Source organism: Mytilus californianus, unplaced genomic scaffold, assembly GCF_021869535.1.
Source record: "Mytilus californianus isolate M0D057914Y unplaced genomic scaffold, xbMytCali1.0.p SCAF_6, whole genome shotgun sequence".
Lineage (NCBI taxonomy): Eukaryota > Metazoa > Mollusca > Bivalvia > Mytilida > Mytilidae > Mytilus > Mytilus californianus.
In genome coordinates this window covers 57,428,334-57,500,422 of record NW_026262712.1, presented here as the reverse complement: position 1 = coordinate 57,500,422, position 72,089 = coordinate 57,428,334, and the positions used below count along the sequence as shown (strand labels likewise).

Below are 72,089 nucleotides of genomic sequence, written 5' to 3'. Positions count from 1 at the left end.
ATAAAATAGGAATTTTGTTCTGGTCCGATGATTTTTTAGTTTGGTCCCATAATTAAGAAACTGATGGACCTGTAAATTTTCTTTCGTAATGTTTGTAAACATGTAAATCAAAAGAAATCACACTGTTTGTTGATCTGTCTACTAATCTTATTGATACAACTTCTTCAGTCTATTTCACAAAAAAAAAGTATTTCATAATACATTTTAGTACATATAAGGTGCTCAATATTTGCATCAGGAGATATTTGAACTTACATTGTATTTCTTTTGAATTTAGAAAATATAACAAATTTACTGAAGAAGTTTGAATTTTGCTCTAGTCCAGTGGGTTTTCAGTCACTTCTTGCATGATCAATATTTCTTTTCTTTTAGTTGCTTCTAACATTTTAAAAATCTTGAGTGATTTAATTTAATTATACTTATTTTGCAAGTATTTTTTTTTTCTAAAACATGCCCCAATAGAAACTATGCCTTTTTGAGAATTTATGGAACTTCATGTATGTTTTGTCTTGATTATGTTGATAACAGATAGTTTATGCATTTTTTATGCCTGGAATTTGTTGATATGTCATAATGTGTGCCTATATTGTTGTATGGTCGATTTGAATAGCCCATTAGAGATTGTGTAATATGTATTTGTCTACTAAACATCAACTCTGAATAAACCTTTGAATTCAATAGAATTGAGTCAACAAGCCAAATATCTCAGGCTTAGGTCAAAAGACAACAAGTCTCAGCCTGGTCAAGTGTTTCTTGCCAAAATACATTTATCGTCCTTGAGGTCAAAGTTCGATGTCAAAACCCAAGGTCACTTGAAAGTCTTAATTGTAAGGGGCAAATCACCTCATGATGATACATCCACATGCCAAAGAAATAAGGCCTAGGTAAAAAAACAGTTATGGTCTGGTCGTTTTTCTTGCGAAAAAAACCCATTAAGTTGACCTTGAGTTCAGATTTGAATGTCACATGAAGGTCATTATGATATAAGACCCTTAACCTCATGATGATGATAAATCCACATGCCAAATATCTGAGGCTTAGATCAAAAGACAAAAAATCATGACCCTTGTGTACTTTCAGAATGGAACGTGCTCTTATTTTTTTAGGAGGGGGCATATTTTAAACTTGAATAGAAGATAATCTGGCGGTTTAATAGACTATTTTAGCAAATATAACAAATGGTTAGTTTTTTAAAAGAAATTAACGACTTCTTTTTTTAATTAACATTATTTTCTTAGAATTTTGATTTTGACTAATAATAGTCATTTTTATCGCTATATCTAAGACCCCCTTTTTTTATTTCAGATTAAGATTTAAATCCAGAATGAAAAACTTTCAAGTAAAGGGTATCAATCAACTAAAAATTGCCTGAATTACTATTAACTATGCTATTAATGAGTTAGGCTAAATTTGAAAAAAAAATAACATATATACCCCTAGACCCATATTTTTGGACCTTCCAAGCTCGGCCGAAATTAGCATGTGACCCATGTCATATTTGGGTGGCCATATCTTTTTTACCAACGGTTCAAATCTGTCAAATAAAATATCTTAATGTTCAGCTAGGCCTGAAATATCAATGAGATAAAAAAAAAAAAAAAATTTCGGGAATTTAGTGTTGGGTACACCCTGAATATTTTCAAAATTATCATTAGATTTATCAACAAGACATTTTATACCTCTTTTCCAATACTGTTTTACTTTATTTACACTTTTCATTTGTCATGTTTTGTTTTCTTTATACGATATATTAAGCAAGTAACGACATTTGCAGAGCATTATTCTTAAACACGTCGTTTTTCAGATTAAATTATCTTATTTTCCGTTCAACTGTAATGATTGTTTTGAAATGAGACATAATATGGGTCGATGACCGTACCAAATCCTTATGTACAGTGTTTTATAAGGTAAGGTTGAGCATGGTGCATTTGAAACATATTTGTATACAGTTGCGAGATTTACCATGCATCTCCTCAGCATGAAATATATAAAGACGGATTATGGATCATGGCATTTGATTGATCGGTCAACTATGGATACAGTTTATGTAATTTGGATAATTATAGATGCTCTAACATCTAACATTAAGGTTTAGTTAGTTCTATTTTTCATCAATTGATATATTAAAAATATAATAATAAAAGCAGGTTGAAAATATATATAATGTTTTAAATGGGTCTAAATCTATTCAAATAATTAAACATAATTTTCAATTAGTCTCTACCCTTTTTTTTATTTGAACTTCGTTTGTATCTGCATAATTAGAGCTAATCTTATTTAAAGAAATGTACAATCTTGTTATACGTGATCACAGTAATTTAAGTAACTAATCTTTCTGAAAAGTATGATTAAAATGACACACTTAATCATAGTCATTAACAAATGTTTTAAAGATTATCCATTTAAAAAATTATTTCCAACAATGGTATACGTAACTATGTTAAAGTGTAAACATTGAAAGGGGTATGCCTTGCCGTAGTTCCGGAGTCGGCACAAACTACAACGGCAAATTGATTTATTCTAAACGGGTTGTATTAATGATATTTTTTTAAGTTTGAGCAGATATCCAGCAAAAGTATTAATCATGATATAAAGAAAAACAAAAGATTTAAACACAAACTTTACACGCAGCAAATATTATAATGTTATTGGCACACATTTTTTCCCTAAACATAGAAAAGATATAAATAAAGAATACGTAGGTATAATGTACAGTTTGGAATTGGGTTTTTTCCTATTCGTCTTCAAGGATGCTCCTTGTATCCACATTGCCATACAGATTATTTTCAAACCTTCATGTTAAATAGTTAAATGCTTAAGGAGAATTGTTTCATAATCACTTCTAATATAAATAACGTAATAAACAATTTAACATCTACTGATTTTATACGAATACAAAATAATATGTGACTCTTTGTTATCACAATAGAGTGGTAGAAAATTTATAACTCTAGGGTTATTGAATACTGTAAATTCAGAAATTATTGCGATGTTTTTATTGTTGCGAAAAATCGACAGGGTTATAATCGCAATAATTTAAACTCGCATTTTGAAATTTTTTATTTGAATTAAACAGGATTTTTCTCAATATCCCAAAAATTTAAATCGCATTTTAATCTAAACTGACAAAATCGCAATAATAAATGCACGCAATAATTTCTGAATTTACAGTATACTAGTTGTTGTGTGAATGTATAGTACCCTGCCACGTCCACTCTGAGATATTGTTAGATGTATTTCTATTTGTATCCATCTGATGAGTTACGCCTTTTTCAGCTGCTTTTTATAGTTTTTTCTTATGTTGTACTGTTACACCACTGTCCAAGGTAAGGGGAGGGTATGCGTCTTCAAACTAGTGCAACCCAACCACATTCGGTATGTGCCTGTCCCAAGTCAGGAGCCTGTAATTCAGTGGTTGCCGTCTGTTGCTTTGTATCTTGTTTGTTTTTCGTTCATTATTTTGTACATAAATTCGGCCGTTAATTTTTGAATTGTTTTACATTTGTCATTTCGGGGCCTTTTATAGCTGACTATTCGGTATGGGGTTTGCTGATTGTTGAAGGCCGTACGGTGACCTATAGTTGTTAATTTCTGTGTCACTTGGTCCCTTGTGGAGAGTTGTCTCATTTTACAATCATACCAATTCTCCTTATTTTATAGTAACTTTATTAAATATTTTGTACATAGAGTAGACTCACAAACGATATTGTGTCATGCTCTAAGAAAATATTATGTATTTACTAATTGGTATTTCATTCAGTTTGACTAATCATTTATGTGAACCATTAACTGTTCTGTTAACATTTTGGATATAGTTTCTACAACTGTTCGTAAACACCGTTCTCATGGGCGTAGAAAAAATCGCAATCAAATAAAATTTCTGACCAACCACACAAATATTTCGGACCTAATTTCTATTTCAAAAAACAACGGCAGACATTATCTATTAATCAAGCTATGTTCTTTACCTATAAATAAATTAAATAAAATTTTAGAGGATTGCAACGCAATTTCATATTGCAGTCCTAAGTATGAAATCGTTCAAATTAGAATGGCATATTTTATTCTAAACTGTTTCCAAAAATTGATCGCCCTGAAGATCATAAAAAACATTTTATTAAAATAAAGTATGTCAATAAAGGTTTTGATTTTGTAAATATTGCCGGTATTTTAACGACCATTCTGTTAAAGAACAAATTCCTTGATATTTTGATAATACTGAACTCCCTCTTATTTGTTATATTTACAAGAAATCTACCCGAAATTTGTGTTTAATTATAGCCAAGTCTGTAAAGATGTAAATATCAGTGAAAATACACCTCCGTCATGTAATTGTAGTAATTCCGAATACACTTATGGCCCAATTTCCCATGTTATAACAGGAGACCTTAACATCGTTCGCGACCGAGAGTTAAAATCATTCCTTAGTAAAGGACCTAAATATCGTCCCCCGTCAATTATTAATTGGAATGAGTGTCGTAATATCATCCACGACTCACTTCGTGCTTACTGTTTGAAATGGATAAAACGGGAAAAAGCTGACAAAAAATCTTTGGACTCTTTTTTTAATTCAGTAATGAAGATAGTTGATATACGTATACAACATTTTAAAGAACATTTTACTCTTACCAACAACCATAAAAATCCTACTTCTCGTATCAAACATAAACTAAAAGAACTCGCCAAGGAATTTGTTTTTGTCCCGGCTGATAAGACTGCTAATAATATCATTATTGTTTGACGTTCATTTTACATTGAGGTTCTGCAAAAGGAAATCACGAATTCACCAACATTTTAACTGACTCAGTTTTTGGAAAATGACATCTGTAACAAACATAAACTTTTAGATACCTCTGTACAAGCAGAACCAAACACAATGAAAGTTCCAACTATGTACTGGCTTCCGAAGCTACACAAATCACCTTACAAATATAGATTTATTTCGTCTTCAAGTCATTGTTCCACTACTAAATTGTCTATTCTACTTACTAGTACACTTGGTACAATCAAAAACCTGATAATAAATTGTTCAAATAAGACCTTTGAAAATATCGGAATTAACTACTTTTGGAGTGTCAAAAACTCGTTGGAAGTACTTGATAAATTGCATGCATATATTGGTGATTTTGAATCTATTCAAAGTTTTGATTTTTCTACCCTATATACCACTTTGTCTCATATTCTTATTAAGAAAAAATTCACACACCTAATTAAATGGGCATTTAAAAAGTCGGAATGCGAAAACATATGTTCAAACTCTTTTAGGTCATTTTTTAGTAGCAACAAACAAAAGAGCTATGTCAATTGGACATGCTTTGATACTATATCTGCCCTTGAATTTTTACTTGATAACATTTTTGTTCGCTTTGGAGATTCCGTATATCGTCAAGTTATCGGAATTCCAATGGGGACTAACTGTGCACCACTTATTGCGGACCTGTTTTTGTATTGTTATGAGTTACAATTTATGACTAAAATTAGCAAAGACCCATCAAAACAACATCTGATACAAAAATTTAACAATACTTTTAGATATTTGGATGATATATTGGCTCTCAAAAATGACGACTTCAGTATGTATACCAAAGAAATTTATCCTGTTGAACTTACTTTAAATAAAGCTAATACTAACAATGACCACTGTCCTTTCCTCGATCTTGATATCTATATCATTAACGTGAAGCTTAATACAAAAATTTATGAGAAAAGAGATGATTTTTCATTTCCTATCGTTAATTATCCATTTTTAGATGGTGACGTTCCCTTGTCACCATCTTATGGTGTTTATATATCTCGATTTGTACGATTCGCTCGTGTATGTAACAACGTATTAGATTTTAGCGAGAGAAATTTATGTATTACTGAAAAATTATTACACCAGGGTTTTCGATATCATAAACTAGTCAAAACATTTACTAAATTTTATCATCGGTATAAGGACATCATTCGTAAATATAACTCAACATGCAGACATCTTATACGTTCGGGTATTTTACATCCAATCTTGTATGGTAATATTCTTTACAAAGCACAAAAATGTCAGTATTCACCTTAAAAGCTAACAAAACCTTTAAACAGACTTATTAAGAAGGGATATAGTTACGATACTGTTGTCAGGTCATTAAAGTTTGCATATTTTGGCTTTAATATTGATTCACTTATAGGGTCTTTGCATCGGAATTAAACATATTTATTCTAAAACCAGTTGTTGGCATGACACGGGTTGTGTTCTTCTCATATATTTTATGATGGTATAATTCTAAACCCCTAACAGGAGGGATTGTGCCTGATATTCATATGATGAAGACATAATCTTTCAATCAGTTTAATTGAGGTCTGGAGCTGGCATGTCAGTAACTGCTAGTAGTCTGTTGTTATTTATGTATTATTGTCATTTTGTTTATTTTCTTTTGTTTCCTATTCTGACATCGGACTCGGACTTCTCTTAAACTGAGTTTTACTGTGCGTACTGTTGTACGTTTGTTTTTTCTACATTGGCTAGAGGTATAGGGGGAGGGTTGAGATCTCAAAAAACATGTTTAACCCCGCCGCATTTTTGCGCCTGTCCCAAGTCAGGAGCCTCTGACCTTTGTTAGTCTTGTATCATTTTTAATTTTAGTTTCTTGTGTATAATTTGGAGTTTAGTATTGCGTCCATTATCACTGAACTAGTATACATATTTGTTTAGGGGCCAGCTGAAGGACGCCTCCGGATGCGGGAGTTTCTCGCTGCATTGAAGACCCATTGGTGGCCTTCGGCTGTTGTCTGCTCTATGGTCGGGTTGTTGTCTCTTTGACACATTCCCCATTTCCATTCTCAATTTTATTAAATATAAATAAGATATCATCGAGTGCAAAATTAGTTAATTGTTGATACATTTGCTATGAGAAGGGATTGCATTGTATTCTATCAACTTAAATGATATCAATAAATGGAGTTTAAGAAGTGTCCCCTTGCTCATGATATTATCATTTCGATCGACTGGATGTGCTGTTTGTAGTCAATGAATGGTACGCTTAAAATCACATATGTTGTTGTCTTTTAAGTTTCTTTGCGTTTTCGGGAATTCGGGTTTTCCCGTTCACGGATGACAGCAAGGTTTTGGGAGATAATCTGTAGAAGATCTTTCATTTTCTGTTATTGTACATGTATATTTGTTGATGTGTACGTGTATTTCGGTTAAATTACTTCAATGCAGAGGCATTTCCTCCTTTCATGCCACAGCACATTGACATTCGTGAAGCTGGGACTTATTTAGACTTTTTCGGTTTTTGAATATCATTATTGTCAATTTCTTAGAAGAGAGAAACAAAAAGAGACATAAAGTCATGGCATTGAATTAAGATCATAAGTACGGAATAAGCAAACAATCGGAAGTGCAGTTCGGAAGATCTGTAAAAAAAACAACCGGACGTTAAAACGTAGTTAACAAGTAAAAGAGGGGCGAAAGATACCAGAGGAACATTAAAACTCATAAATCGAAAATAAACTAACAACGCCATAGCTGAAAAAGAAAACGACAAACAGACAAACAATAGTACACAAAACACAACATAGAAAACTAAAGACTCAGCAACACGAACCCCACCAAAAACTGGCAGTGATCTCAGTTGCTCCGGAAGAGTAAGCACATCCTGCTTCACTATGTGACACCCGTCGTGTTGCTCATGTAAGTACAAACCCGGTAACAAGTCTAATTCGGTAGGTCACATTCGTGAAAAGGGGACGGGATTGTAGTTACGACATTAAAAACATATCCGCTATCATCTGTTAAACGGATATTCCATAACGGTCAACAAACTCGTGATGGCGTCCGTAAAATTTACGAAGGGATGATTTCAACTGCACCATTTGGAACTCTTGGTGTGAGCAGCAACCTTCTAAAACATATACCGGCGGACTTTAAAACGCAACACACATTTTAGTATTTGGTCAACCAAATCATGCATGATCAATCTGATATGCATGCTTACCATACTTCTTTCTGTTTAGAAAAATTCAGATACTGATTGACATGGGAAATTGAAAACGAATTATTGACCTCCCTCGAATTTCTAAATGCGAGAATTGAAACCCATACATAATTTTGAAAGGTTTTATTCTTTGTCAACCATTTCTTTGAATCCATACCCACACTTAATTACGTAAAAGCATGTTGCATTTCCATATTGTGGAGACTCAGCAATAAAAATCTAAATCATGCCTTTCGAATGAAAAAGGCAGGAATAAGTCAACTTGCTATTGCTAGACAATATCATGTCAAAAACTCCTCTTACAGTTCTTACAACAACGTTACAGAGACGGAATTTGTTATTGACGACACATGATCAGATCAACCTTAAGTGACAGCGCCAATAAAATGTCATCACGCAACGCCGTTTACGAGACAGGTATACCACTTGAATGTTAACTGTTAACCAAGTCGTTGAATATCATGGGAGACAGATTCACGCCATAAATGTTTCCCACATACTGAAATGCAATAAAATCGACTACAGAAAAACATTTAAGGGTTACAGTTTAAACAGCATAACTGCCAAAATCTGGCTGAAATGAGTGGGACAGAGGTTAAATCAAAAGTGACGAAACAAAACTAAAAACATACCCAATAGAACTGGTTAACTTTTATGTCAATCATTTAAGTGTTGGTTCCAAGCAGTCATTGGCTTTGACGGGACCACATCCATTAATAAGGAGAACTCCAGGGTTTTAGTGCATACTACATGATTTAAACATTAAACGTGATGTAATAAATCAAACTTTATTCAAACAATGGTGTAATGAATGAAGTTATGTTAGTTTATATATTTAATAGGGTTTGCTTTTTTTCCAAAATTGTTTTTAAAACAATCTACTGTTTCGTTTTTAAAGTCCGTCAATATATAACAAACTAGGAGGGGAGCAAAAATAAATATTCATACTCAAATCGATAGATACATGGACAGAACTGCTTGGTGGAAATAAACAATTTACAAAGAGACGAAAAAGTACTGAATATGAAAACACTTTAAATTATAACTTACTAATTGGCCACAGCTAGTACCATGAATACCAAGGCAAAAATAAAAGACCTAAATAATATCGCTTGCAAATCAAAGGTGAAAGCGTTAATTTTAACGTAAAAGTAGTATTTTGGGAAATGAAAATTTAAATTCAAGCGATAGAATCTTACCAATGTTTAATCCTAAATCGACAAAGGAGAGACAAACCAAGGTATTATACAAAACCTGAGTGTATCACGTGAACTGCGGGACCGGGTATATCGACAGGTAAAATAACAATGTAGACAAGAAGTGTGGTTTCTAAAGGATTTATGTAAGCTAGTTAGTTGAGACGCCAACACAATTTAGCAGTCGACCAATTCGTGATGGTGACCGTAAAGCTTATGTACGCCTGAAATTATTTAACGTGTTGTTTTCATTTTTTCACAGAACTGGGTTGATATCTCTGCTGGTGGACTATCAGTCCCCGAGGGTATGACATGACAAACCTTTCTAAAATTGTCCGTTTATAAATTTTAAAAGTATAAAGAAAGGTTTTAACTTCCTCAGTTAAAATTGACATTACATGGATTTGGCTATTTGTTTAGGTGTTTTTTCATATAGCTCTTCAACTGTTTCGGTTCTTATACATCCTCGGCTTTCGAATATTAGGCTTTGAGAGTTCCTGATGAAGGTAAATCCAGAAAATCGCGACGGAAGCTTGAAATTATTTAACATGTCTGCATTTTATTATGTAGGAGCGATTTCGGTCATACTTCCTCGTATCTCAGTTATAGATATTTTTGTGCAAGTTAAATTTTTGTAAAAGTTTTTATGACTGGAGAGTTTCAGGAAAGATATCAAAAGTATCTTAAACATGAGCTGATGTCAATATAACAATTTTTAGGAGGCGAGTTGCTTTGTCAACATGCTTTTTGTTTCGTTGTGCAGAATGAAGAATAATCGATATGTTAACCTTTTTAATTTCAGTCACTCGAAACGGATTCCACTAATGAAATCAGGTTATCATGTGATATTTGCAAATAAGATTGAAATTATGAATAGAACCATGATGGAATACTCAATAAACAATCCGATTTGTGCACAAAAACGCCATTTTTTAATGTCTTATATTTCCAATCGGGTATTGGTAGACGAAATAATTACGGTTGACATACTTGGGTATGCCGGCTACAAATGATTCTGACAACAAAGGTAGGAGTGTTTACACCATTGTGTAGATAAATCAATTGCGATTTACGGTATATCAAGTATTAGTGGAAATCGAAATATAACGGAATTCCGCGCCCGGGTGACATATTTCAAAATTGCGAGTTAAGTATCTTGTGTTATATTGAGGTACATAGGAAATATTTTTCTGAGACAAGTGTCTGTGCTTCCAGGGACCGACGGAATGTTTGATACCAGTTCATGTAGCTCAGGTACCCAAACAATTGTATGTAATCAAGTTAGGAATTAAGGGTTGTTTGTAAATTTACCAAAATTATGTGTAAACTTAAAAGTCCATCCGATGGCAGAAACAATATCCAGACGCCTTTATTTTCGTTTTCCCCCAAAAGTAACCCAAACGGAATAATCATAAGCGCGGATGACAAATGTGAATATGCAGGGTACCTACCGAACATAGTTGCATGATGATTAATTAATTGTGGAAGGAAGAGAAGTGACACACAAAATGAGGTCTTCTCATTTAAGAGTATAAGAAGTTCAACTTTTACAATGTTGAGAAAAAGATGAAGCTATCAAGCAAACCTTTTGTTTTCGGTAGTATCCCTAATCTCAAGTTCCATGGAATATATCAGAGGTAAGCACTCATTTGAATGTGTTATTGAGTGGCAGAACATCATCACTATAAAAAAGTAAAATAACAAAATTACCGAACTCCAAGGAAACAGAAAGTACTTTATCAAATGGCAAAATCAAAAGCTCAAACACATCAAACGAATGGATAACAACTGTCATATTCCTGATTTGGAGCTAGCTAAACCTCTCACTTGTATAACAGTCATGTATGATCTCATTATATTGACAACAATGTGTGAGCAAAACAAAAAGACATAATAGTTTAAAAATATCAAAAATAGGGGAACAGCAGTTAATATTGTGTGATAATCTTAATCACTATAAAAATAAATAACTGTTTGAACAACAAAATAAGAAAAAGAGACACTCTATATATCACGTTATTAAGATGATAAACAACGTCAGTACCTAGAATCTATACTTCACTACCACCATGTATTATTTGTGAAGTAAATACGGAAAGTTTATCAACAATTTCTTTGTATCTCCCGATGAACTTTTTTTCGCAACTATGTATAAATTATAGCAAAAATTATTTAAATCAAATCTTTTAAAAACATATAAAATATAATCTAATGTTTCTAGTAAGTCAAGACGTTATATTTTACCGCCAAAAAGTGCAAATAAACAAAACTGAAACAACGCTTTGCTGATGTTTATTTCTTCTGCAGTTCAAAGAATATTTTAGGGATTGATTTTCCATGATTCATTGATGCTGTTTGCAGGACATTTTAATTAAAAATTTCATACATGGAAACATTTGAACGTTTTCAGGACGTCATCAGAACTTGTTTGACCGTTTAGTATCGTCTGAGTCACAAATGATAATGGATAAGTTCCACTTCTCCTTACCACAATCTTTTCTTATTTCCTCGATTGTGGTAACATCAAGATGATTAAATAAATACTACTAATCCCCGAATTTCTACTTGAAATAAGTAACATCCAGAGTGCTACCAGTTGGCTAGAAACTAAACACCCTACCTAACACCTGCGTTGCCCCATTTTGGATGAAAAGAGACTTGTGTTGTTTTTGCTTTCAATATTGAGTTATTTGCTCTTTATTTATCAATGTCTGTGTGGTCAACCAGTAAACTTCTTGTGTATTTATCGTTTAGGCATCGAGAACCTTACTTTATTTCAAACGTTCACATTCGATCAAGTTTTACGATTAAATACATGTACCAATGGTTTTTACATGTTTTAAATTTTGTGATTCAAAGGGTTAGAAAAGAGACATTTATAAATTCGATATTATATGATATGTGCCCAATTACTAGATATGACTCATCCATCTATTTAAACAAGAGCACCTAGGTAGGTGTCACTTGTTGAACAAGAACTACGTTACCCTTTTCAAGCACCTGAGATCATCCGCGAATTTCAGTGGGGTTGGTTTTGCTCAATTTTTAGATTTTTGTGTAGTGATTTGTGTTAGCATCTTTTTGGGGTTTTTTTTGTTTTTTTTTATCCATGTTCTTATCTGATTTTGTTTTACTAATGATTTTTGAGTGCCTTAGTATCTTCTCCATCGTTATATCATCTAAATAACAACATATTTTCACAGCAGTTTTCAAAGGTTTCTTAATGTTAGTTTAGTGTTTGTCCTACTCCCCACCACATTTTAAACAGGACCGTACATAACATCATTGTCCTCGGCATTTTCATCTACCGTGACATCTGTTTTATTTATGCCTTTCACATTTCATTACCTTATTGCAAAATGTTGATACCTCTGTGATAAATATCCAATAGGGTATACGCCATCCGCATTCACTCGAAGAAGCACTCTGTGTAAAAGGCAGTAACATTCCCCGCCTCAAGCTTTCGCATGCTTTGAGAATGTTGTGTTTTTGCTTTTAAACCGTTCCTGGTGTATAACATCATGGGGATTACCTGATCACGTTATAATATTTCAAAGGTGGGTTTAAGCTTGCTAATTACTATGGACATTTCCAGACAAAACACTACTAAATGCTTTAGTTGTGAGATATTGATAGTCAAACTGATTGACCCATCTTCTCCTTTTACAAGTGGGTAATTCTACATTTGGGCTTGATCTACATTAACCATTTTTAAAGTACGTATTCAACACTTAGACGGTGTAGTTGAATGACATAATATAGCGCAGGGGTACTGGAAGCCATAAGTTTGATGGAAAAATACAAAGAAGGAACATTCTCTTACTAAGTACTGATCTCACATCAATATGTCCGATTCAATTTTTAATGTTGCAGACCAGTTGTGGTTACGGGTACTTTAAATTTCCCTGCAAATACTCCATTTTTTTAATGTTACATAGTCCTCACCAGGTCTCGTTCCTCAGCAAACATTATGTCAGGATCTTTGCATAAGAATTAGAAGTACACCTACTGTAACCTTACGGAAATGTCTTGTTCATGATGCATGAGAGCCTCTAAAATAACTCTGCTATTCATTAAGTGCTATGTGTCCTTCATCGAACACTTGTTCAACTACTGTTTTGTAAGCAATCACACAAGGTTCTCAACGATACCTTTTCTTAAAAAAGACCTTGAACAAATCTCTTCTTTATTGTGCTCGAAATATGTTTGGCCAGTTCCACTATACCGATTTTGCAAAAGCAAAAAACAATTGATCACAAGTGATAATTGATACATGTCTCGGAAAAGATTTCACGTATTGCTGGATCATATATATGGAATGTCGAATCGTTGTGACAGGTTTGATCACTTTCTGTAACATTGGTCAATGCGGACTGATATATAAATAAAGGCAACAGTAGTGTACCGCTGTTCAATTGTAATAAATCGATTAAGCGAAAACAAATCTGGATTAAACCTGGTTTTATAAACATGACAAGTGGGAGGTTTAGCTAGCTAATAAACCAGGTTTAATCCACCATTTTCTACATAAGAAAAAGCCTGTACCAAGTCAGGAATATGACAGTTGTTATCCATTCGTCTGATGTGTTTGAGCTTTTGATTTTGCCATTTGCTTGAGGATTTTCCATTTAGAATTTTCCTCAGAGTTTGGTATTTTTGTTATTTTTTTTTTTTGTATGACAGTCACATAAAATTCCATTATATTGACAACGATGTGTGAACAAAACAAACAGACATAATAGGTAAAAATGTCAAAAATAGGGGTACAGCAGTCAACATTGTGTTATAATCTTTATCACAATAAAAACAAGCAAATATGTCAACAAAGATAAACAAAAAGGCATAGAGACAAAGCACATTAGCAAAAACGAAAGACAAGAATACAAAAAATTCATAGCACAATAACACAATGACGGGATGTATAAGTACCGAGCCACGTCAAATGGAAATTGCCAAAAATAGACGAAACAGTAAAAGTAATATTTAACAAAGACAAAATTAATGAAAGAATAATATAACACGTTATTAAGAAGATAAACAATATCAGTACCTAGAATCTATACTTCATAAGTGTTTCTCGTTTCTCGTTTTTTATATAGATTAGACCGCTGGTTTTCCCGTTTGAATGGTTTTATACTAGTAATTTTGAGTTCATTTATAGCTTGCTGTTCGGTGTGAGCCAAGGCTCCGTGTTGAAGACCGTACTTTGACCAATAATGGTTTACTTTTATAAATTTTGACTTGGATGGAGAGTTGTCTCATTGGCACTCATACCACATCTTATATCTATCCAAGCCCATCGTGTATTATTTGTGAAGTTCATACGGAATATTTATCAACAAGGTTTTGGTATCTTCCGATGAACTTTAGAAAAAGGACGAGACGTTCTTTGACATACCCCTGGTTTATCAACTTTCTACTTAGACATTGGTGACGTTTTACAAAGTCTGAGTAACAGCTGCAAGCTCTTGAATACCTAATGATCTGAGTTGGACAATGTATATCCCATATGGAGATGAAGTTGGTATATTGCTACTAAGGTGGGGGGAATTGATAATTTCAAAATTAAAATCGTCGCGTTTGTCATAGATTCTGGTACTGAGATGACCGCTTATGTCAAATAAGAGGTATAAGTTTAAAAAGAAGGCAGAGGAAACTGCTTTAACGCATGCCTATATTTCAAATCAAAAGGTTATGACGAATTTGCCAAGTCAGACTAAAAACATGCTGAAATATTTAAATTGTCGTACTATGGAACCATTCGTTAGCCGTATTTAACTCTTGATGTTGTCAATATTGTTCATGGCTCCTGTTGAAATTCCACCAGGTTTCACGGAAGGAACCACATATATTCAATGTTGAAAAATCCATAAATTTAATACTATAGATAAATGGATAATTGGATCATTCATAAACGACAAACGTAAACTGTACATTTTGTCATTTAATACCTACTCATTTCCTGGTCCTAGCATCCGGTAGAAGGCCTATATACATTATGGGATGGTTTTGATTCAGTTGAATGTAATGTTAAAGAATAATTTGGAAATAAAACAGACGTAACTTTGAAATGGATAATGTCATAACTGTCTCAATGGAATAACTTGGCTACATCTGAATATTTGGCGAAACGATTATCAACTAAAGTTTTTAATGGCTGTTGAAAATACTTTTTGCCTTCATTATGTCTTCTTGAACTACCTGCATGTGCAGCTTTTTCAAGTATCGTTGTCATACAAACAGATTGTTGCTTGTTTAATTGAATTCCAAAATAATAACTAAACAGAAGAAGCAAGCACATGCCTTGTTAATGGCCTGGCACGTATGAAATTACTGCAATTTGTAAATCATTACTATGTGTCCTCTTCTAGTTGATCACAGAGAAAACTGTTCGACTCGAGAAGTATACATTAGAGTCAAGACTAGCTTAAATGTTGAAATAAGGCCAGTATCTATACGTGATGACTCTTTGTAGACTACTGTTCTGCAAGAATGGTACCGTAGTTAGGGAGCTACCATTTGATTTTTATTTGGGAGGCTAGGACGAAATTTTGAAAAAAAGAGGCAGGACAGGAGTTTTGAGTAAAAAAAAAGGCAGGATGAACAATTTGGCCAAAAAAAATGGATGACAATTTATGTAAAAAAGTCAGGATAAACTAATAAAAAAGGCAGGACGGCATAGAGTGAAAAATAAAAAGGCAGGACAGAGATTACAACTAAAAAAAATTTTTCATCCTAGCCACCCCCCCCCCCCCCCCCCCCCAAATACAATTATATGTCTCTGATTAAACCTGGGTCTATTATACTAACATAGTTAGTATAATAGTCCCAGATTAAACCCACAATTTTTTCACCGATCTACCGGACTAACATTGTATAATTCGAATAGATGTAATTCAATAAAGGCGGAGTTTTAGTTTGTAATCCTCTCTGCTGTCAATTTAAATGAATGGCGAAAAATGGGCAAAAATATATAGAAAATGGAGAATAATGGGTGCAAAGGTATAAAGAATAACAGTGGCAAAATAAAAGAATTCAATAAATGATAGAATACTAAGGGGACGACCATTTGATATTCTGGGGGGGCCAGGAGGATTTGTTGTGGATCGGTTATTTATTTTTGTAAACTAAGAGGACAGATTATCTATTTTCTGCACTATTGAAGCAAGATTTTTCATTTTCATTAAAGCAAGGGACTGATTATTTATTTTCACAACTATATTTATAATATTCGAAAACATACAATTTTTAAATTATTTGTTTATTATAAATAATTCATGTATAGTCAAGTCATTATGTACCATTTAATCAGAATTAATTATTATCCTCTGCAGAAATGAATCTTTTTATATCCCCCAATGCATATACATGTATTGCATACATACACAGTATTAAAGTTTGGTTGAAACTAAGGCTCTTCTAAAAGTATTGGCAAACGTGTTTTGCAGAGCGGAGCGAGGCAAAATTTTTTTTGAAGGGTTTTTGAACCGCTGAAGGCCCAAGAAGCTATAGAACAAATGATGCAAAATCATGCCTTCTGGGTGTTCCCCAGACCCTTTCTTAAACTGAAAATACAAGTTCTGTTTTAATAATTTTATGACAATATTTTGGTCTCAAAGCAAAATCACGTTATAGATTCAGTGTAAGACTTAAGTTTCTAGGAACAACATCAAAAGACAAATATGCATGATATTAAAAGCAAAAATGTAATTCACATAGTTAAGTCTGTGGCTGCTGTGTTTTTTTAAACTCATGATCAAGTTAATAATAAAATTACTAAATTACAAAATGAATGCAACACTAACAGAATACAGAAGGGCAATCAATGAACAAAAGACAAATAAATAAGAAATATTGATCCCGAAAAATCAGGGGCTACGTCTGAGGGAGAACAGAACTTGCTTCTTGCAAGGCACTCACGGTGAACACAATTTGATATGGAGACAAGCGTTTGGTTTTGAAATTTCCTACATGAGGCATTTGTCTCAATGTAGTTACGGCCCTGATTTAATAAAAGTGAGGTAAGTGTTCCTGAGACAATTAACCTCAAGTTAAATGAAACCAATTTTCTGACATTTCAAGTATATTTAAATAATATTTATACTTTTATTATTAAAAGATATGGGAAGTGTTTCCCGATTTTTTTTTTTTTTTGGAAAAAAGATTAATTTATGAAGAATCTGGTGCCATCTCATACTTTCGATTAGACCTGCTGAGTTATTTATTTTCAATACATTGCAAGTCAGGTCATTTATTTTCAAACTACCACAGAACAAACCATTTATTTTTGTGATTATCAAGGCTGAGTTATTTATTTTCAAAATCCTCCTGGCCCCCCCCCCCCAGAATATCAAATGGTCGTCCCCTAATTACAGAAATGATCGATGTACAGAATAAATAAATCATCTAATTACAGAATTGTTTTACAGAATAAGTATTATTTTTAAAGATAAAGAAAAATGTCCTTTAGATTAAAAGAATACATAAATGATTGTATTATATATGTCTCAGAAACAGTGGAATAATTTGGTCTAGTTTAAGTAAAGCTATAATGAGATTAATACCAGTCTATGTCAATTAACCGAGTGGTATATAACAGTTTTTTTTTAATTACACAACTAAATTTACAACTCTTGACCTCAATAGTAAGGGCTATATGTTTCCTATAGGTTAGAGGCATAATTTTTAACATTGATCGTTTTGATAACAGACAATAAAGTTATTCTGTTTGAGAAACAAATACAATGTTGCAGGATTGAATGTAACTAAAAAAGTGTACAAAAAATAGCGAGCTCCAAGGCAAATTCAAAAAGGAGAGTCCAGATAAACTAACAAAATCAATTTCAATTTGATTTGTCACTCAAAATCTCTCAATCAAGTTAAGCTGGTCCCTATTATTATATATTAGTCACAATTCAAAAACTTAATAAGCCAATGTTACTAAACAACGCATTTCAGTTTAGATTGAACATATAATATGCATGCAAGGATATGGACCTTTGGACATCAGATGAGGACCCAGGAATCTGAAAGGGGGTGTCTCAAATTAGGCAACGTTGGCAGTGGGACAAGTAAAAAGTATTTATCTTACTATACAAATCCTTGGTGATATTTTAAACTGTTTCTGATGAAAATGTTAATTGCACCAAGGTATTAAATGACTGGTGTGCTCTTTGCAATTCGTTTTTCAAATCTTCAGCATAAAGCACGAATTAGCATATCAATGATGCCTTTATCCCAGGAGGTTTGTCGAATAAATGTTAGATTATACTTGCAAATTGGAATAACCCATACCGGTGTTTATTATAACACCTCTGTGCTCTTAAGTTCTTTTATCTAGATTATATGTTTACGATCATCTTCAACTGATTTACTACTTTTTACAACGGTCATATCATGATATGCCAAAACAAACCAAATTTTGAAAGAGTGATTTTTTAAAAACTTTTTGCATTACCTTTGTGTAGTAAGAAACTCGTATACATGTCTGATTTCATCCCATCATATTTCCTACATTCATGACATATCAAGCTGAAAACAAAGATAAAAGCTTTTTTTTTTCATAAATTACTTTGCATGTGGTTGCATTGTTTATTTTTTGTGTATTTCATTTATTCATATATTTATTCATAATTAATATATCCCCCAATATACTCCTTTTGTATTGCACAGTTTTTATGAAAAGTACCAATAATTCAAAACAAAGTCCGACAAGTGGTGTCACATGTGGAGCATGGTCTGCATACCCTTCCGGAGCACCTAAGATCACGCTCAGTTTTTGGTGGGGTTCGTGTTGCTCAGTCTTTAGTTTTCTATGTTGTGTTTTGTGTACTATTGTTTGGCAATGTCTGTTTATCTTTTTTTTTTTTGCCATTGCGTTGGCAGTCAATTTATTTTCGACCGTTATTTGAGTTTGAATGTCCCTCTGATATCTTTCGCCTCTCTTCACTTCAATGACCAAGTTCGCGGATAAATGATGCAAGACAAGTTGAAGTAACTAGCGATCATTTGCCAGTTAGCGCCAGTGGCGGATCCAGAAATTTTAATAAGGGGGGCTCACTGACTGCCTAAGAGGGGGCCCGCTCCAGTCATGCTTCAGTGATTCCCTATATAATCAACCAAATTTTTCCCACAAAAGGGGGGGGGGCCGGGCCCCCTGAAAAACCCTCTAAATCCGCCTCTGAGCGCAACGCCGGGATGTTATTTAAAACTCATCGATCGCCGCCGAAACAAAGATGCATAATGTAATTTTCTTTGAAAGTCGCGGCTTCGTTTCCATTCCTTCCAAATATACAATATTAAATTATTGATTATAAAATACAATTTTCCTATTTTATAAGACTTCAAAAGAATAATATATTTTGTTCAAGGAAAACCAGAAATATTTTAATGCAGAGCTGAGACTACCATATGAACAGTATATCAATACTATACATGTTCCTGGACTACCATTCAAGATTTGTTATACATGTAGTATTCTCATTAAGAAGCAGAGACATATATCATGAGGCCACTCATGTAGGTGTCTGAGTCATTCAACCCCGGTCTCCCCTAATCACATAATCAATTGTTTTACCAATGTAATCACATAATTACTGAGGCCCCTCATGGGAGTGTCAAAATAATCGGCACATATTACAAATGTTTTGCCATTATAATCACTAAATCATTAATTATTGAAATAATCACTATAAAAACGGCCAAATAATCACATAATAAAAAACCCCATGAGGAGGCTCAATTATTATTTTTTTTTTTTAAAACAAGATAATCAAATAATAAAAAAAAAATACAGTCTTAGATTATCATAATCAAATTATGAAATATTTGGTCTAGTAATCAATATAAAAACGGACAAGTAATCACATAATCAAATACCCCGTCTAGTACGTTTGGGTACAGGGGCACTTTTATTTTGTAAGCATGCGTCACCGGAAGTAAACTGTTTTGTTTACCGAAAGTACTTTGAACCGTTGTTTCAATGTGTTTATAACCACAGATTTAACGTTTAACTAGTAAAGACAGTTATTACTAGTGACAAACATATATAAAACATGGAAAGCTTAACGCCGACACAGCTGAAAAAGTTAAAAGAGCACAAGTATAGTGCCACTGGAACGTCCTTAGTGGAACCGTACATGCAGGTCTTCTGGAAATGGTTAGTAGAACAAATTCCAACAACCTGGGCACCAAACACGTTGACAGTTGTTGGATTGATACTTAATATTGCCACATCTACGCTGTTGTTCTTGTACAGTCCAGATGGGAAATCGGAGGTAAGTAAAATCGAAGTTATTGCCGAAATTAAAAAGGGGCGGTTTCAAAATACTCGCATATATGTACTGACAAAATCATGGAAGTAGCGCAAGAGTTATTTAATTTTCCGTCAAAAGTTTTCCCCTGGCTTTATAATTTAACAATAGTTATAATATTTCATGTATTAGGAGTTGTAAATATTGCTGTAATTCATTGATTGTCTAGCCTGAAGAAGCCTTTGAGAACTGCCCCAAGTCATGTTGTCATCTGATATATGACTTCCGGTTTCACTTTCCTTTAGCATTATTTGTTGATATCTTAATTATTTTGCTAAATTTTATATGACATGTTATGATTTTTCTTAAAAAACACAAACATGAATCCAGATCTAGTTTAAAGTATATGTTCAAGACCGTATGAGTATTTGGACCGTACGCGTACGGTATGGGCCGTATGCATACATGTACTTTTTCAAAATACCCATATGGTCCAACCGTCGGACCGGTACGGTCTGCCTAATTTTAAGGAGTTAGTCAATTTTATCAGATACAACATAATTAAAATCTCTAATTAATATAAAAAAAGTAAAAACTAAATATTTTAACTATTTAAAAAAGTCACGTTAATTTAATCTCTTATTCTCCTGGGCCCTTATGCATAAAACCACTTAAGTTAAGATATCCAATCGTAAAACAAATTTATTGTAGGACATGTAGAAAAATCTGTTCGTTGGGAACAAATCTTAACTTAAGTAGCTTTATGCATATGGGCCATGTATTCATGGTATTTAAAATGTCAGTAATACATGAAATTGAATAATGCACTGTGAAATTGAAGTTATCGGAAGTAAACATAATGTTGGAAGAAAAGTTTTTAGAATATTTAGGAACTTTACTACAAAAATTCCTTACAAACATGACAAACTATCATGTGAATTTAGCATAATAAAATCTTGTTACGATATGGGTGATATAAAAATTTTGACACACAAAATTGGAACTTCACATTGAAAACAGAAGGATTTTCATAGCATCGTTTGCCGCAAGACAAGCAAGCTTGTCTCTTGCTAGCAAGAGATGCAAATACAAAGGAACATGCATAAACAAAACATGTAAATGTAAAAAATATGACGTTTCTTGTGGCAGCAAGAGTCACTCTGGCTGAGATTTACAAAAAATAGGATTCAGATAGACAATTAAATAAATATTTTATTTCAATTGATTGAAATACAACTTATTCACTTTATTCATCTACTTGCAAAAATATTAATTTGTAAAACTCAATAAAAGATTTTGATAAATGTTTGTCTTAAATTAACCCATATAGTTCAAATACATATATGGTCCAGCTAGTGTTAGACCATTATGAGTATGAGTATACTCAAACAGTCCGACCTTACTCGTACAGTCGGACCCTAGGAGTAAAAGCATATGGTCTGGACCCTACGCATCCAAATACTCATATGGTCTGGAACATATACATCAATCTCTGGTTTTTGGAAAGTTTGCTATAGCTTGCTATAGCAAAAACTTTCCTAAGTCATTGGCCTCAAACCGGAAGTGACAGACTATCTTACTTTAGGATGTGTGTTCTACTCCTAGATAATGTAGTACTGGTGTTTGACAATTAATTCTAGGAAGATGCTTTTGAAATTTTGAGGTACTTCTATTTTGATTAGCTTACAGTTTGAATTAAAATGTACTGAATGTTCATCGATAATTCAAATAATTCAACTTCATTTGAAAATGGCTATCACAAACACTACTTCGCGGATATGCGCTGTGCGGAAAGTAAAATTAATACACATCTACACGAGATAGCAGTTTCTACGTTATGCTTTTATCGGTATTCCCCAGACATGCGTGAGATCCATATCAACGGGAGTACTATAATCCCGGTTTCAGGGGTTTCCTCCCATCCTCCGGTTGAAGATAAAATAAATACCGTGTTTAAAATATTTCATAAATGAACATTTTTCAACGCTTACTACAATTTTCACAATGTTTATTAAAGACGTAAAATCCTGGGTGTATCGAAAGTATCCCGGTATCTCATCTCAGCCCACAACAAACTCGGCCTATTACATAATCGGCATCAGAAAATCGGACTATAACAAAATTCGTAATTATACTACTTGCTATTAAGTCTCCAAAACAAAGTTTGGAGACTTATTGTTTTGCTCAGTTCTTATTATTTTTCTTCTTGAGGTCTATTTAGGGGTAATTTGAGGGGCCAACAGAAGGCAGGGATTAACTATAGAACCCTATGGGATTTATTTTTTTTTTAAATTTTCAAATGACTATAACTTGAAAACAGTAAGTGATAGACACACACGGTTTTCAGTAATGATCACAGGATCATAAAACAAATCAAATGAAATATAGCGGGAGTCCCTCTGGATCAGCCCCACCCCCTCCTGTTTGAGAACTTGTAAACGGTTGAGATCCCCACCCCTAAACTATATATATATTCTTGTATGGGACAATAAAACAAATCAAATGAAATAAAAGATGAGTCCCCAGGGGTCACTCCAAACCCCTTCCTGTTTCAGAACTTGTAAACGTTCGAGATCCCCACTCCTAAACCATATATATTCTTGTATGGGACAATAAAACAAAGTCAAATGAAATATAGGGGGAGTCCCTGGTTGTCACCCCCACCCCATCCTGTTTTGAGAACTTTTAAACGGTCAAGATCCCCACCCCTAAACCATATATATTCTTATACAGGACAATAAAACAAATCAAATGAAATAAAAGGCGAGTCCCCTTGGGTCACTCCCACCCACTTCCTGTTTAAAAACTTGTAAACGGTCGAGATCACCATCATAAACCATATATATTCTTTTATGGGACAATAAAACAAATCAAATGAAATATAGAGGAAGTCCACAGGGGTCACCCCACCCCACTTCTTTTTGAAAACTTGTAAACAGATGATCCCCACCCCGTAACCATATATATTCTTGTATGGGACAATAAAACAAATCAAATGAAATAAAAGGCGAATCCCCTGGGGTCACTCCCACCCCCTTCCTGGGAATGACTAATTATGGGAGCTTTGTTTGGGAGACTTCGTAATAGCATCATGTTACAATTATTTCTTGTATTAAGTAACTTTTTTTTAAAGTCTGAAAAAAAAATTAAACACCCAATCTACACATTTACAACCTAGGCCTAAATTAATATACCGTTTGTTTCCCCAATCCCGACCCTGCCAAGCCAGGTGTGGGTAGGTAGGTAGGGAAATAAATTTATTTTTCCAAAAAGCTGGAACAATATTGGTTGATCCAGCAAGCCTGAAAATCAGAAATGAATAAAATAATATTTGACTTACTTTTGACAATAAAATTTGGCGAGTCAGACCATTTTTGCATGGTCGGTCGGGATTGGGGAAACAAACAATATTTTATTTTAGGCCCTATTTGAAATATTACACATCTACCGTTGCAAACTTTCCACACTTTGATTTTATGAATTAGTTATACTGGATGACCTCAGGTACATTGTGTAAACAATTGATTGTTGGTTGTTTAACGTCCAGTGGCAAATATTTCATGCATGTTAAGGATGAGCAATCTGTTCTTACTGTGACATAATAACACAAGCATTGTGACATAGGAAATTTATGGGAAAGTGCACGAACACGAAAGTTGTCCATACACAATGATACAATTTCACCATGAAAACATCCTTCAAGGTATTTTTTTTTTCTTTTTCCTTTTATGAATGATTAACCCAGTGGATATACACCTTATCCCTTTTTTTCCCACCATTGTTGAACATCACGCATGTTCCCTTTAAATTTTGACATCACAGGAGAAAATGTTTTGACCCCACTAAGAAAAACAGTTGTTGTCTGATGTGAATAGTTTAAGTGTTGCAAATTCTAGGGTCACTAGTGCCCCAGATTCCCAAATACTGATATACAATGTATGGTCTTTTGGTTTAATCAGGGAAAATTTGTCATACGACATTGTGACATGTAGATTTTTCAAATATCTTTAAATTTTGCATTGAGATTTCAAATTTCCAACTAAATGCAATAGGAAGATCTATGTACTGTACAGTTCATACTTAAAAACTGACAAAAAAAAAATTATTATTAAAAAATTAACAGCCATGACCATGATGACAGTTAATTCCTAACACAAAATCTCAACTATATATGTAGCACTCCCAAACATGTCCATCCCCCCAAACGTGTCCGATTCCCCCAAATGTGTCTATTTCACCGAAATGTGTCCTTCAAATCATAAATCGCCCAAACGTGTCTGATTTCACATCCCCAAACGTGTCCGATAATTGTTATTCGCCAAAACGTGTCCAGATGAATACGCTAGAAGGTCTTAAACCTCTTAGCGCCAATATTACTCTGTGAAGTCAAAAACGTTTACGGCAATTCAATGACGTGGGATACGATAACAGACTTAGAGTTGGATTCTTAAAAAATCGAAGTAGCTACCCTCAGAAATTTAGAGGAAATGTGTAGTAGTCTGTATAGACAAATGTCAAACATGTACACTGTGCACAGTAACTTCTGCTTTCAAATAAACAGACACCAGGTTAAAAAAATGGCACAATAAAAAGTTATTTTTACTTGCAGCGGTTTTATTAATTTTTTTATCCATATAATCATGATAATTATCAATGTTTTAAAGTTCAGATAGAGGTATTTCACAATTAAAACTTAATACATTTTATCTTGTAAGTTTTCCTGGTGCTTCACTGTTAATAAAGTGGTCATTTATTAGCATTAATTTGTTCAACGCCGGTTATTTATATTACGCATAATTGCAAGCTTAATTTGCAACACATACGTAACTATTGTCTGTTTATTGCTTAATGTCAAGTGGCAAATTATATATGACATGTGTATTTAGAAAAAGCATGAACATTGCAATATATTAGTTTTGTACAGTTTAAATCCTAGTTTTTCTTTTGTACTTATATTGTCCGATGATGCCTAAATGTATGAGGGTAATGCACGACCTGCTTCATGCAGAATTGGTTTCTGTGTTTTTAAGAGGGAGATCTTAGGGTTTCATATGAACTGGACACGTTTGGCCTTTTTAGCTCACTTGGCGTCTGTCCTTCTTTGTAGTCGCCGTCGTTAACTTTTTACATTTTGAACTTCTTCTAGAGAACCACTGAATGAAATGGAACCAAACATGGCATGAATGTTCCTTATGAGGTGCTGAACAAGTGTTGTTACTTTGTAGCCAATCCATCATCCAAGATGGGCACCAGCAGGGGACTTTGTTTAACATACAAAATGTAGGACCCTATGGACAATACATACAAATGTGTTCTTTTAGAAGCCACTGAATGGAATGAAACCAAACATGGTATGAATGTTCCTTATGAGGTGCTGACCAAGTGTTGTTATTTTGAAGCCGATCCATCATCTTTGATGGTCGCCAGCGGCAGACCTCATTTAACATAGGACCCTATGGACAATACATACAAATGTCTACTTTTAGAGAACGTCTATATGGAATGAGATCAAACATGGTATGAATGTTCCTCATGAGGTGTTGACCAAGTGTTGTTACTTTGAAGCCGATCCATTGTCCAAGATGGCCGCCAGAGGGGGACTTAGTTTAACATAGGACCCTATGGACAATACATACAAATGTCTTCTTTTAAAGAACCACTAAATGGAATGAAATAAAACATGGCACGAATGTTCCTTATGAGTTGCTGACAAAGTGTTGTAACTTTGTAGGTGATCAATCATCCAAGATGGCGCCAGTGGGGGACTTCTTTTAACATAGGACCCTATGGACAATACACATACAAATGTCTTCTTTAAGAGAACCACTAAATGGAATGAAATAAAACATGGCATGAATGTTCCTTATGAGGTGCTGACCAAGTGTTGTAACTTTGTTGGCGACCAATCATCCAAGATGGCTGCCAGCAGGGACTTAGTTTAACATAGGACCCTATGGGAAATACATTCAAATGTTTTCCTTTAGAGAACCACTGAATGGAATGAAACCAAACATGGCATGAATGTTCCTAATGAGGTGCTGGCCAAGTGTTGTTACTTTATAGCCTATCAATCATCCAAGATGGCTGCCAGCGGGGAACTTAGTTTAACAAAGGACTCTATGTGAAATACATACAAAAGTCTTCTTTTGAAGAACCACTGAATGGAATGAATGTTCCTAAAAAATATGAGGTGCTAACCAAGTGTTGTTACTTTGTTGCAAATCCTATCCATCAACCAAGATTGCTGCCAATGTGGGACTTAGTTTAACAAAGGACCCTATGGGAAATATTAACCCGAATAATTCAGTCCCTCCCCGTGATCGGATCTCCCACTCGCGAGGGCCTGAACTCTTTATACGATAAAAACGCGTCACGAATCCAGGATTTTGATTGGTGCTCTCTGTGAGCAATGAATTTATTGGTAATTTCTGTAAACTTTACAAAAGTCTTCTGCTTTTGATTAAATTACAGGGCCAATATTAAACCAAATTTGGCCTCAATCATTATTAGGGTATCTGTTATGATTTTAATCTATTTTTACATGATTGCCATAACCAAGGAAGAATCAGGTGAGCGACACAGGCTCTTGGGAGCCTCTAGTTTAATAAAATGGACACAATTGGGCGCTCATAAACAGAACACATTTTGGCGCCCTTTAGCAACTAGACATGTTTTGCAGTTCATTAACGTCATATTGACACGTTTGGGGGAATCGGACACGTTTGGGGGGATGGACACGTTTCTGAGTGTTACATATATTATATAGTTTATTTGAAACAAAAAAAGAGGTATATAGGTATATGCACTGAATGACAAAGTGGTTAATAAGAGTGTTATAAATATCACAGTCTGCACCAAAATCTTTTCCAGCTCCTAGTCAGAAGACCAAAATTCTAACATTTTTCTCATGTGTCTGAACAAAGTTTAGCAAATACTTGTTAGTCCGAATACAATTTCATATACTGGGGCATCAGACTAGTGGTTAACAGTGCAGACAATCAAATGGTGTCACATGTGGAGCAGCATCTGCTTATCCTTTGGAGCACTTGAGATCACCCTGGTGACCCCTGATCTTTGGTGAGGTTTGTGTTGCTGAGTCTTAAGTTGCTATCTGTGTGCATGTCTTGTGTACTGTTGTTTGTCTTTTGATTGCTCTTCTTGTTTTTTTAAATTGGTATTGTATGTGTTTCGATTGATGTATTTGAATATCCCTTTGGTATCTTGTGCCTCTCTTTTGTTTCAGAGTGATTGTATACAGTGTACTAAAAAGAATTAAATCTAATCACTTGTAAGAATAAAAGTGAAAGGGTGTACAATTTCCTATGTTGACAGCAACAACAAGACTAAAAAGTTTGTGATAAGATTACAAAGGCAAGCCATATTACTGTGTTTATTGACAGTTTTTAAATGAATGGTCTTGTGTGTACATGTAGTGTAAATTAATGTAGTTCAACAAAATATTTTACACCATTTTTTGTTTTTTCACAGGCTCCAAGGTTTGTTTACTTGCTTTGTGCAATTGGTTTATTTTTATACCAGTCCTTAGATGCTATTGACGGAAAGCAAGCAAGGAGAACAAACACAAGCTCACCTCTTGGTGAACTGTTTGATCATGGTTGTGACTCAGTTTCTACAGGTAAAAAATTATGACAATTGGTTTAGGTAATTTAAAAGTAACCCATATTTTCTTCATAGAGCTATCATAGCAATGCATTTTTGTTGACTTGTTCAAAAGATATATTTTTTACAAGTGTATATACATGATATATGACATGTATGACCTCCAAACAAAGTTGGAGAACATATAATATTACATTATTACATCTCTCCTTCAGTCAGTAACACATATTACATTATTCCATCTCTCCTTCAGTCAGTAACACAAATTACATTATTACATCTCTCCTTCAGTCAGTAACACAAATTACATTATTACATCTCTCCTTCAGTCAGTAACACATAATACATTATTACATCTCTCCTTCAGTCAGTAACACATATTACATTATTCCATCTCTCCTTCAGTCAGTAACACATATTACATTATTCCATCTCTCCTTCAGTCAGTAACACATATTTCATTATTCCATCTCTCCTTCAGTCAGTAACATATTTCATTATTCCATCTCTCCTTCAGTCAGTAACACATATTTCATTATTCCATCTCTCCTTCAGTCAGTAACACAAATTACATTATTCCATCTCTCCTTCAGTCAGTAACACATATTACATTTTTACATCTCTCCTTCAGTAAGTAACACACATTATCATATACTTGTATAAAATATTACTTAAATTTTACAGTTCAATAATATTTAAAAATATTAAAAGGCTTTGAAAGGATTACTATGTTTATTAACCAGATTCCTAAGAGTTTCCTGATAAACGAACCTTTATTGACTGCTTCCAAATGTTATCACATGCCTTTCCGTTAATGTCCATGATGTTTATCGCATGCAACTTCGTGAATTTCCAGAAATTTGTTTTCGAAAATGACAGACGACATGGCTGCGTTTGTCGAGTCTTTGAAAACAACAACACAGTGCGGAAAACCACAAGTGTTTTAATACTTTTCACAAAATGGTTGAGAACCAACAATGAATTAAGATTACACATGTTTTGAAAGACTTATCAAATTTTGAGTCCAACTCATGACAGGTTCCAGCCCCAACAACTTCAGGCATAACTATGCACATGTTTTCGGGGGAACCATCACAGGAAAGGTGACATTAAACTTTTCAAACTAAGAACATGATAATTGTTGTGATATGTCACAAGATAAATAAAATGCTTGTATTATCAATCAAAACAATTAAAGTTAAGAAATTTGTATTTGGCTGTCTGGAAATTATTATCTAAAGTTCAAAGAAAGACAAAATCTTAATAGTTCTTGTCTGTATTTCTTCTGCTGAATTATATGATAAAAAGATCATTACATGTCATTTTTCATATTAGACCCTTTATCGGAGAAAGAGATGTCCCTTTAAGAAAACATTTTCCTGTTTTCAATTTTATATTGAAGTAGTTGAATTGTTTACCTTATGTTTTCGTTTATTATAAAATTATAGAAATATTTATTTTGTATTCATATACTGAAAAATTGCACTTAAATAAATGGCAGTGACTTGTAGTTATCACTATGTCTGGTCTTCACTCTTTCCTATAGAACTAGTACATGTACAATAACTCATGTTTGCTTTGAACAATTTTAATTTATGAGAATTTTTAAAAACATGGTTCCTCAATGAAATAAACATAATAGTTATTGAAGAACTGGTCATTATCGTGTTACATGGACTGCCTGTAGGACAGTGGTATTGACTGCGACAGGGATAATGACCTCGCCTACGGCTCAGTCATTATCGCTGTCTTAGTCAGTACCACTGTCCTTTGGGCAGTCCATATATCATGATAATGACCAGTTTTTCAATAACTATTATGTAAATACATAATTGTTACAAAAACATTGGGGTTTGCATACTGTGGATTCATTTATTTTTTAGGGTACCAATTTTCATGGATTCAGGAAAACTTGCACTAATATGATTTTCATGAGGGTCTGGATTGAAGGGGGGAAGGGGGGTACTTTGTTTCTGTATTCTATAATTTTATGCCATTTTTGTCTATTCTTTATATTTTTTGCCCATTTTTGTCCATTTTTTTCTATTTTTTGCCCATTATTCTGTATTCTGTAAACCCACACCCTCTTTCATGAATATTTGATTTGGTGGTTTTACAAATGTCTGCATACTAGCTTATGGGAAATTTGTAATTTTGTTGAACATTTCATTTCATGGTTCACCTGTTTTCAAGAAATCTATGAGAATTGGTACCCCACGAATACTAGTGAATCCACAGAAATGCTTTAGACATATTTCTATCTTGTCAATTACAAATTATTTTGTCCCGTTTCTCTCTGATGCCATAAGTGTTCCTAACAACAACATAAACAAAAGTTACACAGGAAATGTTTATTTGTCAAAAAAAAAAAAAATCTGCTTTTTTAAAGGTCATTGCTCAATTGATATTTACAAGTCCATTTATGTAAACAAATCAATATAAATATGATAGCTGTGTAACAGATGTTGACCTTAAATTGAAATTTGTTCAAAATTGCTGAATGATGTTATCAGTAAATGTCATTATCATTGATTGTCATCAGTAACTAATGGATAAAATATGAAATGCCACAGGAAGGAAGGGAAGATCTTTTGATGTCCAACATTTTGAAATTTTCATAAAAGGGCTTATTATCCTCTGTGGGTCCCAGTGCAAAAACCTTGTTTGTTGTTTTCATTGTTAATATCTGACAAATTAAGATGAATTTATAAAAAGATTGTTTCCTAATTAAAAAGATCAAATGAAGAGCAACAATTAATTTTTAAAAATGATTATCATTATTGAATGAAAAAAACGGAAATACATGTAATTAGATAACTTAAAATGCAGATAGACAATCAACTGCATTGTATATATATTGATCTAGATGTTATCTTTGGTTGTCTGTAATTTTCCCTGTCTTTCCAGGCTGGATATAAAAATAAGAAGATGTGGTATTATAATACTTGCTAATGAGATACCTATCCACAAAAGTGAGAATTTCTAGCTTTTCCTAAGTCACATGCAGTGGAAAAAGACACAGAATTTCTCACATGAGTTGAACTTGAAGATACACAAATCTGTAAAAATAGAATAATGAAAGAAGTTATTTCTTCATAAAATCAGATATGTTAGAGTTCAATTGATTTTTAGTAAGAGCTGTTTTTCGCACTCAAAGCTCCACCTATTTAATGGTGAACATTTTAATAACAAAATATACATAGTCATGATAGTTTATGCATTGAACATGTAGAGGAAGAACTCTAATGAAAATCAATTGAGAAAAAAGCAGTTAACATGGTTAACTTTATTATTGGTGTTTTTCCTGACCCTGAGATTACTTATAATAACAGTATATATACTCAATTTACTATTTAGCAGTCCCAGTCGGACCCAAGAGCCTTATAGCATCATGGTAATGTGATGTTATATTGCATGAATGTGATGCTATCTGAAATGATTTTGTTATAGATTGTATTTTAGATGTGATGCTATAATTTCTAGAAACAAGATGGTATCTCAAAATTTCCTGTTTACCAGGATGCCATATAAAATGTGTGGGGAGAACACTGCTATGATTAATAATTGTGAAATAAACAAGAAAAACATAATATACAAAGTCAATAGAAATAAAACTAAACTAAACAATGCTGTATTATTATTAAAGAACACTTGATTCAATTTCATAAAGCAAGCTTTATAAGTATTTTAATCTTCTGATAAAGAAATCAGGGTTGCAGGAAAGTCAATTAAAGCTAAATGAAGTTTAAAATTTAAGTCTCAATTAATTGAAACATGAACAAATTCAACAAATTTAATTGACTCTTAAAATTTAAATATGGATAAACTTAAATTAAGGTTTGTGCAACCTGAACCACCCGTTGAACCTTTTGATACATGTATAATATATAGTAAAAAGGACAAGATGAAAGTTTATTGCTTGTCAAAATATATTACATTAAGAAGTACATATTTAATGTAATATTTTTGTCCTTTGATGTACATAGTTTTAAGTGGACACGAGGATGTACGTAAGACAGGAAGGGATTTCTTACAAATTTAATTATTTATGTGTAATTGTCATAAGACTTGTGTACAAGATAAATATATAAGAGCCTAAGGCTATGATAAAAATATTCCTGGTTTCACTTCCAACATTTGTACAGATGTTTAGGGATGTCAAATAATCTTATGTGATGATCTTGAAATGACCTATTTTCAGTTTCAAAATAGACATAATTTATTCACCTTTAAATTGCAAATATTAAAATTAAACATAAACAATTTGGTGTTTTGTTTGATACCTGGAACTGATATTAAGGTAAAAATAGCATTTTGGCCCGCTGCATTTGTTTGCACCTGTCCTGGGTCAGGAACCTGTTTCTGTTGTTGTCATTTGTTGATGTTGTTCTTGGGTGTTTCTCGTTTCTCGTATTTTGTGTGGATTGGATCGTTGATTTTCCTGTTTGAATGCTTTTACACTAGTCATTTTGGGGCCCTTTATAGCTTGCTGTTCGATGTGAGCCAAGGCTCTGTGTTGATGGCCGTACTTTGACCTTTAATTGTTTACATTTTACACATTGTGATTTGGATGGAGAGTTGTCTCACTGGCACTCATACCACATCTTCTAATTTATATTGGTTAGTTCTTAGCTGCTAGGTTCATTTTACTGTTTCTCTTATTATTACATGATTTATCCTTTGCCTGACCTGTTGTTTATTTTTGTTTAATCAACATGTGGTTCGTTTGATCTCAGTTCTTCATTTGTCAAAATTTGATTATGATGTCAAACTTTCTTGCTTTCCTCTGAAATTCCTATTGTCACATCATAAAAAAGGCGACCATGTTTGATGAAGATATATATCTTTTTGCAGATCATTGAAAAAGATGGATTAAGATTGTCTGTATATATATATTGTCTAGAAATCATTAGAGAAACAGATTCCAAGCATGAGTCAAAAAGTTCAAAAATCTCCCCCTTTTTCCCAGACCACTGGTAAACCATATGAAGTTAAAAATCATGATAGTATTGGACTGTTGTGACCCTATTATTCTAGTTTTTCTTTTTCTTTTTCAGTCTTTGTAGGCTTGGCAACTGTAGTGGCATTAAACATGGGAAAAGATTTAGACTGGATGATGTATGAGTTATTTGCAGCTATATTTTTATTTTATATGGCCCACTGGCAGACATATGTAACAGGAACACTTAGATTTGGACAGTAAGTATGGGTTACTTGTGTTTTTATTTTATATGGCCCACTGGCAGACATATGTAACAGGAACGCCTAGATTTGGACAGTAAGTATGGGTATACTTGTATTTTTATTTTATATGGCCCTATGGCAGACATATGTAACAGGAACGCTTAGATTTGGACAGTAGGTACGGGTATACTTGTATTTTTATTTTATATGGCCCACTGGCAGACGTATACATGTAACAGGAACACTTAGATTTGGACAGTAAGTAAGAGCATAATGGTATTTTTATTTCATCAACTTAAAATATCCATATTTTATCTTTTCTTTATTTTTACTGCTTGTGTCTTTTATTTTGTTTTGTAATAATCTTAGGTAAAAAGCATTTCACAAACATTATGTTCCAAATGGTCAATCATCAAAGGTTCCGACAATCAATAAGTTTTACATGGTATTTTGAAAGATAAGGGTTGGCAAAAACCCGGGTTTTATGAGTATTGCCCAGCCCAGTGGGAAATACTGGGAAAACCCGGGTTTTACTGGGTTTTAGCGGGTAATACTGGGCAATACTGGGTAATATGAAATACTGGCCTGAATTTAAAAAAAAAAAAAATACATGAAAGATTTTTATAAAAATAAGATATACTAGTATTTTAACTTATAAGTTCACTTGTTTGAGACTATATGAAGTTTATAAATCTGAGAAAATATTAATGGTCCAGCAACTCTTAAGACAAGTGTATATGCATGAAGATACTTAAGACAAATATGAAAAGCTTTTCTTAATAATCCTCCTAAAAATCTATCTAATTGCCATTCTGTCTAGATTGGTCAAGGTGTCGACTTAAAGTCGAAGAATTCAATTTGTTTTTTTTAATAAATATAACTAATATTTTGTACACTTAATGTGTCTGAGGTTAAATAAAGAATTTAAATTGAATTGAAAGAATTAATAATTCTATGTAATGAAAATTACTTATAAACATTTTTTGTTCATTACTAAAATAGTTTACTAAGTTTTAGCATATGTTTATGTACATCTCTCTGAAATTGTACTGCAAGGTACCATACCACAAAGGGAAGGCTGGGATTGACTTTGGGGGTGATGAATCAGAAGGGTTTTCAAAAAATTGGGGGGGGGGATTTTTTTCCCCCCTTTTTTTCTTTTTTTTTCTTTAAAATTTTCCATTTCAAATTGGTTATTTCTGATTTATATATAAAAGCAAATAATAATGATATGGTTTGAATAGGTAAATTAAAATTTTTTAAGTTCTTAGACCACATTCATTCTGTGTCAGAAACCTATGCTGTGTCAAATATTTAATCACAATCCAAATTCAGAGCTGTATCAAGCTTGAATGTTGTGTCCATACTTGCCCCAACTGTTCAGGGTTGACCTCTGCGGTTGTATCAAGCTGCGCCCAGGGGAGCATTTCATTACACATTGTAATTTGGATGGAGAGTTGTCTCATTGTTTTTTTTAAGAAATATAACTAATATTTTGTACACTTAATGTGTCTGAGGTTAAATAAAGAATTTAAATTGAATTGAAAGAATTAATAATTCTATGTAATGAAAATTACTTATAAACATTTTTTGTTCATTACTAAAATTGTTTACTAAGTTTTAGCATATGTTTATGTACGTCACTAATTAATAAGTAATTATTCAGATTATAACACAGATTTGTTTATATAACAACAATCAGCATTTTGATTTCTATAAGTGTTCATGGCCTGTCCCCTTTGGGTGTTTATTTAGCAATATGATTGTATATAAATTAAAATTTACAATTCACTTAAACACTGCAATGAAATGCATTTTTTCGACTCGAATTTAATATTGAAACAAAGCTTAGAAATTAACAAGGTATCCTGAAATGTCCAAAACTTGTATTCTGCCTACATAGAATTGGTTGAGAAAATGAGAAAATGACTCTCAATGGTTATCTGTATAAAATGTATGTATTTAGCTATAATACTATTAAACTACAACAAGTCTTTACTATTTTGTGTAAAAATAAGCTTGAAAAATCATATTAATAAAATTGAGAATGGAAATGGGGAATGTGTCAAAGAGACAACAACCCGACCACAGAACAGACAACAGCAGAAGGCCACCAACAGGTCTTCAATGCAGCGAGAAATTCCCGCACCCGGAGGCGTCCTTCAGCTGGCCCCTAAACAAATATATATACTAGTTCAGTGATAATGAACGCCATACTAAACTCCAAATTGTACACAAGAAACTAAAATTAAAAATAATACAAGACTAACAAAGGCTAGAGGCTCCTGACTTGGGACAGGCGCAAAAATGCGGCGGGGTTAAACATGTTTATGAGATCTCAACCCTCCCCCTATACCTCTAGCCAATGTAGAAAAGTAAACGCATAACAATACGCACATTAAAATTCAGTTCAAGAGAAGTCCGAGTCTGATGTCAGAAGATGTAACCAAAGAAAATAAACAAAATGACAATAATACATAAATAACAACAGACTACTAGCAGTTTACCCTGTATTGCCCAGTATTACTCGTTTCTAGGGAAAAAACAAAAAGACTAAAAGACGAACAACAGTATACAAAACATAACATGGGAAACTAAAGACTGTTATACAAACACAATGATTGACCTGGCATTAATTAAGGAAACTCATTTCCATCGACAATAAAACCACACCTTTATTTCTGAATTAGTGTTTTATCTTAAATAGTTTCCTTTTTCTTCTGAATTTTCTTGCAATTGCGAACTTCTGGTTTAATTTATGATCCTTTTTCTTCTAGGGGACTTGAAATATACTTGATATAACTAAGATTTCAATTCAACCGATTTCGACTTAAGTTACTCAGAGTTTCAAATACACAGTGTTCATTGAACATTGAGAATTTTACACGGCCTGACAAAAATTACCTTAACTTATCCAAGTTTTCGACATGTTGAGGTTCGACTGTTTACATATATATCGTATGTTTAAACCCTGCTCGTGGCAAGGTGTTTGGACTCAGATTTTTATTAGCAAATATTGGCAGTTTTCCTGCTGAAGATTGGTGGTTCTCACAGATATTGCTTGATAGTGTGTTCTTCCTTAATTTTATAGGATACTAACTGTCAATTATTGTGTTCTGGATACTTAAAATTCTATTTTACAGTTGTTTCTTATATCATATTCTTTATATCCAGTCTGTACCAAATCTTTTTCAACTATTAGTTCTGAAGACCAATATTCTGTCATTTTCTTTGTTTTCAAACAAAATTTTGTGAATACTTACTAGTCCAAATAAAATTTTACTAGTCTGAAGCATCGGACTAGTGGCTAATAGTGCAGACTGCAATATCATTTATTTTGTTGACTTATTTCTTAATATGTTTCTCTATTTCCTATTATTACATATTATATGAAATGTTTTTTTTTATTGTCAGATTTGATGTTACAGAATCCCAGTTAATGATAATAGGTGTTTATTTAACAAATTTTTTATTTGGGTCTACACTGTGGGATTTAACGGTAAGTTTGCATATATATATATAGGTAAATGTTAGTGTTGTGAAAAGCAAGAAATTGTAATGTAGTGTAAATGATTATCTGTGTATTTACATCTGGAGAAAATAAAGACAACAGAAGACAAAACTATCATCAAATACACATCAAATAAATTTCAAACATTATGTAAAAATCCTAACATACCGGTAAATATTTTTTTGAAAAAAATTGCTTTTTATAAAATATTAAGGGAAAAACAATTTCAGTGACAAAATAACATTTGTACTTATGTTAATGCACTGTATCTTTAATCACATTTAAACCACAAGGTGTGGTTAAAATATACATAGAGGAAAAACCATCAATAAACCTATATCTGCAAGTTTATCTGCAAAAAAGAGATGGAAGATACCAAATGAAAATTCAAACTCATGGAGAAAACCAAAAAAAATGGACAAAAGACAAACAGTCTACAAAACATAACATAATAGAGCAAAGAACAACGAATCCCTTGAAAAACCATGGGTGATCCCAAAGGGTAAGCAGATCCTGCTCCACATGTGGTACCCTTTGTGTTGCTCATGTAAGTACAAATTCAGTTGTAGGTCTAAACATGCTAAATCAGTGATTTCACAATCAAGAAAATGTGGTTTAGACATTTGACAAATTTCTTTTGTCATCTGTGAACAGGCTTTTTAATCATTTTTGTGGCTGATGTTTGCTTAAACACACTTTTGCTTATGTAAATTCTACTTACACAAGATAATGAAAACTGTTAGGTTTAATGCTTTTTTCTGTATTTTTCAGTTTCCCATTATAGGAATGACATTGAGAAAAGCAGTTATTTTATTAAGTATATTGCCACAGATTTTACAGTTTGGATCAAATTTTTCCGTCATTATGCAGGGAGGAAGTGGTAAAAATAAATCTACAATAGCTGTAAGTAAAAGTTAAGGGTTGTTCCATTAAGACATACGCTGCACACAGGAAAGGCGCTTTAAAAATGGTGAAACCACCTGTAGAATAAGTTTGAGAATTTCGCTTACAATTTTATTATACCAACAAATATTTGACACCCACCCATAATTGAAATTTTGAAGTGTTTCCCCTGTAACCCATGTATGTTTTAACAGTTCTTTATTGACATTGATAATATATTTTTAGAAAACATTATGAATCAAAGAAGATGTGGGGTCTACATCAATGAAACTGCAACCCAATGACACAAAATACTAAAGATAATTCAACATCATTTAGTACAGCGTACATTTTACAATCATGATTTGCTGCACTATCATGATTTACTAAACATATGTCTGATTCCTTCTTTGTCATGGTCTTTGCAGATTTCCGCAGATAAATATCCAAAACAGAATAATTATACAATTCATTTTCTTTTCAGGGTACAAGTACTATATTTCCAGTACTACCTATAGTGTTAGTCCTAGCACTAGGTATAATAATATCACAGAAGTCAGAGACACTAATATATGAAAATCATCCATGTTTCTTTCTTCTTTGTTTTGGATTAGTGGCTGCTAAAATAACAAACAAATTAGTGGTAGGTGTATAGATTTATCATACTTTTCTTTGCACATATGACTTGCTCAGTTGCTCTGTCATTTTTAATCACAATTTTTGTCTCGCCTTGACGGAGTCAAAAAGCGAGACATAGGTATGCTGTTTCTGGCGGCGGCGACGGCGGCGTCAACAATGTATTAGTTTGTGATTAGGTCTAGTTCATGGTGAACCACTAGTGGTAGGTCAATGATATTTGGTATGCAGTTGTATTAGTATTGGCACATCTCATTATCATGGAGATTATTTGGCCCCACTCCCTCAGTCAAGATCTATTGACTTTGAAACTTTTCATAGTTTACATGTATTAGTTTGTGATTAGGTCAATTTATGGGGAACCACTAGTGGTAGGTCAGTGATATTTGGTATGCAGTTGTATAAGCATTGGCATATCTCTTTTCCATGGAGATTATTTGACTCTGCCCCCTACTATTACACCTCTAATTTCAAAAAATTATACTCCAATAGAAAACGTCTAATGAAACTCCAATAATTTCAAATCGTGTGTGATGGTTTGCGGTATTTTCATGGAAAAACCTGTTTTCCATCATCAAATAGAAGTTGAAAATGCTTGCAAATGATTCTAGAACACTTCACGTGTGTTTAAGTCAAAATCACAAAAAAAAATAATTTAGAAACTTGTGTATGTTTAAACCGAAAGTTCGAATAGCACGTGTAAATGAAAATAAATACGGTTAGAGTGTACTGAAAATCCATACTTAATAGATATCACTAGAATATGACTTTGAAAGTAAAACAGTTCCATCCTTGAGTACAATAATATTTAACATATCTATCACATTAATGCTTGAAGGATCTTATGCCGAAACAAAACACATGCGTCAGTATGAAACACCAAAACAGAACGAATAACCGATTACGTTTTGTAGTTTATTCATCGTTATGCATAAGCTGGTTCCCGATGGACTAATACACTTTTTTTCGTTCCGCTAAATTCAAGCAGATTCCAGTTTATTTTAAGCAATGCAGTGGAAAGAAAAAAGAAATTTGTAGTGAAGCATTTAATTTTGAAATTTAACAGTAAATATTTGATATTGAATAAAAATTACATATTAATATGGATTAGGTGAAATTATTAGTTTTGAAAATAATAAGAGCGCCCTCAACAATTTCAATAACAAACATGGTGGAACATAAACAAACCTTGCGAAATCAAATTTTTTCTCTTATTTCTTGCTTATCCTACTCTATAGTCTGCACCCCTGTCTGGCATGTTCAATTTTTGAGAATAAAACCGCGGACTATACAAGCCTGAATTTGGTATAAACTAAATTTAATTCTTTAACTAATTAACCAAAATTAATAGTTGTATTGAGGTGGAAGAAAACAGACTTGTTAAATAGGGTACTATAGTGTACTATAGATATAAAACAACTACTTGAAAAATCCAGGTTCTCCTGATAGAGGGGATTTACAGAAGGTAACAGGTATCCGAAAACTACATGTGACATATACTATTGGTATAGGTATTGGATTCGACCCGGTGTCATATGGTAACCCCTTACTTTACACCTCCAATTTCAAAAATTATAGCTATTCTAACTCCTTTTACATAGTAATAAAACTCCAATAAGTAGTTGGTATGTATTAAGCCTGCTTTTACTTAGCCATGGTTTATTGAACCCCCTACTATATACACCTCTAATTTCAAAACAAATATAGCAATTTTAACTCCTTTACATAGTAATAATACTCCAATTTATATAAAAATCATAGCCAACATATTGTACATTAGATAATCTGCAATACTTTTTATCTAAAACAGGGGGGTTCAATTTTCCATGGTGAGGTTCAATTACCATATGGGAAAAATGACTCTGGGGTCAAAATACCATGCGGTATAATGACCCTGCGGTGAATTTTCCATATGGTATTTTGACCCCAGGTTCACTTTTCATTGGGTTCAAAATACCATATGACACTGGAACTTGTAAATTATTGGTAATATTAATTATGTGGATAACAAAAGGGCCATGAATGATGTAATTTTCAAACACCATTGTCCTATATTAGTTATATATAAAGTTGAATTCTGTGATTCGTTGTTTTTACGTCATGCCGGCTAACAAATTGGAACTCATTATTTTAGTAGTATAGATATATAACTTACAGGACCACTTAAATAGTAAACTTTTGAAAGAACATAGTCGCGAGAACAATCAGGAAGAACTACCCCATATATAACTTGGGAACTATATACCTAGACCATGATCAAAGGGAGTTAATTGTGGTTTGAAGCCTGCACCAATGTGAGAGCAGAACTTATCATACTCTAAGCTTAAAAAATGGCAATTTGGGAAGAAAAACGATAAGATTAATATGTTAAACAGTTTATCATTTTTTTTGTCAAATTTTATTGTTAAATATCTGTCACTTTACTTTACACTATGTAATTGTGTAATTAAAGTACAAACAAATTTTCCGAGTTTAAGATTGAGTAATTATAAACTTCTTTTGCAGGTAGCACAAATGACAAAAAGTGAAATGGATTTATTTGACTCGTCATTACTGGGCCCAGGAATGTTATTTCTTAATCAATATTTCAACTGCATATTAAATGAATATTTGGTTTTATGGCTTATGTTTGTGAGTATTAATATTTTACTGTTTAAAATTTTTACAAACAAATTTTTTATATTCAACTGTTTATTTCAACTACATATTGAAAAGATTTTACGAATAAATATGAAACATATGAAACTCAAACAAAATATTTAAGAATTAATTTCTATTCACATGGGTTTATGCATATGGACCTATGATGGATAAAATGAGAGTGTGGTATTAGTCAATGAAACAATAACCCATGGACAAATATATACTGTAAATCCAGAAATTATTGCGAGGTTTTTATTAATGTGTATAATGCGACTTGGAGAACATCGCAATAATAAGAACTTTCATTCTGATAACTGTATGGAGATTTTCCTGAAATTGCAATAACAAATCTCACCTTTTTGTCTATTCTTCAAAAATTATAATTATAAATACACGCAATAGTTTTTGAATTTATAGATTAAAAATGTCTAGATGATTAGTCTTCAAATCTGCCAACTTCTCAAAATGTTGTGGATTTTAGGTGCAAGAGGACTACTACATTTTTTATACGTGTCAGAAGTGTTTTTGTCTCGCCTGAGACGAAAGTCGCAGTATGCGAGACAGGTATTACTATTCGGCGGCAGCGGCATAAACTATTTGTATAAAGCTTTATATTTCAGATGGTAGAAGACCTGGATGCTTCATATCTTGTATGCAGATACCTTATGTTATGAAATTTCCGTTAGCATATGTCCATTGTCCTCGACCTCATTTTCATGGTTCAGCGACTGCTTGAAAAAAAATTTGAGTTTTTTCGTCATGTGAATTTCTCACTTATTATGAGTAATAGGATAACTATATTTGGTATATGGGTTCCTTGCAACGTCAACATGTCCTTCAGATAGAGTTCACATGACCTCGACATCATACCATGGACCTGTGATCAAGGTTAAAGTTACAGGATTAGGTTCGTTTCTCAAAACTATAAGCAGTAGGTCAACTATATTAGGTGTATGGAATGCTTGTAATGGGTACATGTCAGTCTGGCAGGTTTCATCCAACCTTGACCTCATTTTCATGGTTCATTGGTCAATGTTAAGTTTTTGTTTTTTGGTCTGTTTGTCAAGTACTATAAGCAATTAATAGGTCAACTATATTTGGTGTATGGAATGATTGTAAGATGTACAAGTCTGTCTGGCAGGTATCTACTGACCTTGACCTCATTTTCATGGTTCATGGTTCATTTGTCAATGTTAAGTGTTTGTGTTTTTGTCTGTTTTTCAAGTACTACAAATCTTATAGCAATAGGTCAACTATATTTGGTGTATGGAATAATTGTAAGGTGCACATGGCTGTCTGGCAGGTATAATCTGACCTTGACCTTATTTTCATGGTTCATAGGTCAATGTTAAGTTTTTGTGTCTTGGTCTGTTTTTCATAAGCATACGCAATAGGTCAACTATATTTGGTGTATAAAAAAATTGTAAGGTGTATATGTCTGTCTGACATAATTTATCTGACCACGACCTCATTGTCATATATTTTTTTAAATGTTAAGTTTCTGTAATGCTTTTAATAAAACCTTTATCTTTAAGACTTTCAACATAAAATCAATGGTCAGTAAAGCAGGAGAGATATTTCAGTGTGTGCACTTTTGTTAATTTTATATACTTAGGTTTAGAATGAGAATATGTATGTATTTAGATAGTTGGATCAAAATGTTTCTGTTCAAGGCGTAGAAACTGGTAGAATGAGAGGCCTTATTGAGCATTTCTATCCTGTTTGGAGCATTTAGGGACAGTTTTCCCTAGCTTTTATTTTCACACTGAAAAATTATTAGGCAAATGTAATGATTTTTGATAGATTTAAAAAATTTGAAAGTTTTCCACCTTTATTAACCTTCTTTACCTGATGAAAACTTGCAGTGAGGGCTATTCCAGAAAACACTCAGTCACACTTGAGTGGTGCTGGTCAAGTTTTATGGTTAGTTTAGAAAGGGAAGAATTTAGCCATGATTCCTTTCTGAGATAGGACATCATATATAACAAGATAAATGTTTTATTTTCTGTTATTATTTAGATATATATACATGTATAGATAATAATACATGTGAGAAAATATCAATACACTCTAATAAAAATATGTCTTTTTTTTGTTAGAATTATAGTAGGGCACATACACATTTATCTGTAAAGAAAAAATGATGTTTGAAATTTTTTTTTACATCAATCACAAAATTTTTCTGTTTTCAGATATATGTAACACAAGATTTATTAAGATACTCATCTTCAGTTTGCCAACAGATTTGTCAATACTTGGGAATTTACTGTTTTGACATCACATCATCTCCAAAGAATGGAAAAGCATCATGAATTGTACCCGCTGCTTATTGCTCAACATTTTGTCTGTCATATATTATTTATTTTAAGAAATGTTTTATTGGTATGAATGCTTGATCCACATTGTTTAGGAAATCAGCAATTTTTTACATTCTTCCAAATTTAAAGTTTTTTGTGTTATTTGGTTATACCTGTACGTTATTTTAAGAGTCCACAAAAATTGATAACTTTTGGCAAAGAGTTGGTAAAGCATATAATTTTTGTCTCTCCTGCAACAAAAGTTGCAGAATAAGAGATGTAGGGATGCTAATCCAGCTGCAATTGCTATGATCGTCTTGACCTCATTTTCATGGTCCCATGACTGCTTAAGAAACTATTGATGTTATTTTTTGAATTAGAACTGCAGTTTTTATAACATATTTTTCGGTAATTATTAGTATGAGATTACTTTTATTTGGTATATAGAATCATTGCTAGATGTACTTGTCCCTCTGATGGGGTTATACTGAACTTGCCCTCATTTCACAATTCAATGCTTATTGTTAAGTGTGCGATAAGGATAATTTCTCAGAAAGTACCACTGTATAAGTAACAGGTCTTCATGTTAGTCTGACAGGGATCATCTGACTTTGACCTCTTTTCAAGGTTTATAAGTCATTTACTATAAGTACAAGGTAAACTATATTTGGTGTATAAAATGGTTGTAACTTGTTATTTTTTTCTGACAGGGTTCATCTTACCTTGACATCGTTCAGATACTATTATAACAATAGGTCAATTATATTAGTTGTATTAAATGATTGAAAGGTGTACATGTTGATCAGACTGTGTTCATCTTTTCTTGACCTCATTTTCATGGATCATTGATCAATTTTAAATTTTCGTAATGAGGTCTGGTTTAAGAGCGCTATAAGAAATAGGTAAGATTTTCTGTGTATAGAATGTTTGTAAGGTGTACATGTCTGTTTGACATGGTTTACTGAGCCTGACCTCATTTTCACAGTTGGTTGGTGTTAAGTTTTTGTGATTATGTCCATTTCTTAGATACTATAATTAATAGGTCAACTATATTTGGTGTATAGAATGATTGTAAGGTGAACATTTCTGTCAGATAGGGTTTTTGTGATATTTTCTTAGATAATTGATAATGTTAAGGTTATGTGATACCTGCAGTCAAATCATGAGCTAAAAGACTTTCAACCTAAAATTTAATATTACCACTAAAAAAGGCGAGGCATTTGTGTGCACTCTGGTTGAAAATCTGTCCTCCCAATTTGTACTTCATCATTTAAGTAATGTTTTTTTAGTTTCTAAAATACAGATGCTTTACAAGATTAATATATTGCCTAATATCGCCCTATCCAACAGCATTAATTTGTGTATACAGTTAGTAAATTCTGCATACCCTCATCCTTTAAATTAGAATAAGGAGAAGTTGTATGATTGCCAATTAGACAACTATCTGTCAGAAAGGAAATAGACCAAAAGTCTGTTTATCCTTATTTTTTGCAAGCACTTGCAAAAGAATATTATTAAAGAGTCATACTTAAACACAAACAGACACATCTCTTCTCTATGTGTTTGTGCTGAGCATATCTGTAGAAAAATTCAAAACATGGGTAAAAGACGGTGTGATCATGACATTATTCATGAATAATTAGCTGTGTTTTTTAGGAATTCATTACCCAAAACATTTTTGAATGAATTCAGAGAAATTTAATTGCAGAGATATTTTTATACATATTTATTATAAACAAGATATTGCTATTTATTTACACATGGACAATTGTAAATTATGCTATTTTTGTTTATTTCCTTGATGAAAGTATGGCTTCATATGAAAATTCACTTCACTTCATTATTTTGTAGATTTTTTTAATGTCAAAGACCTACCGGTATGCTTTTTTACTTAAGTTGAAAAAGTTTTCTGAAATACTTTCACGTATTCAGTCTATTTTAAGTTTGCATTATATGTAAACACCAGATTTTACTATTTTGTGGTTATTGTTTTAAAGCAAAAGTATTTTAATCCAAGTTTGAAAACAGTTACCTAGAAAAATGTATATCTTGCAAAAACAATGTTGGTTACAGTATAAAATAGTTCATTCAAAGAATATTTGAAAAAAATAACATGTGTTGTAAATTGCAGAATATTAACATTTAAACTGTATTTTATAGTTAAATCATTGCAAAATTATTACAAAAGTAATATTATAATTGAAATAAGTGGATATTTAAAAACAACATAATTTTGAAACAACAATTTCAAAGATATCTTTCTTTCTTTTTGATAAAATCAAAATATATTGCTCCGTGGTCATTAATTTCCTTTTCATTTCAAAATTGCTAAGCTTGAGCCAGGCTTGTTTTGCTTTAAATTATTGCTACATGTTTTAATTGGTTTGCCATTTATGCTTTTCCTTTTTCATTCAAAACTGCTAAGCTTCAGCCAGGTTTTTATGCTTTAACTTATTGCTACATGCTTTAATTAGTTTGCCATTTATGTTTTTCTTGCAAAGTGCTTTACAGTTGTATATAATAATCAATTGCCATTCTTTATGCAGTCAATAAAATTTTAGAATAACAATGTGCCATAATTTTGATGTTTGTGTGGTTACGTTATAATTATGTAGATTGGTCTTGTTTTATTGTTTTAACTTGAAATTCATTCAACCAGTATTAGACACTATCTGGATTTTTAATATTTTACTCTTTGGTACTTAAAGCCTACAGTCATAAAACTTTACTCAGTACTCTTTAAGTACAAAATTTGTGCTTGAAACACTGAGCAGTGGCGGATCCAGGGGGGGTTACAGCGGTTGGAACCCCCCTTCTTTTCTTGACGATCAATGCATTTGAATGGGGACATATAGTTGGAACCCCCCTTTATCCTGGGTTGGGAAGCCCCCTTTTAAAAATGGCTAGATCCACCCCTGCTGAGTACAATGATCCAACTCCAAATTCTTATTACCACAAGGCCTAGTCATAAAAACCAATAAAACTGACTTGTAGAAATAAACAAACAAAGTTTTATTGAACCACCATTTAAAACAAAAAAGTTTTAACACATGACATGGCATGTTAATAATAGCAGATTTGTTGAGTATCCCATTTCCATGATGATCATGACACTTTAAGGAAATTTACAGTGAATTAAATTCTTTTTTTTGGGGGGGGGAATCTTTTCCTCCCAAAACAAAACCCAGAAACTCAATTTCCATACCATGATACTGACTTTAACTAAAGTTATGATTTGAAACAACAAGGGGTAATTTTCAGCCGTGTTCAGCACCAGTAAAAACAGAATTATTACTTTAAAGAATTCCTAGATTTTGAAATACTAGAAAAGTAGTGGTGAACTAAGGTCTTTTCATTCCTCATATAAAAGTGTAAAGTACAATTTTAACATTTAAGTGTATGAAGTTATAAAAATTTAAAGTTATTTTGTCAGACATGAATTTTATATGTATCATTTTGAAATAAATTGAGAGATATAAGGGTTGCTGGGCAAATTTTTTTTTTTAATGCATTGCATAAGAAAAGGGTAGAAGGGATAGTCTGTGATTAAATAATTTTACATTGTCTGTGTGTTTCTATAATGTATGCAGCTGAAGCTTTGTACACATTTAGCAAAGGAATGTGGTTAAACCAGTGCAGGGCCTGTGTTAACTTGCGTTAAGGTGTAAACTTTTGCTCTACAATATTTCATCTTCTCTGTAACATGTATCTTTGAAAATATTCCCCCTAAAGGACCTTAGAAAGGGGGGAGTCTTAATCAAATAAGTTCTGGTATTTTTGAACAATGGACAAAAATATTGGATTAATTATTACGATATCAGGAATTAGTACATACAAATAATGCTATTAAAATTTAAAATGCGAGTTTTTATTTTTTGCGAAACCAATTCCATTGCAATTTCAGCAATTATAAAAACGTTGCTAAAATTTCATATTTCACAGTGTTTTGATTGGCACATGGTCTCTTGAAAAATATTGATTAAGTTTAAATTTAAAACTTACATATGTCTCATTAAAAGTGTATGCGTATATATATATATACACCATTTTATTGTTTTTATCAAAGAGTATATATTTTGTTACAAGTCATCGTTGTTGTTTTTGATGTTGTCTGTTTTCTGTTTAATTATGTTGCTTTTGTGATATATCTAAGATATGTAAATCAAGATTTTGTAAAATTTATGATACATGGTTTTTTATATCTCAATGGCATAAAAATAAACTTATTCATCACTTTACGGCTATTGACAAAGAACAGATATTTAATCAGGATTTCAGTTATTCTTGCTTGTTGCTAGTTTCCATAATTTTTTTTCTGTATGATAATTTTCCATTACAAAAATAGATATGGGTTTTTTTCTCAGTCGATTCTCATCATTCTGATTTACCATATATGGAATATTTTTTTCTCATTGTATAAGAATAAATGCTCAGGTTTATACAAGCTGATCAATGCAACACATTATGTTTGTTTGTATCATTACATACATTGAAGGATATTTGACTAGATTGTCAAATGACCAATCATGGCTTTGTCAATTTAATTAAGCTTCATCCATAATGCCTTAAAGTTTTCATTTGTTGCCTGGATGTTCAATTATATAAGATACTTTGTGTCTAAGATGAAAATGTCATGCAGGGTTAAAAAAAAAATTAGTATATATGTCTACATATATTTGCATTTAATCCACTGATTGAAAACAAATAGAACTCATTACCATAGATAGATCTATGTTCTATAAACTTTTAAAAATCATATTATTTCTGCACTTATACTTAAAAGTACCAGTATTAATAAATGGAGTCCAAGAGTTAAAAATATTATTTTTAGACAAGTGTGAAATTTTATATCCTGAAAGACTACGTAGTTTGTTCAATATTTATGTTAGTGTTGCGGTAAATGGGCATCATTTGAAATGTAAAAACTATACCTTATATCTTCTTTTATTCATGTTTATTTGAACAATCTTTGCATTGCTTTTTTTGGAATTAAATGATCAGTTTGTTACACTAGGTGTATGTTTCAAAGCTACTTAATACTCCTTTTTCTTTTATGACACAGTTTTCTAGATTAATATAATTAGGAAATGATGTAAATTGTTTTTATTTGCATAAATTTAGTAATATATTCATTGCTTAAAGATGTCATTGAGTGAGATAGATTAACATCACTGTGAAGCACGTTTTTTTTCAGCAACTCATCTCATCCTCATACAGATTAATAACTTCCTTTAATGAAAGTTTCAGCTGAAATCTTCTTGGGGTTTATTTCAACAAGATATATCTTGTTAGTATATAATGTTTTCAGGTGTAAAAACAAGATCATGGAAGATCTTTACCCAAAGCTTCCTACAAATATTTATCCATCTTTCCCAGAAGGAAGCTGTTTCAGCGAAAAGAATGATTTCATTTTTTTTTTCCATTAAGTTCAAATAACAAATTCATTATTTATTGTTATAACAAAAATCTGACCAAGATTCACCTTTTCTTCCCATTTAATATGAAGTTGGAATGAAAGTTGATATTTTGTTGTTAATTTTTTCCAGCATTTTGTGATGTGTTCAGAGTTGTTTGAAATTTGACCAAAAATTCACCTCTTTTATTCATCCAATTATACGTTTGGAATGAAATATATTTTTATTCTCATATTTTGTGGAGTTTATAGTAAATATGATAATATGACATTTTTGCTATGGTTCTAAATTACTCAGTGATAGGATATTCTCTTCAAAACATGGCTTCTAAAATGGTCATAGTGTCCGGAATATCCTGGGAAACTATATTCTCGACCGGATTTGCCAAGCCTGCTGCTCTTTTCATAAAAAAACTTAAGAGTAAAAAATACTTGTAAGTCATACACATTTCAGTTTAACTTACTATTGATTTTAATCAAAAATTTTTTTTTGAAAAGAGTCACTGAACCTGTATCAAACGAAGGTTTGCTATTTTAACAGAATTCAGAAAAAGGATAAATATTTACATGACTAAAATGATTGGTGCAATACAACTTATTTTCTTCTCTTTTTGTTAGAACAGGATTTTTTTTTTGGAATTGGATGGTCAGTTTGTTACACTAGGTGTATGTTTCAATGCTACTTAATACTCCTTTTTCTTTTATGACACAGTTTTCTAGTTTAATATAATTAGGAAATGATGTAAATTGTTTTTATTTGCATAAATTTAGTAATATATTCATTGCTTAAAGATGTCATTGAGTGAGATAGCGTAACATCACTGTGAAGCACGTTTTTTTTCAGCAACTCATCTCATCCTCATACAGATTAATAACTTCCTTTAATGAAAGTTTCAGCTGAAATCTTCTTGGGGTTTATTTCAACAAGATATATCTTGTTAGTATATAATGTTTTCAGGTGTAAAAACAAGATCATGGAAGATCTTTACCCAAAGCTTCCTACAAATATTTATCCATCTTTCCCAGAAGGAAGCTGTTTCAGCGAAAAGAATGATTTCATTTTTTTTTTCCATTAAGTTCAAATAACAAATTCATTGTTTATTGTTATAACAAAAATCTGACCAAGATTCACCTTTTCTTCCCATTTAATATGAAGTTGGAATGAAAGTTGATATTTTGTTGTTAATTTTTTCCAGTATTTTGTGATGTGTTCAGAGTTGTTTGAAATTTGACCAAAATTCACCTCTTTTATTCATCCAATTATACGTTTGGAATGAAATATATTTTTATTCTCATATTTTGTGGAGTTTATAGTAAATATGATAATATGACATTTTTGCTATGGTTCTAAATTACTCAGTGATAGGATATTCTCTTCAAAACATGGCTTCTAAAATGGTCATAGTGTCCGGAATATCCTGGGAAACTATATTCTCAACCGGATTTGCCAAGCCTGCTGCTCTTTTCATAAAAAATCTTAAGAGTAAAAAATACTTGTAAGTCATACACATTTCAGTTTAACTTACGATTGATTTTAATCAAAAATTTTTTTTTGAAAAGAGTCACTGAACCTGTATCAAACGAAGGTTTGCCATTTTAACATAATTCAGAAAAAGGATAAATATTTACATGACTAAAATGATTGGTGCAATACAACTTATTTTCTTCTCTTTTTGTTAGAACAGGATTTTTTTTTTGGAATTGGATGGTCAGTTTGTTACACTAGGTGTATGTTTCAATGCTACTTAATACTCCTTTTTCTTTTATGACACAGTTTTCTAGTTTAATATAATTAGGAAATGATGTAAATTGTTTTTATTTGCATAAATTTAGTAATATATTCATTGCTTAAAGATGTCATTGAGTGAGATAGCGTAACATCACTGCGAAGCAGGTTTTTTTCAGCAACTCATCTCATCCTCATACAGATTAATAACTTCCTTTAATGAAAGTTTCAGCTGAAATCTTCTTGGGGTTTATTTCAACAAGATATATCTTGTTAGTATATAATGTTTTCAGGTGTAAAAACAAGATCATGGAAGATCTTTACCCAAAGCTTTCTACAAATATTTATCCATCTTTCCCAGAAGGAAGCTGTTTCAGCGAAAAGAATGATTTCATTTTTTTTTTTCCATTAAGTTCAAATAACAAATTCATTGTTTATTGTTATAACAAAAATCTGACCAAGATTCACCTTTTCTTCCCATTTAATATGAAGTTGGAATGAAAGTTGATATTTTGTTGTTAATTTTTTCCAGTATTTTGTGATGTGTTCAGAGTTGTTTGAAATTTGACCAAAATTCACCTCTTTTATTCATCCAATTATACGTTTGGAATGAAATATATTTTTATTCTCATATTTTGTGGAGTTTATAGTAAATATGATAATATGACATTTTTGCTATGGTTCTAAATTACTCAGTGATAGGATATTCTCTTCAAAACATGGCTTCTAAAATGGTCATAGTGTCCGGAATATCCTGGGAAACTATATTCTCAACCGGATTTGCCAAGCCTGCTGCTCTTTTCATAAAAAATCTTAAGAGTAAAAAATACTTGTAAGTCATACACATTTCAGTTTAACTTACGATTGATTTTAATCAAAAATTTTTTTTTGAAAAGAGTCACTGAACCTGTATCAAACGAAGGTTTGCCATTTTAACATAATTCAGAAAAAGGATAAATATTTACATGACTAAAATGATTGGTGCAATACAACTTATTTTCTTCTCTTTTTGTTAGAACAGGATTTTTTTTTTTAGGAAAAAGCTACTTTAAAGATATAATGATATTGAGCTGCACAAGTCCATGTCCGTTTTCTTCAGTGCAGTATTTTGTTACAATGTTTGTGATTGACTGAAGTATACTGTCAATAATACACAAACAAGATCACAGGAATCACAAAAAATATCGGAAAGTTGATTGTTTTATGTTGAAAACTGAAAAAAAAAAATCTGATCATATTTCTACAGTATATATTCTAGTTTGAAACACAATATTGTAAAAATTATAGGGGAAATCAGGTGATATAATTTATGCATGTTCTTTTCATTTTACAAGTTATGACCTATTTTTTTTTACAATTAAAAAAAATCTGTAAGATAAGGCATTAAAAAGAAATAACATTGGAAATACATGTATACTTGACAAAGTTGTATAAAGGTTTTGCTACATTTTACTGTTTGCTAATAGATCTTTAAAGGAAAACTTTAATCGTCATGAAATATATCATATCGGGGTACACATACTCCTAAAACTTGAATTGGATGAAAAACTTTCAGAATTTTGGGTCCTCAGTGCTCTTTTTCTTTGTACTTTATTTGGCCTTTTAATTTTCTTATTCGAGCGACACTGATGAGTCTTTTGTTGAAGAAAGTGTGCCTGGCGTACAGAATTATAAGCCTGATATTTTTGATAAGTTTTTTTTACTAGAAATGGTATTGATAGGTTTCTGCAAGATTTAGATGCAAATAATATTTCCTCTCTTAAAAGATTGTTACAAGCATCAGATGACTCACAATATAAATGATGCAGTATATAGTCTAAAACTTTTGAAGAAATATATTTTTCAAAGTAAAGTATGGAGTCTAATACTTTTTCAAGATATATGTGAATTTGTTGTTAATTGCCTTTGAAATAAATTGCGTTAATTTTATATTTTTAATCTGTAGTTTGTATGGTATACTTACAGTATTATTCTTGTTAGACCCAGCTAGGGTGTTATGGTGTTTAGACAGATGATGTGTATATCTTATGCTAGGCAGGGTACTGACAATTGCTTTCATTTCTGTGCTTGTTCTATTTTTTTTAGTCAGGTGGATAATTGGTGTAATATTGTTTTATTTATTGTGATATTCCTTTTAAATTATGTCTTGATTTTTAAAAAAGAAATCATGAAATGTATTGAATGATTACGTGTAACTGTGATTTAATATAAATGTCATATTTACTGGTAGTTAATTTTATGAATTTTGCCATTTATATAAAAATAAGGAGATGTGGTATGATTGCCAATCTGATTGAAATACAGATCCAGTGTTCAAGCTTTGCCAACAAGGAGGGAGGATAGGAGGGGTCCTGATCCCGAAATCCCGGGCTTAAAAATATGGAATCCCGAGGTCCCGAATTTAAAAAAACTTTAATCCCGACATCCCGAAATTCGAAAAAAAAATCCCCGGATCCCGAAAGGATCTATCCCGAAATCCTGAGCTTAAAAACACCCGATCCCGGAGTCCCGATAAAGGTCCTACCCCCATCAATAAGAATCTGACAACACTCTTTTACTTTCTGTTCTGGTGATGTAACATCAGCCAATGAAATTTCAGCCTTCAAATTTTTGAAGGTGTGTATTAATCCAATTTAACCAAAGGATCCCGAAAGAGGCCTTAAAACAGAAAGTAGAATGGAGCGTTTTCAGATCCTTGTAAGCAAAGATTGGACACTGGATTTAAATCAGATTGTATGATTTTCAATGAGACAACTATTAACCAGAGTTCAATTGATGTGGATGTAAGCAGTTAAAGGTCAACCTACAGCCTTCAACAATGAGAAAAACCAATACAGTATAGTACATTTGTTGACAACCTTTTCACATGGTCCCTGTTTTATTAATTTTGTTAATTTTGCCAGGCTATTAGTAACATCGAATGACAAGTTTTTAACATAGACAATGATCTATGACCAAAGACTTTGTGACTAATAATATTGTTGAAAAAGACTGATGCTCTTGACCTATCTATTACATGACACCTTGAATGTTTTCCTCTTTGACTAATTAGTAAGAAAGTTGATGAAACTAGTTAAGATATTTTGATGACAAAGTTATAGGTATAACTTTCTGCATTGTTGACCTTCAAAAAACAAGTATTTGTATTTATGACAAGTCCCATGTTTTGTAATTCCTAATGTTTGCTCCTATTCTTGTCTTGCCAGTTTGAAGTCTCATTGTTAGACACTAGGATTACAATCTTGCAGAGATGCAGCATAAACTATTTATATTAAGCTTTATATTTCAAGGGTTAGAACACGGATCCTACATACCTTGTATATCAATGCCTTATTTTTATTCTACTTAAAACACAGATGATGCCCCCGCTTGCATATCATATAGTTATAAAGGGACATAACTGAAAAATAGTAAAAGTGACGCTACCCAAAGGAGTAGGTCCGGTAAGGGCTGATTTTGGCCCCAGATTTCAGGTTCATCTGATGAAAGATTTTGGACACTTTTTAAACACTTAAGTGTCTACTTTTGTAGATTCAATTAATTTATGTGAAAGATTTGAACTGATTTAGTGATTAAAGACACTCAAATTCAAGCTTATATATTAAAAATCTATCAAATATGCCATAATACGTGAGTTTTCAGATGGTTTTTGTCAAAAATGAAAGTGGCCGCATCCGTGTTTATCCTCCACCTTTATATATGTTATGTATTATCATCATATACAACTTACATTTAAATATTAAGGATGAACACAAATGCGGCCACATCCATTTTAGACGGAAACCGTCTAAAAATTAACTCAAATGCTAAAATTGCAAAGATTTCAGTAATTTAGCATGACTTAATAATGCTAGTACCCAATACATGTGCATTGTATTGTCAAAAAAAGCTCATATTTATGTAACAGAAGTATTCTACTTTCCAATAAATAGCTAAAAGTACATTTTACCAATTTTGTAAAACTGCTATATTTTGGGGCCAAAAAGGGGTCTTACTGAACCTACTCCTTTGAACTTGATCTGAGTTTTGTGGTAATAAGCATTGTGTGTAAGTCTCGTGGCTAACTTAAGTAGATAACAGAAACTAAAAATTCAGCAATTTTTAGGCAGTTAAGCTGCCTTATGCGAGCACCCTAGATTTGTGTTCTACCCAATAAATGCTGAAATACGTGCCATTGTTATAATCTAGCTGGCTATTATGTTATTTATAACTAATTGGACATTTTTTTAATACTTTTATTTCTGCAATACAAAAAATATGACCAGAAAAACCTTAAATGATCGTCGAACTACCCAAAATTTTTGAAGTTGCACATAGGAAGTAGTGCTCAATGGAAATCCGTACTTAGTTTATTATCACCTGTGCTTTTGTCTACGATGTCAAAGAACAATTGTATGAAATATTTCATCGCCGAAAATCGGTAATTACAAGTCGTTTATATTTCCCAAATGGCAAAATGCGCAGGAATATTGTTCATGTACAATCAAATCTCTATGATAGAGGAAATAAAGTTATATAAGTGGGCGGTAATGTTTAACTTATCTTGCCAAATACGGTTGTTGTTATTTTATGAATGAAACGAGGTCATGAAGCAGATGCGGAAATCGACGTTGATGAAATGTTTTAAGTAATGTGGACAACTCGTCCCCGAGACACGTCGGACCGATTCCACTCAAAACGTCTAAGAAGACAACTTTGACCGTTTGTCAGATTTACATAGGGTTTCATAAAATATTAGACTAACATGTCTAGCGGAGCCATTAATCTTTTGTTTGTGCATTGGCGTCTATTTATGGGTATTTGGAGGGGCCTGAAGAAGGGAGGGGTTTACTATAGAACCTTATGGGATTTTATTTTTTTAAATTTTCAAATGACTATTTCTCGAAAACAGTAAGTGATAGACACATGCAGTCTTCAGTAATGAGAACAGGACAATAAAAAAAATTAACCAAAATATAGGGCTAGTCCCTGGGGGTCATCCCAACCCCCTTCAATTTGAAAATGTACTTGTAAACCTTCGCGATCCCCACACCTAAACAATATATATACTTGTATGGGACAATAAAAGAAATCAGATGAAAATAATTTGGGGGAGTTCCCGGTTTTGTCCCACCCCCTCCTGTTTGAGAACTTGGAAATGGTCGAGATCCCCACCCCTAAACCATATATATTCATGTATGTGACAATAAAACAAATCAAATGAAATATAGGGGGAGTCCCTGGGGTCACCCCACCCCCTCCTGTTTGAGAACTTGTAAACGGTCGAGATCCCCACCCCTAAACCATATATATTCATGTATGGGACAATATAACAAATCAAATGAAATATAGGGGGAGTCCCTGGGGTCACCCCAACCCTTCCTGTTTGAGAACTTGGAAATGGTTGAGATCCCCACCCCTAAACCATATATATTCATGTATGGGACAATATAACAAATCAAATGAAATATATGGGGAGTCCCTGGGTCACCCCACCCCCTCCTGTTTGAGAAATTGGAAATGGTCGAGATCCCCACCCCTAAACCATATGTATTCATGTTTGGGACAATATAACAAATCAAATGAAATATAGGTGGAGTCCCTGGGGTCACCTAACCCCTTCCTGTTTGAGAACTTGTAAACGGTCGATATACCCACACCTAAATCCTGTTCATCATTTCAAAAAGATTTGAATGACATACAGGGTCAATCTCCTAGGTGTCACATATGCATATCACTTTACTAGACCAAACCAATATGAACTGGACTTTGTCAGGAGACCATGGGAATGACGAATTATGGGGGCTTTGTTTTGGAGACTTCGTAACAGCATCCTGTTACAATTATTTCTTGTTTTTTATAAAATTTTATTGATGCAAAAAATGAGTCTAGGTTAATTGAATTTACTTTAATTATTTATTAAATTATTTCTGGGTCTATGATAATTTCCATTTATGGCTCATTCTAAAGAAAACATATAAATCTTTCAAGCAGTGTAAAGCCTGAGAATGTTTGACCAACCGTTTTATAACCACCTGTCATTTTATTCCAAACTTGGTATGGAGTAACATAATGTACTTGGGGGTGAAGATGGGGGTAATTTACATTGATAAATGAGTTGCTTTTGAAAACCTTGATGAAATATTAATTAATTTGCCTTAATAATCAATTCATTCAATGAACATAAATGTACAATATACGAATGTTTAATGTTTATTCTTTCAAATCTTAAAAAAAAATTGAAGCAACACTGCCACAGTTTTCATAATTACGTTTGCCTTGGTTTTTGGTTAACTGCCTACAGCGCTTACAGTGCTTTGATTCTATTTGTAAATAAAGGCAACAGTAGTATACCGCTGTTCGAAACTCATAAATCGATAGAGATAAAAACAAATCCGGGTTACAAACTAAAACTGAGGGAAACTCATCAAATATAAGAGGAGAACAATGACACAACAAAAACACAACATTAAAATGTAACACACACCGAAACGAACTATAATATAACAATGGCCATTTTCCTGACTTGGTACAGGACATTTTAAGAAAAAAATGGTGGGTTGAACCTGGTTTTGTGGCATGCCAAACCTCCCGCTTTTATGGCAACGTCAAACACAACACCAAAACGACAACATCACATGACAGGACCACAATACAAATAAATGGGAGAACATATAGGACAAAGAAACACACGAATAATAGCTAGCAAATAATTTTGTCCTGCATTTTTTTTAAGTTGTAATCTCTGTCCTGCTTTTTTATTTTTCACTCTATTCCGTCCTGCCTTTTTTTTGTTAGTTTATCCTGACTTTTTTTTTGCACAGTGTCTCATCCTGCCTTTTTTTTACTCAAAACTCCTGTAAACAAGCATAACTCTAGAAAGGTTGTGTATAAGTTTTATAACATTTGGTTGAGACAAACAAAAGTGAGGGAGCTACCATTTGATTTTTATGGGGGGCTAGGATGAAAAATTTTGTCCTGCATTTTTTTTTAAGTTGTAATCTCTGTCCTGCTTTTTTATTTTTCACTCTATTCGGTCCTGCCTTTTTTTTTTTATTAGTTTATCCTGACCTTTTTTTGCAAAGTGTCTCATCCTGCCTTTTTTTTTACTCAAAACTCCTGTCCTGCCTTTTTTTTCAAATTTCATCCTAACCCCCTCCCCCCCATAAAAATCAAATGGTAGCTCCCTTACAGAACGGAAACGAAAAATTCAGCAATTTTTATGTTTACAAAGGGACATAACTCAAGAATGGTAAAAGTGTTGCCACCAAATTTCATACTTAATCTGTATTATGTAGTAATATGCATTGTGTATAAGTTTCATAACATTTGGTTGAGGCAAACTAAAGTTATAAAACGGAAACAAAAATTTGCACTTGATCTTAGTTTTGTGGTAATGAATATTGTGTATAGGTTTCATAATGTTTGGTTGGGGCAAACTTAAGTTACAGTATGGAAACTAAAAATTTTGCTATCTTTCGATTTATAAAGGGGCATAACTCAATGATGGTTAAAGTGACACTACCCAAATTCAACTTGATCTGTGTTTTATCAGTGGAAGTCAAAATTAAACATTGCATTGTATAAAGCATTGATTGTAGTTGATTCAACTACAATCATAGACAAAGGAAGATAACTCCAATTTAAATAAAATGCTCCGCTGGGGCGCAGCTTGATACGACCGCAGAGGTCGAACCCTGAACAGTTGGGGCAAGTATGGACACAACATTCAAGCTTGATACAGCACTGAATTTGGATTGTAATTAAATATTTGAAACAGCATAGGTTTCTGACACAGAATGAAAGTGGTCTAAGAACTTAAAAAATTTTAATTTACCTATTCAAACCATATCATTATTATTTGCTTTTATATATAAATCAGAAATAACCAATTTAAAATGGAAAATTTTAAAGAAAAACTAGAGGCTCTCAAGAGCCTGTGTCGCTCACCTGTATTTACTGATGCTTTCGAAATCATGTAAAATAAGGTTAAAATCATAATTAATAGTATTAGATATTAGATATTATAATAATATATAAGATAATAACAAACTAGAGGCTCTAAAGAGCCTGTGTCGCTCACCTTGGTCTATGTGCATATTAATCAAAGGACACAGATGGATTCATGACAAAATTGTGTTTTGGTGATGGTGATGTGTTTGTAGATCTTACTTTACTGAACATTCTTGCTCCTTACTATTATCTCTATCTATAATGAACTTGGCCCGGTAGTTACAGTGGACAATATTTTGTAAAAATTTACAAAAATTTACAAAATTTATGAAAATTGTAAAAAATTGACTATAAAGGGCAATAACTCCTTAAGGGGTCAATTGACAATTTTTGTCATGTTGACTTATTTGTAGATCTAACTTTGCTGTACATTATTGCTGTTTACAGTTTATCTCTATCTATAATAATATTCAAGATAATAACCAAAAGCTGCAAAATTTTCTTAAAATTACCAATTCAGGGGCAGCAACCCAACAACGTGTTGCCTGATTGGTCTGAAAATTTCAGGGCAGATAGATCTTGACATAATGAACAATTTTATCCGCATCAGATTTGCTCTAAATGCTTTGGTTTCAGAGATATGAGCCAAAAACTGCATTTTACCCTATGTACTATTTTTTAGCCATGTAGGCCATCTTGGTTCGCGGGCGGGGTCATCGGACACATTTTTTAAACTAGATACCCTAATGATGATTGTGGACAAGTTTGGTTTTATTTGTCTTAGTAGTTTCAGAGGATAAGATTTTTGTAAAAGATTACAAAAATTTACGAAAAATGGTTAAAAATTGACTATAAAGGGCAATAACTCCTTAAGGGGTCAACTGACCATTTTTGGTCAAGTTGACTAATTTGTAGATCTTACTTTGCTGAACATTATTGCTGTTTACAGTTTATCTCTATCTATAATAATATTCAAGATAATAACCATTAAACGGCAAAATTTCCTTAAAATTACCAATTCAGGGGCAGCAACCCAACAATGGGTTGTCCGATTCATCTGAAAATTTAAGAGCAGATAGATCTTGACCTGATAAACAATTAACCCAAGTCAGATTTGCTCTAAATGCTTTGGTTTCAGAGATATAAGCCAAATTCTACATTTCACCCCTATGTTCTATTTTTAGCCATGGCAGCCATCTTGGTTGGTTGGCCGGGTCACCGGACACATTTTTTAAACTAGATACCCCAATGATGATTGTGGCCAAGTTTGGTCAAATTTGGCCCAGTAGTTTCAGAGGAGAAGATTTTTGTAAAAGTTAACGACGACGGTCATAGTGATAGTGATGAGAAAAGCTCACTTGTCCCTTTGGGCCAGGTGAGCTAAAAACTGCAAAATTTTTGTAAAATTACTAACTCAGGGGCAGCAACCCAACAAAGGGTTGTCGGATTCGTCTGAAATTTCAGGGCAGATAAATCTAAATCTGATGAACATTTTTGCCACCTGTCAGATTTGCTCTAAATGCTTTGGTTTCAGAGATATGAGCCAAAAACTGCATTTTACCCTATGTACTATTTTTTAGCCATGTAGGCCATCTTGGTTCGCGGGCGGGGTCATCGGACACATTTTTTAAACTAGATACCCTTATGATGATTGTGGACAAGTTTGGTTTTATTTGTCTTAGTAGTTTCAGAGGATAAGATTTTTGTAAAAGATTACAAAAATTTACGAAAAATGGTTAAAAATTGACTATAAAGGGCAATAAATCCTTAAGGGGTCACGGACCATTTTTGGTCAAGTTGACTAATTTGTAGATCTTACTTTGCTGAACATTATTGCTGTTTACAGTTTATCTCTATCTATAATAATATTCAAGATAATAACCATTAAACGGCAAAATTTCCTTAAAATTACCAATTCAGGGGCAGCAACCCAACAACGGGTTGTCCGATTCATCTGAAAATTTAAGAGCAGATAGATCTTGACCTGATAAACAATTTTACTCCATGTCAGATTTGCTCTAAATGCTTTGGTTTCTGAGATATAAGCCAAATTCTACATTTTACCCCTATGTTCTATTTTTAGCCATGGCAGCCATCTTGGTTGGTTGGCCAGGTCACCGGACACATTTTTTAAACTAGATACCCCAATGATGATTGTGGCCAAGTTTGGTCAAATTTGGCCCAGTAGTTTCAGAGAAGATTTTTGTAAAAGTTAACGACGACGGTCATAGTGATAGTGATGAGAAAAGCTCACTTGTCCCTTTGGGCCAGGTGAGCTAAAAACTGCAAAATTTTTGTAAAATTACTAACTCAGGGGCAGCAACCCAACAAAGGGTTGTCGGATTCGTCTGAAATTTCAGGGCAGATAAATCTAAATCTGATGAACATTTTTGCCACCTGTCAGATTTGCTCTAAATGCTTTAGTTTCAGAGATATAAACCAAAAACTGCATTTTACCCCTATGTTCTATTTTTAACCAAGTCGGCCATGATGGTTGGAAGGCGGGGTCATCGGACAAATTTTTTAAACTAAATACTCTAATAATGATTATGGCCAAGTATGGTTAAATTTGTCTCAGTAGTTTCAGAGAAGAAGATTTTTGTAAGAGATTACAAAAATTTACGAAAAATTGTTAAAAATTGACTATTAAAGGCAATAACTCCTAAAGAGGTCGATTGACAATTTTGGTCATGACAACTTATTTGTAGATCTTACTTTGCTGAACATTATTGCTGTTTACAGTTTATCTCTATCTATAATAATATTCAAGATAATAACCAAAAACTGTAAAATTTCCTTAAAATTACCAATTCAGGGGCAGCAACCCAACAACAGGTTTTCAGATTTGTCTGAAAATTTCAGGGCAGATAGATCTTGACCTGATTATCAGTTATACCTCTGTCAGATTTACCTTAAATGCTTTGGTTTCAGAGATATAAGCTTAAATCTACATTTTACCCCTATGTTCTATTTTTAGCCATGGCGGCAATATTGGTTGGTTGGCGGGGTCATCGGACACATTTTTTAAACTAGATACCCTAATGATGATTGTGGCCAAGTTTGGTTAAATTTGGCCCAGTGGTTTCAGAGGAGAAGATTTTTGTAAAAAGCTAACGAAGACGGACCAGGTGAGCTAAAAAGGAAAAAAAAATCCCCCCCCCCAAATTTTTTGAACCCCCTTCTGATTCATCACCCCCAAACTCAATCCCAGCCTTACCTTTGTGGTATGGTACCTTGCAGTACAATTTCAGAGTGATCCATACACTTGAACACAAGTTATTGTCTGGAAACTAGAAAAATGCTTGTTTTTTGGCCCCTTTTTGGCCCCAAATTCCTAAACGTTTAGGGCAATTACCCCCAAACTCAAACCCAGCTTTCCCTTTGTGATATGGAACCTTGCAGTACAATTTCATAAAGATCCATACACTTACACACAAGTTATTGTCATGAAACTAGAAAAATGCTTCTCGCTGCATTGAAGACCTGTTGGTGACCTTCTGCTGTTGTCTGTTCTATGGTCAGGTTGTTGTCTCTTTGACACATTCCCCATTTCCATTCTCAATTTTATTGTTTTTTGCCCTTTTATGGTGCCTAATTCCTAAAATTTTGAGGGAATTACCCCCAAAATCAATCCCAGCCTTCCCTTTGTGGTATGGTACCTTGCAGTACAATTTCAGAGAGATCCATACACTTGAACACAAGTTATTGTCTGGAAATTAGAAAAATGCTTATTTTTGGCCCCTTATTCCTAAACGTTTTGGGCAATTACCCCCAAACTCAATTCCAGCTTTCCCTTTGTGATATGGAACCTTGTAGTACAATTTCATAAAGATCCATACACTTACACACAAGTTATTGTCATGAAACTAGAAAAATGCTTGTTTTTTGCCCCTTTTTGGCCCCTAATTCCTAAAATTTGGAGGCAATTACCCCCAAAATCAATCCCAGCATTCCCTTTGTGATATGGAACCTTGTAGTACAATTTCATAAAGATCCATACACTTACACACAAGTTATTGTCATGAAACTAGAAAAATGCTTGTTTTTGGCCCCTTTTTGGCCCCTAATTCCTAAAATTTGGAGGCAATTACCCCCAAAATCAATCCCAACCTTCCCTTTGTGATATGGAACCTTGTGGTACAATGTCAGAGAGATCCATACACTTACACACAAGTTATGTCTGGAAGTTACAAAAATGCTTATTTTTGGTCCCTAATTCCTTAACTGTTAGTACCATAACCCCCAAAATCAATCCCCACCTTCCTTTTGTGGTATTGAACCTTATGGTAAAATTTCATTGAGATCCCCTCAAAACCTAAATGTAAAAATATTACTAGACCCTCCAAAAGAAAATCAACAATATATCTGGTCATGTTTGATACAGTATATTACAGACATAAACTACCATAAGGTTATATAAACTAAATGCCGTTCCACTTAAGGGCAAATTCTTATAAGGGTTAAAATATCATTTCGGACTTTCTCTAAAACATACTTTAAATCAATTTGTAATAGGCATGTTATATTGGTTCATCTGTAGCCCCAAGTGCTTGGTGTCAATATAGCATATAAAATGCGACGATACATATTTCATCGTAAGCCCCCGCGGTGAAGTGTGTATCGAATCGGTTTAAGGGCTAATTTTGGATAAGGGTTCAATAGGTACTTCTGTTTCGGCTACTGTCAAAATTGTTTATTAACTAAATTGTAGTAGGCGTGTTATATTGCTTCATCTGTAGCCCGAAGTGCTTGGTGTCAATATAACATATAAAATGCGACGATACATATTTCATCGTAAGCCCCCGCCGTGAATGTGTATCATATAGGAAAGTGTAAGGACAAATGTTTCTTTATAGGTAGTAGTATGTCTTTTTCTCATACTATTAAAGTAATAAAAATCTAAAATGCTAGAATGTGCTAACTGAACAAAGAACTAAAAATCGCACACATCATTGGCTTTTTCTTTTTCCAAATTAGCAGCTCCCAAAAATATTTGTTTTTGTTATTTTTGTGTTTAACTTTTTGGACTATCTTTTTTTTAAAAAATTTTATTCTACCATTCATTTATTAAAGCCGCAAGTCAAATCAAAGACTTAAAAAATGGTACTTCGCAAGATCTGGTTTGCGCTAACCCAGTTTTAATTAGCGTGGGGCGCTGTCTTCCTGCGGGCAGCGTTCCAGTGTACTAGCACTATAAAGTCTCAGTATAAGTAGCACTAGCACAAAGCAGTCAAAATTATACATACACCCTTTGGTTTTTTATTTATTTTATTTTTATTGTACTTAATTCTCTTTTTCTTTTTTTTTCTTTTTTTATAGTACATACAAAACATCTTACTAATTATTTTTGCAAAACTCGCATACACAATTTAGGCATCTTTCGGTTTATACAAAATATTTGGCAAATAAATTCACATACTCAATTTGGCATATCAAAATTTTCCGCTCTTTACTTGGCTGCTGGTGTACCAGGACAACGTTGCTGCCGTTCTCTGCTGTTTGCTTGGCCTAGCTTTCCTCCTGTTCCTACTTCTGGTGGCTCCGTGTTTATTAATTATTTATTTTTACGTATATATTTTTTATTTTATCTTTTTTTTTTTATTTTATGTTTTATATAAAAATTTCAACATTTTTATATTATTTTATTTTTTTTATTTTTATATTCTTCTCTTTTCTTTATTTATTAACATATTCATCAATTTATTTATTCATTTAGTTATTCAAAATTTTACTCTATATTGTTTTTTAATAATTTTTTTTTTTTTTTTTTTTTTGTCATTCTAAATTATATCATTACCATATGGTAAAAATTAAATTATTTAATGCCCAAAAAGGCGCAAGCCAGGGCCGACCGTGTAAGGGCTGTATAGCCAGTCAAGGTCGTTAAAAACTTCCATTTGTTGTTGTGTTGTGAGATCCATTCATTTAAACTAAAGTTAGAGTGCGAAAACTAATGTGTCTTCGGACGACGACGACGACGATGCCAACGTCATACCAATATACGACCACAAAATTTTTTTTGCGGTCGTATAAAAATTACTTGATATTTAGAAGAAAATAAAAATTTTGCAATTTTTCCATTTATAAAGGGGCATAACTCTAGAACGGTTAAAGTGATGCCACCAAAATTGAAACTTGATCTGTGTTTTGTGGTAATAAGCATTGTGTATAAGTTTCATAACATTTGGTTGAGGCAAACTCAAGTTAGAGAAGGGAAACCAATTTTGGGATGTACGTACAGACGGACAAGGGTATTCTTAAATGCCCCCACCACTACGGCAGGGGCATAAAAAAGGGGGGATTTTCAAGTTTTTGGACAATAACTCAAAAAGCTTTGATCAGTATTCATGAAACTTTGGTGACTGGTTTATATCTATTATTATAAGCTCCCTATAGTTTTTTTTTATAAATTTCTGATATGACATTGAGGAGTTCTGGAACTTTATTTGATTGAAAAAGCAACGGGTGTATCATGTGCTCATGTCGCAGCTCTTTATTGACGTGGATTGCAGATTTTCATTTTGGTGTGTTCAAGATTTTTAAACATTTAAAATTTTTGTATACAGGTAAAAAATTTCTTGTTAGAGAAATGTGATCTTTTGGCAATAGGGGTAAATGAAATTTACTTGTAAATGGAATTACAGTGAATCCAGCTCAAATTATCTTTGAATAATCACTGATAATCTGCCTGATTGATAGTTGAAAAAAAGTCAAAATTGGAAACAAAATATATCACCAAAGATGATAATGATGATGGACGGCTGCTTAACATCCAGCGGCAAATCAATATGCATATTCAGGACGAGAACATGTTAATGTTATATGAATATTAACCCTGCTTTGTACTAAACCGACACGCTGAGCTGGAGTTTTAACGTGCTAATTCACAATGTTACAGTCTGCAGGTAGACGTGTCACCTTACCCGGAAACATTATTCCGACTCTGAGCCGACCAGTCTTTGCTCTAACTCCTTAATGCAGCATGCTAAACGTAGAAGTAACAAATACCAATTTTAAAGTCTGGTTTGACCTGGCCAGGGCTCGAACCCACAATATCCCGCACTGTAGGGGAACATACTACCATGAGACCACTGAGGCGGTTAAGAACACTCGTATTCAAAACAGTGCTTAACAATGAAACTAGCTTCAATGGTATAAAATAAGCAACAATATCAGCACTGATGGACAAATACACTATACAATCATGAAATTAACCACAAAAAGTAAAATGTAAAATGAGGTAAAGGTCAGATGAACCCTGCCATCCAGACATGTACACCGTACAATCATACCATACACCAAATATAGTATCTGGGTTACGTTAAGTGTAGTGCAAAAACCAGCTTATTTAGGTAATGTTGATGAATGCACGTTGGGCAGAATAACTGGTAGCTGTCAGTAAAGAATATCTGTGGTGCTAGTGCAAGTTGAATAAGGGGTCATATGTCTGGTCACTTTATTGTGTAGCAGACTAAAGACGATTTGGTACATAGCTTCATAGAAAATTGCGTGTATTGTGTAGAGTTGAGCAAACTAGAAATGGTACCCTTCATAGTTGTATTAGTCCAATTTATTCCATATAATGGTCAATGATTTATTTTGTTAAACTTCACAATTTACTGATGACAGTGTTATCTGGAAATCAGGTTCATGCAGTTTTTACAGAAAAAGATACAAGACAAGATAATATATGTAAATGGTGCTCTACAATGGGATTATAATTTCTCAAAGTTTAAAATGTAGTTATGATATTTAGTAAAAGAAAAAACACAAATACAACTTAATAAATTGGTCATCATATATTGGAAACAGTTTTGAGAAGAGGCAGATTTAAGGGGGGGGGGGATGTGCCCCCCTTATGAAACTAAATATATGGTTAATGCATAGACTTTTTACATGTCCCACTCCACTACACTTAGTAAAAAATATTTATCTTTAATTGGATGAAATTGATTATGGTTGTGAAACATATAAAATAAAAATGTTTAGATAACACTCAGTCATTATGTAAATGTACATGCTCAATGAAATCTACTTTTTTGAAATCTTTACCAAGCTGAAATGGGTGATCCACCTTATAAAATAAGAAGAAAGAATCTGACTTAAGATGCGGAATGATACACTTACTTTTTATTGTAACTCAAAAATTGTTAAACAAAAACCTTTTTTCAAACTGTCATAAATATTTTTATTTTAGATTATAATCGAAGTAATGAGTTGAACAGTTTTAGAAGAAATTTTATAAAATATCAAATATATTTTTTGAATTTTTCTGAATTTACTAGTAGTTATTATTTCACATTTATTATTATAAAGTTTAATATGAAAATTGGAAAAAGAATGGACATTTAACCAATGACTTTCCGTAATTTTTCATTTTGGGGTACAAACAATGAAATAACTCATCCTTTAGATTTTGAAATGGTCAATTCTGATATCACTAATGAAATACATTGCTGTACGTGAAATGTCTTAGAAACAAGCACAATAGCTATTAATGTTAAGTTATATTGACAACACAATAACACATCAAACACTGCTAGTGGTAGATAACACTACTAGTGGTAGATAACACTATTAGTGGTAGATAACACTACTAGTGATAGAAATGTTTTATTTTGTTCAAACAGTATAAAAATATCAGATTTGTTCAAAAAGACATTTGTGCTGAAAACCCAACCATTGCTGTTTATATAAATAAAAAAAATAAAATCTAGCACTATGCTGTATTCTACAGTCAATTTAATTGTCAAACGGTATGGCACTGCATAATACAATTATATTTCTGTTTAGCCGAGACAGGCGACGTCACACACAACACATGTACAGTTCATGACAATTTTGCTAACTCTTTGATATATGCTCCCAATACTTTTGCCTACAAAAGAAAAAAAAAAACCAATTTTATAAAACAATCGATTCAAAATGTATTGCTTTGTCATGTTTGTTAACTGTGTAATAAAGTTGTGCAATCTCTAAGTATATTTGTAATGAAGTCTGAACCAATCAGAATGTCAGTTATAATGCAAACTTTTTTAAATTGGACCAATGAAAAGCTCTTTCACACATTGGTAGATCTGTTATACTTTGTTATTTACATTTTCCAAAGGGAGGTTAAAATTCTTTGAACAAAAGATGAAAATAACACTTTCTAAATTCTACATGTCCTATAGGCTATTTTGGATTAACCTTCATCAAGAACGCTCAAAGCCAAGAATGTATAAGAACTTCATGAAACAGTTAAAACTTTATGACCAAAATAGAAACAACAGTGCACACGCTGAAATGTCTCGCCTGTTTTACTGACCATTGATTTTATGTTGAAAGTCTTTAAGATAAAGGTTTTACTACAAGTATCACATAAACTTAACATTTTAAAGATCCATGACAATTAGGTCAAGGTCAGATAAAAACTGTCACACAGACAGGTACACCTTACAATTATTTCATACACCAATTAAAGAACCTTAGTGAGCGCGCTCACATACCCCACGTCCCCACATTGTCACTGGAGAAATAAAATAACTGTAAGAAAAAACTAGAGGCTCTCAAGAGCCTGTGTCGCTCACCTGACTCTACTTTGGTTTTAGAAATCATGTAAAGATAGATAAAAATCATAACAGATACCCAAATAATGATTGAGGCCAAATTTTGATTAATATTGGTCCCGTTATTTAATAAAATATCCTGGTGGCCATCTTGAACAGTAAATCGGCAACAAAGTAGCAACACTTGGTCAGCACTTCATAAGGAACATTCATGCCATGTTTGGTTTCATTCCATTCAGTGGTACTCTAAAAGAAGACATTTGTATGTATTTCCCATAGGGTCCTATGTTAAACTAAGCCCCCTCCCCCCTAGCGGCCATCTTGGATGATGGATCGACTGCAAAGTAACAACACTTGGTCAGCAACTCATAAGGAACATTCATGCCATGTTTGGTTCCATTCCATTTATTGGTTCTCTAAAAGAAGACATTTTTATGTATTTCCCAAAGGGTCCTATGTAAAACTAAGTCCCCCGCTGGGGGCCATCTTGGATGATGGATCGGCTACAAAGTAACAACACTTGGTCAGCATCTCATAAGGAAGATTCATGCCATGTTTGGTTTCATTCCATTCAGTGGTTCACTAAAAGAAGACATTTGTATGTATTTCCCATAGGGTTTTATGTTCAACTAAGTCCCCCGCTGGCGGCCATCTTGGATGATGGATCGGCTACAAAGTAACAACACTTGGTCAGAACCTCATAAGGAACATTCATGCCATGTTTGGTTTCATTCCATTCAGTGGTTCTCTAAAAGAAGACATTTGTATGTATTTCCCATAGGGTCCTATGTTAAACTAAGTCCCCGCGCTGGCGGCCATCTTGGATGATGGACCGACTGCAAAGTAACAACACTTGGTCAGCATCTCATACGGAACATTCATGCCATGTTTGGTTCCATTCCATTCAGTGGTTCTCTAAAAGAAGACATTTTTATGTATTTCCCATAGGGTCCCATGTTAAACTAAGTCCCCCGCTGGCGGCCATCTTGGATGATGGATCAGATACAAAGTAACAACACTTGGTCAGCACCTCATAAGGAACATTCATGCCATGTTTGGTTTCATTCCATTCAGTGGTTCTCTAAAAGAAGACATTTGTATGTATTTCCCATAGGGTCCTATGTTAAACTAAGTTCCCCGATGGCGGCCATCTTGGATGATGGATCGGCTACAAAGTAACAACACATGGTCAACACCTCATAAGGAACATTCATGCCATGTTTGGTTTTATTCCATTCAGTGGTTCTCTAAAAGAAGTCATTTGTATGCATTTCCCATAGGGTCCTATGTTAAACTAAGTCCCCCGCTGGCGGCCATCTTGGATGATGGATCGGCTACAAAGTAACAACACTTGGTGAGCACCTAATAAGGAACATTCATGCCATGTTTGGTTTTATTCCATTCAGTGGTTCTCTAAAAGAAGTCATTTGTATGCATTTCCCATAGGGTCCTATGTTAAACTAAGTCCCCCGCTGGCGGCCATCTTGGATGATGGATCGGCTACAAAGTAACAACACTTTGTCAGCACCTCATAAGGAACATTCATGCCATGTTTGGTTTCATTCCATTCAGTGGTTCTCTAGAAGAAGTTCAAAATGTAAAAAGTTAACGCCGACGACGGACGACGGACGCCAAGTGATGAGAAAAGCTCACCTGGCCCTTCGGGCCAGGTGAGCTAAAAATTGAATCATAATATCCTGTCGATATGCACATCTACATAGTATGTCCTTATTATCTTCAAAGTTTCATGAAATTCTGTTGTGTGGTTTCAGAGGAGTTGCGATGACAAACTGTTGCAGAGGTATATTGAAGCAAATAAGTTCAAAGGGGCGTAACTCCTAGAAAAAAAATTGAATCGTAATTTCCTGTCAATATGCACATCTACGTAGTATGTCCTTATTATCTAAAAAGTTTCATGAAATTTTGTTGTGTGGTTTCAGAGGAGTTGAGATGACAAACTGTTGCAGTAGTACATTAAAGTAAATAAGTTCAAAGGGGCGTAACTCCTAGAAAAAAAATTGAATCATAATTTCCTGTCGATATGCACATCTACCTAGTATGTCCTTATTATCTACAAAGTTTCATGAAATTCTGTTGTGTGGTTTCAGAGGAGTTGAGATGACAAACTGTTGCAGAGGTAAATTGAAACAAATAAGTTCAAAGGGGCGTAACTCCTAGAAAAAAAAATGAATTGTAATTTCCTGTCGATATGCACATCTATGTAGTATGTCCTTATTATCTGAAAAGGTTTCATGAAATTCTGTTGTGTGGTTTGAGAGGAGTTGCGATGACAAAAGGTTGCAGTAGTATATTGGGCAAATAAGTTCAAAGGGCCGTAACTCCTGGAAAAAAAATTGAATCGTAATTTCCTGTCGATATGCACATCTTCGTAGTATGTCCTTAATATCTACAAAGTTTCATGAAATTTTAGTGTGTGGTTTCAGAGGGGTTGAGATGACAAACTGTTGCAGTAGTACATTAAAGTAAATAAGTTCAAAGGGGAGTAACTCCTAGAAAAAAAATTGAATCGTAATTTCCTGTCGATATGCACAACTACATAGTATGTCCTTATTATCTAAAAAGGTTTCGTGAAATTCTGTTGTGTGGTTTGAGAGGAGTTGCGATGACAAGAAACAGGACTGACGGACTGACGGACTGACGGACAAACGGACGGACGGGTCAAAAACATTATACCCTCCGCAACTCGTTGCGTGGGGTATAAATATAGTTGACCCATTGATTATGGTATTTGAAAAACAGACCAAAACACAAAAACTTACATTGACCAATGAACCATGAAAATGAGGTCAAGGTCAGATGACACCAGCTAGACAGACATGTACACCTTACAATCATTCCATAAACCATATATAGTTGACCTATTGCTTATAGTACTTGAAAAACCGACCAAAACACAAAAAATTAATGATGACCAATGAACCATGAAAATGAGGTCAAGGTCAGATGAAACCTGCCAGTCTGACACGTACCCTTTAAAATCATTCTATACACCACCTATAGTTGACCTACTGCTTGAAGTTTTTGAGAAATAGACATAATCACGTAACTTTAACCTTGATTAATGATCCATGAATTGAGGTCAAGGTCAGGTTAACCCTGTCTGACAGACATATAGACGTTGTAAGGAACCAATATACCAAATATAGCTACTCTATTACTCATAATAAGTGAGAAATTCACATGACAAAATTAAAGAACCTTAGTGAGCGCGCTCACATACCCCACGTCCTCACATTGTCATTGGAGAAATAAAATATGTGTAAGAAAAAAAAATTGAATCATAATTTCCTGTCAATATGCACATCTACATAGTATGTCCTTATTATCTACAAAGTTTCATGAAATTATGTTGTGTGGTTTCAGAGGAGTTGCGATGAAAAACTGTTGCAGAAGACATTGAAGCAAATAAGTTCAAAGGGGCTTAACTCCTAGAAAAAATATTGAATCATAATTTCCTGTCGATATGCACATCTACATAGTATGACCTTATTATCTACAAAGTTTCATGAAATTCTGTTGTGTGGTTTCAGAGGAGTTGTGATGACAAACTGTTGCAGTAGTACATTGAAGCAAATAAGTTCAAAGGGGTGTAACTCCTAGAAAAAAAATTGAACCGTAATTTCATGTCGATATGCACATCTACATAGTATGTCCTTATTATCTAAAAAGGTCTCATGAAATTCTGTTGTGTGGTATCAGAGGAGTTCCGATGACAAACTGTTGCAGTAGTACATTAAAGTAAATAAGTTCAAAGGGGCGTAACTCCTAGAAAAAAAATTGAACCGTAATTTCCTGTCGATATGCACATCTACATAGTATGTCCTTATTATCTAAAAAGGTTTCATGAAATTCTGTTGTGTGGTATCAGAGGAGTTGTGATGACAAACTGTTGCATAGTACATTGAAGCAAATAAGTTCAAAGGGGCGTAACTCCTAGAAAAAAAATTGAACCGTAATTTTCTGTCGATATGCACATCTACATAGTATGTCCTTATTATCTAAAAAGGTTTCATGAAATTCTGTTGTGTGGTATCAGAGGAGTTGCGATGACAAACTGTTGCAGTAGTACATTAAAGTAAATAAGTTCAAAGGTTTCGTGAAATTCTGTTGTGTGGTTTGAGAGGAGTTGCGATGACAAGAAACAGGACTGACGGACTGACGGACGGACAGACGGACGGACGGACGGGTCAAAAACATTATACCCTCCGCAACTCGTTTCGTGGGGTATAAAAACTGTAATTCTTTTTCAAGCAGT

General features: G+C 33.1%; 2 protein-coding genes across 5 annotated transcripts in view; one reads left to right on the top strand and one right to left on the bottom strand.

Annotated features, from left to right (window-relative positions):
* The first annotated feature begins 20,195 nt into the window (after window positions 1-20,195).
* On the top strand, window positions 20,196-52,556 carry LOC127705696 (choline/ethanolaminephosphotransferase 1-like). Of its 4 annotated transcripts, XM_052210065.1 has the most exons (10): window positions 20,196-20,445; window positions 27,910-28,057; window positions 33,099-33,240; window positions 36,640-36,724; window positions 37,508-37,639; window positions 38,103-38,265; window positions 40,764-40,885; window positions 43,090-48,208; window positions 49,272-49,439; window positions 50,502-52,556. In XM_052210065.1, the coding sequence occupies exons 1-8, from the start codon at window positions 20,224-20,226 to the stop codon at window positions 43,207-43,209; spliced, it is 1,134 nt and encodes a 377-aa protein (XP_052066025.1). In that variant the 5' UTR covers window positions 20,196-20,223; the 3' UTR covers window positions 43,210-48,208; window positions 49,272-49,439; window positions 50,502-52,556. The 4 variants fall into 4 exon arrangements, with proteins under 4 accessions (XP_052066025.1, XP_052066024.1, XP_052066022.1 ...); XM_052210064.1 differs by lacking the exon at window positions 49,272-49,439 and having other exon boundaries at window positions 50,334-52,556; XM_052210062.1 differs by having other exon boundaries at window positions 49,272-52,556.
* A 14,306-nt stretch (window positions 52,557-66,862) lies between these two features.
* LOC127705692 (cytosolic non-specific dipeptidase-like) overlaps window positions 66,863-72,089 on the bottom strand; it is a 35,638-nt gene continuing 30,411 nt past the window's right edge. The window contains exon 14 of the mRNA XM_052210048.1: window positions 66,863-67,143. Within this exon, the coding sequence (XP_052066008.1) occupies window positions 67,096-67,143 (48 nt within the window). The 3' untranslated portion in view covers window positions 66,863-67,095. The remainder of the gene's footprint in view (window positions 67,144-72,089) is intronic.

What these genes read in the sequence shown, in the direction of transcription:
- LOC127705696 (XM_052210064.1), top strand. Translation starts at nt 20,224, where the DNA reads ATGGAAAGCTTAACGCCGACACAGCTGAAAAAGTTAAAAGAGCACAAG. An exon ending in GTCCAGATGGGAAATCGGAG is followed by an intron (nt 20,446 to 27,909) that starts GTAAGTAAAATC and finishes GTTTTTTCACAG; the next exon opens with GCTCCAAGGTTTGTTTACTT. An exon ending in CTACACTGTGGGATTTAACG is followed by an intron (nt 36,725 to 37,507) that starts GTAAGTTTGCAT and finishes TGTATTTTTCAG; the next exon opens with TTTCCCATTATAGGAATGAC.